The 72089-nt window shown below is 34.6% G+C and overlaps 1 protein-coding gene and 1 pseudogene across 1 annotated transcript; one reads left to right on the top strand and one right to left on the bottom strand.

Moving 5' to 3' along the window:
* Positions 1-36401: 36401 nt before the first annotated feature.
* Positions 36402-38748, bottom strand: LOC132267270 (stress enhanced protein 2, chloroplastic). The gene is made up of 2 exons (XM_059768388.1): positions 38306-38748; positions 36402-36928 (listed from the first exon to the last, which is right to left on the bottom strand). The coding sequence occupies exons 1-2, from the start codon at positions 38636-38638 to the stop codon at positions 36656-36658; spliced, it is 606 nt and encodes a 201-aa protein (XP_059624371.1). The 5' UTR covers positions 38639-38748; the 3' UTR covers positions 36402-36655.
* A 1489-nt stretch (positions 38749-40237) lies between these two features.
* On the top strand, positions 40238-40377 carry LOC132267710 (U2 spliceosomal RNA; annotated as a pseudogene).
* The last annotated feature ends 31712 nt before the right edge of the window (positions 40378-72089 follow it).

The following is a 72089-nucleotide window of genomic DNA, read 5'->3' as shown; positions in this document are numbered from 1 at the left end:
AATAATCCCTAATTAACACATGTTAAATAACATTGCATGGCTATGACATACATCCATTCAAAATCTTAATTAAGCCAATGGAACAACAAAGTAGAATTTAATTAAATCCCTAACTTCTAAAGCAACTTCAAATGGTCCCAAATTAATATATGCTAGTAAACAAGTCCTAGTCATTTCAAATATCAAGTTTAAAACTCAATTAAGCCAATGGAACCCTTAGATCGATTTTAATTAATTCATTTAATTAAAATCTCTAGATTTTCATACTCTTCCAAAGGCTCTAAAATTAAAGTATGTTAAAGAGCATGCCAAGACTTAATTTAATAGCCTATCACATGTTAATTTCATGCAAGTTATGGCCATGGGAATTAATCTTTCACAAGAGAAAAATATTAAATAAAAATTGCAATTCTTATTCAAATGACCCAAATTTAATATATGTCAACAACCATACTAAGGCCAAATTTACTAGCATGCTATACTTTAATTCTAAGTTATACACATCCTTGAGAATTAAATCTTATACAAGGAAAATAATTAAATTAAATTCTAGGATTAATACAAAATATGCATACAAGTGGTATAAGCTTATAAAATCATCAATACAACATAACTAAAAGCCTAAGACATCCCCTACCTCAATTTGAGATGAAAATCTCAAAAGCCACCAAAATGAAACGGCTCCGAATCCGACAATACTTCGGGGTTTTGTCAGGGACAATGTTGTGAACATTAAACTCCAAAGAGGACCTACCAAAATCCTAACTTGACCTCAAACCTGAACTCAAAAATTGGCCAAAAACGAGTTCTAATAAGGGGGAAAGGTAGAGCACGAAGAGGCCTACAATAAATGTTAAGGCCGAAGACTTTCTACTAAGGAAATCAAGTGGAGGACAAGAAGAAAAGGTGGCAGCTCAAGGAGCACCCATGGCTGCTGGCCAAGGAGGGAGGAAGATGATGGAAAAAGTGACTTTTCACTTTAAGGCATTCTATTTATAGGAAAACCTTAAAAGTGCCCCGGAAAGGCCCCGTCGGGTCCGAAAAAGTGAAATTTGAGCAAACATGCTCAAACGACAAAACTCCGTGAATGAAAAAGAATCAAGATGAGAAAATATAAATAACAGAAGAAATGGTGTCAAAAAATGAGTCCCGATTAGAGAAATATGCCCCGAACAAATTCGGCGGTAATCGGGGCCAAAAACCTTGAAATTGGAAAAAAAACAGTCAGAAGGGAATTCTGAGAGTACACGACTCGACTTAAAGTGAAAATGAATCCCCTATGAGGATCCAGGCTCAAAATGAGGCATTTTTGCAATAAATTTCATTAATTGCACAATGGCCCCTCCAAAAAGTGAAAACTGCACTAATGACCCAGAATGAAAATATCTTCCAAAAATATTTTCTTAAAAACCCTTAAAATAAAATATCTCCAAAAGATATTTATGAAAAACACCCCAAGAAAAGAAAAAGATTATGAAAAATTATGCATCCATGCCCTTATGGACATTGGGAGCAACTAGAGTACTTTACTGTAAAAGTAAAGATACGTATTTCGTGGAAACCACTTAGAATGAAGATACGTAAAGTTAAAAACCAACTCCGAGCACGGAAAGTGAGGTTGTGCCAAAAAGTGACAAATGGGGAAAAGACAAAATAGGGAAAAGGACGAAAAATGAATAGTGTCTAAAAAGTGAAAATGTGGAAATGACTCGATCCTTAAAGGAAGTTGTCAATCCAAAGAAAAGAGTCTCAGAAACCATTTTTGAGCACTCGAGACGACACTAAGTGACAACAAACCAAACACAGAACAAAAAAGACAATGGAAAAAATTTAACCGCAAAAAAAATTTGGGGAAAAAGGAAAGGAAGGAAAATGATCAGTCATTACAACCTACCTTCCTTAAAGGATTTTTTTTTCCCGAAATTAGGAACATACCAGGAAAAGAATAGAACAAGGACCGAACATAAGGTCAAACCAAAGGACAGATCATAAAGTACTAAAGGACAACTCCAAAAGCCATAAGATCATCCAAAAGAACGCAGAAACCAAAAACTGAGTGATTCCTCCCCAAACTGGTGTGTCGCTACACCATAAGCTTAGAAAGTGTGCATTAAGGCGAGGGCCAAGTTTTACATTTATAAAAGTCACTACTACCTTCACTAAAAATATAGTTAGGGTGAGTAGGGATCGTCCCAAGGGATTAGGGTCGAATTTGATTGTGGAATCGCTACTAGGGTTAGTAGGTCGAGTGATTAAACAAATAGTTAGTTGGTTGATTAAACTAGAGCGCAAATTAAACTAAATAATTGAATGCAATAAAGAGTAAGTAAGAGAGAGATCTTGGGGTTTAGAGGTCACCACCAAACAATACTTTTCTATACCCTTAACAAGTGACTAATGAGGGAAATGTGTGTTGCAATATTGATGTGTGTGTGTGTCTGGTTGATTCAATTAGCAAGGGTGACCAATTAAGTATATATTATCTAAGCAACATGTGAAAAGCACAATATATCTAACAATTAAGTATATATTGTCTAAATAGCATGTGAAAAGTACAATATATCTAGCAAGTCATTAATCTTTTCATTAAGCTCACAAGCCAAATACACCACAAGGTTAGAGACATATGCTACTTACATTCAAAAGTATGGAACATCAAACAACAAGCATGGATTGTCCTCCCATCTAACAACTATGCTACCACTGCACTATAATTAAGCTAATGACATGAAATTAAACTAATTAAGCTAAGGGAGATGCACAATCCTTCAAGAAATGAGCATGAACCATCAAGAAAATTACAAGAGCATTCCATTAAGCACAATGTTTTGACAATCTCTAGATCTATGGCATTAATACACATAGACATGCATCAATAACACAAGAAATAGAGACAAACATATGAACATCTATTCTAGCATATATAGACATATGGATAGAATGAAATGATCAATTGGAAGCATTAAACCACATAAATTATTGAATAAACAAGATATATATATATATAAGTGCCAAAACATGTATTACAACACTAATCCCTCAATAATACACAAAATCAAGATGTAGAAAGCATGCTTAGGGCTAACTCTAGCCCCAAGAGGATGTCTAGCCACTCACGGTAGTGCTTCTCCAACCCTCAAGGGCTAACTCCATGGTAGAGATTTGCTCCTTGGTTGATGAAGAGTCTCCAATGGTGTCTCTAGCCTCCTCCTCCTCTAAGCTTCCTCTCTAAGAGTTCTACAAGGTATGATGTGATCTCATGTAAAAAGTAATCCTTATCCTTATATAGGCAGGTCAAATGACACCTAAAATAAGCTGGGGTCGTACAACAAATATTCCCCAATGATTGGATAAAGGACAACTTTTGTGAGCTGGAAATTTAACTTTTTCGCACTGGAGGAAGTTCGATCGATCGAACCTTGGACTTGGATCGATCGAACATGGCTGAGATCTATCGAACTTAGATTGGATCGATCCTCAATGGTGGCTCTTTTTGGATAAAAACAAATCTGAGATATTTCGAAGATATTTTGTGGAAAAGGACAAAAGTGGTTGGTAGGGTGGTACAACTACACAAGATCAATCATTTAAATATGGACAAGGTAGTTCGATCAATCAAAGAATGATGTTGGATCGATCAAACTTTTGAGATCTCTGAAAATGTCATCATGGCTCTGATCCATCTTGAAGTGCTTAGATCGATCATGTTAGATCGATCGAACCTTGATCTGAGTTCGATCGAAGATGTTGAATACCACCTTTTTCTTCCTTTTGCTTCCACTTGGCTCCTTTCTTTGATTCATCCCAGAATTGCTTCATTTCTGCTCTTATTTGGCTGAGTTAGCTTATTTTTGGGATAAGTGCCTGAAAATAGAAATAACACGAAATCAATCTAAGACGGTAAAGTGAGATAGATAAGGGTACTAGAATGCCTAAGCTTAAAGGGTTTAAATACGCACTTTTCAGCGCTTATCACACCCCCAAACCTAAATATTGCTAGTCCCTTGCAATGAACTGGAAAGTAAAGGAATGAAATGAATAACTAAACCACTATGAACTAGAAAACAATAAATGGATAACGCCACTTTTGTAGGGAACACGATTGCACTTAGCATATGCAACAAGCCTTTTAAGTTCTTAGGTTACCCTTAGTAGACGAGTGAAGTCTCGTGACGGTTTCCAGAAATGAAACCCATAAATATTAAGCTCATTCTTACAAAAGAGACACCAATATTGCAAATAAGCATTGAGAGAAAACTACCTCAAGTATGCAATTTTTCAAACATTTCTAAGCAATCTCCCAAAATCTTAACATCAAGCAAGCAAGTATGGTCCTCCACACATCAAGAAAATGATCATGCAAATCAAAACGACTCTAGAATCCTTTTTGAGTAGACCGACATCAAGTGTGTTGCTATCTAAGCCAACTAAAGAAATGATCACATCCTTACCCTCAAACTAGCACACAAATCTATTACCGATCATCAAAACAAAAAGTGAATCTTTTTATTAAAGCTTTATTGTTCTAAGTGCGCTTACTCTTTTCACTCGATTTTTTTTTTTTTTTTTTTTTTTTTTTTGTAGGATCAAAGATGGAAGCATGGTGCAATGTGTTGATCTATTAAGCTTTCTAGCGATTCATGAGGTCGACCGTTAGGTCAATGACTCCCAAACCAGACGGCTTTAGGGCATTAGGCATTCACACACCTCTAAGGACCTAAAAACTCAAATCAACTAGGCTACAAATCAAAACAACCTCCATCTAATCATTTCCCACTTCTCACCTTTTGGGAGAAGTCCTCATTTTTTTATTGCTTTTGCTTTTTTTTTTTTTTTCGATTATTAACCTAGAGTTTGGGCCCTCCACCTTTCGGCGCGAGAAGTTCAGTGCTTCATGAGGCTAGAATCCCAGCTACTTAGTGAAAAGGGGTTGTTATCCACCTTTATCAAGAATGAAAGCTTTCAATGCTTTACTAGTCCAATTGGGATATAACCAATTCAATAATCAACAAAGCATGTACCCCACAAATGAATGCTAGTGTGTGCTTGTGCTAGTGTAGAATTCTAAAGTCTCAAAACAATCACAAAATCAAGATGATGTGGACCACAAGTGCAAGCAAGAAATCAATCTTTCAAAAAATTTACTCCTAAATGGCGTCCATAAGGCATACAAGGAATATTGGACTCTCAAGTTAAGCAAATTTTAAATTTTAAGCAATATAGTCCTCAAAAGATCAAAATCATATCTAGATATGGACCAATCATAGAAAATCTCTCAAATACACAAGTCATGCTCAAAATTTTAAAGTTTAAAGCTAATACTGTAAAGTACACCATTACCCCCAAACTTAAATGGCACAATGTCCTCAATGTGCAAAGAGAACAAAAGGAAAGAATATACCGGTGTAATTAAGGCAAAGAATGGCTGGGACTGAAGTATCCAAAGTGGGTGGCATCGCCCCCCAAACTCGGGATTAACTGTGGTCCTGGAAAGATGATGCTCGGATAAATTCATCAGATAACAAAAGGGATAATCAGTGCACAGTGGACATATGAGTGTAAATGAAATAAAACAGTGAGAGAGGTATGAGGGTGGTCCTGAAATTTGTGTAGCATTCTCTCTCACTGTAGTCACTGTGATGCACCTGATGGAGTCAATAGATAGATATGAGAACATAATAGATGACATCCATAGCAAAAACATATATAAAGAAAATAAAGTATAGAGTACATCAAAAGATCAAAGCCGACAGACCGGCTACAAATATAATAATGTAGCAGACTAGAAACATAGATATAGAGCATAAAAAGATAGAAAGACAGGGAGTCTTAGGTAGAGGATGCAGGACTAGCAGGGTGATCTCCGCGGATTTCCCTTGATAAGTCATCGAGTGTAACCATGATCTCTACATGGAAGGAAACAATGTCAGCTCTAATGGCAAGCAGGGTATCCTCCAAAACCTGCATTTGTGCTTCAAGGCTAGCTATTTGATCAAGAGCCTCAGATGCAGGTGGAGTAGAAGAATGAGCAGTCTGAGCTTAGAAGGACTCTGCAGGCTCATGTGTCCGAACATACTTTTGTTTAGTCATGTCCTACAAAAAAGGAAAGTGAAACTTGCAATGGGAGTTAGTGCCAGAATAAAGAATTGAAAGCACAAAATTGAAACATGTATATCAAATAAGATAGACAAAACATATATGACATGAATCTATACAAGTGACAGGATATGAAGCATGCTAAACAATGTAAGTATGAAATGCATCCAATGTGGAATATCACAGGCATTGGGCATATATGAGATAGCATGAACATAATACATGAGGAATGAAGTGTGTGAATGAGATCTATGAAGTTCGATCGATCATAAAAAGGTTGGAGATCGATCTCAAAACTTCGATCGATCTGAGAAACTAAAAAACTGAGTTCGATCGATCTCTCAAGATCGATCTGAGAAATAAGTTCGATCGATCGATTTGAGAAATAAGTTCGATCGATCGAACTGTGCGAAGATGAAAATCGAAAGGTCACAGATCTGTGACGTGGATGGCACGGGGCTTTCACGAACAGTGTCGTGGGCCCATTAACACAACATTCAATCAATCCTATTCACTTTACAAAGCCCATACTCCCAAAATCAATTCAAAAATAAAAAAAAAATACAAAGCATATAAACATAGTGCTTCAAGCTTCATCAATGGTGGATTTCATCAACAATATATCAAGGAGTCAACATTTAAAACATGTATTCAACCACTTGAAGCTTGAAGTCAAAGATGGGGTTTGGATCTTATCCAAAATCGAGGAGAGAAGATGAGATGAGAAGGGGGTGATGTAAACTCAGATCTGAGAGGAGAGAGAAGAGAGAGAGAGTCGAAGCTCTCTGGATCTCAGCAGAGATTCGCCAGAGATGAAGATGAAGATGGGTACACAGTGGTGACGGGAATGAAGGACTGAGGGTTTGGAAAAAGGGGTGGATCGATCTAATGAATCGATCGTGAGACCCTCAGGTCTATTTTAAAAAACTTTTCCCGATCAGTTCGATCGATCGAACTGAGATTTCAAATCGATCGAACAGTGATGATCTCTCTTCAAAGTATTTTTAGAATTTTTGAAAAATTAAAAACTAAAATTAAAAAATAAAAATTGAAAAATAGTAAATATTTTTGGATTTTTGAAAAATAGAATAAAATAAAAATATTTTTTGGATTTTTTTTTTTTAAAATTAAAAAGTCAAATGAAGTCAAACAAAAGTCAAAATAGAGAATTGAAGAACTGAGATCAATCTGAACAAAATGTTCGATCGATCAGACAGAGAGCAAAAATATGCAGGTTTTTGGTTCAAAAATTTGATTAAGTGTTAGAACTTCCAGATCGATCCAATGATGAAGTTGGATCGATCGAAGAACTTCAGATTGATCTTGAAATGTTTTCGATCGATGAGATAGAGAGCCAAAATATGCAGGTTGATGCAGGCTCAAAATTTTTCTAAGTGTTGGATCACGAGATTGATCGAAATTTGAAGTTGGATCGATCTAAGGTCTTCTGATTGATCTGAGAATAAGTTCGAACGATGGGACAGAGAGGTGATTTGGATGCAAGTGGAAAATTTTTCTAAGTGTTGGATGTAGGTGGAAGTTCGATCGATCGAACTCTCATTTGAGATCGATCGAACTTATACAAAATGCTCAATCACAATATAAAAATTCATGTAATCCTAATCACAATTGCTAGCAATGCGTATGAACCAAAAATAAGTATTTAGACTTCGCAAGAAATGAAATTAAAGATAGAAATGAGGGAGGAATAGGGTTTTGACACCTACGAAATATTTTGCTAGTCTTTAACGTCTCTAGCAAGACGTTGGGCTCTTTTAGCCCAGATCAAAGATCTTGCAATGCATCCCCTCCTTGTTGGGGTGATAAATGCTTTGAACTCCACCCAACAAATGGTTCTTTGAAGAACTTGTTGGATTAAGTTCAAAAGAAGCTTTTGGTCCCTTGTTAATGCAATTTTCTATGTTTTCATACACCAGGTCAACTAGATGTACAGCTTCCAAATGTCTTTGAAAGACTTGACCTTCTATGTAAGGTTTCAACCTCTGTCCATTAACCTTAAAAATGTTTCCCTTCTTCGAATCTTTGATTTCAACCGCCCCATGAGGTGCAACAGAGATGATTTCATAAGGACCCTCCCATTTGGTTCTCAATTTCTAAGGAAAGGGTTTCAGTCTAGAGTTGAAAAGCCAAGCTTTTTGACTGGGTTCCAAAGGCTTTTTCACAATATGCTTATCAGGAAAGGTTTTGGTTCTTTCTTTGTAGAGTTTGGCATTACCATAAGCATTGTGTCTCAATTCTTCTAACTCACTCAATTGAAGTAGCCTATTCTCTCCGGCTTTATCAAAGTCAAGATTGAGCTTTTTAACAGCCCACAAGGCTTTATGTTCTAACTCAATCGGAAGATGGCAAGGCTTTCCATATACAATCCTATAAGGAGACATGCCAATGGGAGTCTTATATGCCGTCCGATAAGCCCACAAAGCATCATTTAGCTTCCTTGACCAATCCTCCAGGTGGTGTTAACCGTTTTCTCAAGAATATGCTTAATTTCCCGGTTAGAGACTTCAACTTGCCCACTTGTTTGAGGATAGTAGGGAGTGGTTACCTTATGAGTGACGGAGTACTTAAGAAATAAGTGCTTCAAGAATTGATTATAAAAATGTTTTCCTCCATCACTTATTATAGCCCTTGGCATACCAAAACAAGTAAAGATATTAGATTTAATGAATCAAATGACCATGGAGTGGTCATTTGTTTTGGTAATACATGATTCCACCCACTTGGAAACATAATCAACGGCAAGAAAAATGTATTAAAAACCATAGGACATAGGAAATGGACCCATAAAATCAATGCCCTATATATCAAAGATCTCAACAACAAGTATATTGGTCAAAGGCATCATATCTCTTCTAGACATTGTCCCATCTTTTGACATCTCTCACATGATTTGCAAAAATTGTAGGCATCTCTATGAATAGTGGGCCAAAAGAGCCCACTTTGAAGAACCTTCAAGGCGATCTTCTTTGCACTAAAATGCCCACCACATGCAAGAGTGTGACAAAACACTAGGACACTTGGAATTTCACTCTCCGGAATGCATCTCCTCACAATTTGATCCGGACAATATCGGTACAAGACAGGGTCTTCCCAATAGTAATTCCGGATGTTGGCAAAGAAACGATTCTTTTCGTTCTTCGACCAAGAAGTTGGTCGCTTGCCTACTGCCAAATAATTCACAATGTCGGCAAACCAAGGCATTTTTCCATTGGAAATTTGAAAGAGTTGTTCATCCGGAAAAGAGTCACAAATTGGTAGACTAGGGAAAGGCTCTATTGATAACCTAAAAAGATGATGGCAACCACATTTTTGGTGCCTTTCTTATCCTTGATTTCAAAATTGAATTCCTGAAGAAGCAAAATCCATCTAATTAACCTAGGTTTTGTTTCCCTTTTTGTCAATAGATGTCTCAAGGTGGCATGATCAGAATAAACAATAACCTTGGACCCTAAGAGATAGGAACGAAATTTATCAAAAGCATACACTACGATAAGTAATTCTTTCTCGGTAGTGGAGTAATTCAATTGAGCTCCTGAGAAAGTTTTACTTGCATAGTAGATGGCACAAGGAAGCTTACCCACTCTTTGTCCCAAAACTGCTCCCATGGCATAATCAGAAGCATCACACATGATTTCAAATGGCAATGACCAATTGGGAGGTTGCATGATAGGAGCAGATGATAATAATTCACGCAATTTATGAAAAACGTCTAAGCATGCTTGGTCAAAGACAAAAGGAGTTTCCTTAGCAAGAAGATTTCACAAAGGTCGAGCAATTTTCCCAAAGTCTTTGATAAAATGGCGATAAAAGCCAGCATGACCTAAAAAGGAGTGAACCTCTCTCACCGTTGTCGGTGGAGGCAATTCAGAAATAAGCTCAACCTTCGCTTTATCTACCTCTATTCCTCTCCTTGAAATAACGTGACCCAAAATAATACCCTCTTGAACCATGAAATGGCTCTTTTCCCAGCTAAGTACAAGGTTGGTTTCATGACATCTCTTAAGCACTAGATCTAAATTTCTGAGGCATGCATTAAATGAAGACCTAAAAACAGAAAAATCATCTATGAAAACCTCTAGATTCTCTTCCACCATATCCAAGAAAATTGACATCATATACCTTTGGAATGTGGCGGGTGCATTGCACAAACCAAAAGGCATCCGTCTATAAGCAAATGTGCCGAATGGACATGTAAATGTGGTTTTCTCTTGGTCTAATGGGTCGAGGGCTACTTAATTGTACCCCGAATAGCCATCAAGGAAGCAATAATATTGTTGCCCGGCCAATCTCTCTAGAATTTGATCAATGAATGGCAAGGGGAAGTGATCCTTTCTAGTGGCGGCATTTGATTTGCGGTAATCAATGCACACACGCCATGAATTGGTGGTACGCTTAGGGATTTCCTCACCCTTTGCATTCTCAACCACCGTAATCCCCAATTTTTTGGGAAGTACTTGAGTTGGACTCACCCATTTGCTATCGGAGATTGGGAAAATGATTCTGGCATCTAAGAGTTTGACAACTTCCTTCTTAATTACCTCCTTCATGTTTGGATTAAGTCTTCTTTGGGCATCCCTAAAGGGTTTTGTACCATCTTCCATAAGTATGCGATGCATACAAATAGAAGGGTTAATTCCCTTAAGATCCGCCACACTCCATCCTATAGCTTCCTTATTTTCTTTAAGCACACTTAAAAGAGTATCTTCTTGGTCTTTTTTAAGACTTGAAGAAATGATAACCGGAAGAGTCTCTTTGGGTCCTAAGAATGTATATTTGAGATTGGAAGGTAGAGTTTTAAGCTCAAGAGTTGGTGGAGAAACTAAAGATGAGACCGGTGGAATGCTAGAGAGTAGAGGAAGAGGTTCTATTGGAGTTTTCCAAGATGGAAAATCTAAGCTTGCAACAGATTCTATGAGATTGCTTACTTCATTCATTGATTTTTCATCATCAAATCCACAATTTCCATACATTTTAGGAAGACAAGAAGCAAGAGGATCATCGGATAAAAAAGATAAAAGACTATCCTCTCCCTTAGTAACACTCATCTTCATCTATGGGATGTCGAATTGCATGGAAAACATTAAGTTTGACCATCATATTGCCAAAAGAAAGGTCCATAATCCCGAATCTATAATTAATTGTTGCATTTGTAGTGGCAAGGAATGGTCTTCCCAAGATGATTGGGATGTGGTCGGTGGGATTAGCAACTGGTTCAGTATCAAGAACTACAAAGTCAACCGAAAAGTAGAATTTATGCACTTTGATGAGGATGTCCTCAACCATGCCCCTAGGTGTTTTGACGGATCTATCAGCCATTTGAAGCACCACCGAGGTTGGCTTCAACTCATTCAACCCTAATTGGACATATACGGAGTAAGGAATCAAATTAACACTTGCACTTAAGTCAAGAAGTGCTCTACGAATTTCATGGGTTCCAATTACACAAGAAATAGTCGGAGCACCGGGATCTTTGAACTTAAGTGGAGTGTGTTGTTGAAGAATGGAGCTCACTTGCTCCGTAAGGAACACTTTTTTAGGGCTTAGTCCCTTGCTCTTCCTCTTTTGTGTGCAAAGATCTTTCAAGAATTTTGCATAAAGTGGAATTTGCTTAATAGCATCCAAAAGAGGAAGATTGACGTTAACTTGCTTAAAAACTTCCATCATATTATGTATTTTCCCTTCTTGCCTCCCATAAGGCGAAATTTCTTTTAAAGCATAAGGGAATGGAGCTTTTGGCTCATAGGACTTTGTAATTTAAGAGGATGATGGGGAAGATTGAGAATTCCGGTTAGGAACATTTTCATTCAAGGAAGTAGGAGTGGAATTGGGAATTGGATGGGTGACAACTTTAGGTTGCACCGATTCACTATCTTCCTTTGGTAGTTCAACCATATTGTCCACTTGCTTACCACTTCTCAAGGTGGTGATAGCTTGTGCTTGAGCTTGGGAAGAACACCCCGATGTAGGGTTTGCTTCCATACAAAATTGGGCTTTTGGATTCCTCTCGGGTTGACTAGGCAATTTCCCAATTTTTATTGCATTCAATGCATTAGCTATGGTCCCAATTTGGGATTCAAGCTTTGATATGGATTGAGAGTGAGAATGCAACAAGTTGGTATCCTTCTCTAAGCTACCTAAGGCCATCAAAACCTTATCTTCAAATGTAGAATTACTAGAAAGTGCTTGAGGATAATGAAAGCCAACTTGGGAATCATACATTTGAGGATGTGAGAGGTCATTCATTCTTTGATGATGGAAAGAAGAAGAAACAAACCCTTGAGAACCTCCATTTCTTTTATGAGGTGGAATGTATTTTCTTTGAAAAATTTTAGCTTGATAAGGGCTTGAGCTTTTATTCCACAATGGAACATATGCATTTGAATAAGGGTGAGCAAATGTAGCATTAACTTGTTCAAAGTGTTCATTAACAACATGTCCATGGGGACAATCGAAATTAGTATGCAAAACACTTGAACATGTCATGCAAGGCTCACAAAAATGAGTTGTATGATGAAAAGAAGATGAATTGATAGTTGATTTTTGATTCAACAAGAATTGATCAAGTTTTTGAGAAAGAGTTTTAACCTCGGCTACAATTTCCCTTAAACTTTCAATTTGACACACTGCTACACTTTTCTCCTTTTTATTAAAACCATGATCAAGCCGAGAAGTGTAATATTTGTGCAAAGAGTTTTCACTCATTTTTTCAAAAAGGTGCCAAATGTCATCTTCATGTTTTCCAAAATACGAACCTCCACATGAGGTATCAACTATGTCCTTTTGCATGTCGGATAGGCTTTCATAGAAGAATTGGATAACTTGCCATTTTGGAATACCATGATGTGGACACTTTCTTAGCAAGTCATTCAATCTCTCCTAAGACTCATGCAACAACTCTCCTTCCCTTTGAGAAAATTCTCTAATTGAAGCACACATTACATTGGTCAAACTTACGGGGTAAAATTTTTTTAAAAACTCATTTTGCATTTGTGCCCAAGATGTTATTGAATTTACCCCTAAAGTATTGAACCAATGCTTTGCTTTATTTTTAAGCGTGAAAGGGAAAAGAAGTAATTTAAGAACTTCCTCCAGGACATCCATGTACCTCACAGTGGAATATAGTTCAAGAAATTCATCAAGATGCCTATATGGTTCCTCTTCATCTAAGCCATAAAAGAGTGGACACATTTGAATGGTCTCGGGCTTGATTTCATATTGATTAGCCTCAAAATTAGGCAACACGATGCAAGTAGGTGCATGGTATGCATGAAGATTATAATGATCACGAAGGACCATTGGAGGAATTGGAGCTTGAACTCCGGGGCCATGTTGATTAAGAGGTGGGTTTTACATGAAACGTGGGTCTAAGTAGCCAAGATTACCCTCTAGATTTTCCATGTGAATGCCTAGAATGAATGATATGACAAGGTCTATACAAGATTACAAGCGACACACAAATCACAACAAAATAAGCAAGCACTCCTCCTTTACAACAAATCAACAATCAACAAACTTCCTCCACATACAATGATCTTATACTCCCATGCTTTGATAACAATGCAAAGAATAATTAAAATGCCTCCACGCGGGCTCACGATTTATCTAAGAATTTAAAAACAAGCCTCCACGCGGGCCGACGATTTAACTAAGGGATTGAGTAAGAAAAAGCTCACGAATGTCCTTTAGCACTTCAACTCTAAATTTATAGCTTAGCTTAGCAATTTTTTAAAATTTTTGCATTTTTCCTTTTTTACTTAGCTCCTTTGCTTGAATGCTCATTTGCTTGCTTCCTAGCTCAATGCTCTTTGTCAAAGATGAACAAACACAATAAGTAATCAAAAGAAAAATAAAAACAAAGTAAAGACACGATCAAAAGAGTACTCATGCTGATCGGTTGGTCAATTAAACATCAACCTTCACAATAGCACGAATCATTGTAAAATAGGGCTATTAGACGGGTAAGTCGAACCACTGGGACTGCGCTAGTCTTAAGGCAACCTAAGTATCTAAAGTCATTTTAGAGTGATGAGGGGTTTATAAAGGGTTTGTGTGTTTGTCACTAAACTAAGAAATTAAAATGCATAAAACAATAGATTGCAATAAAATTGAAGAAGTGAGATACAAGTAGAAAAGACTAGGGAGATGAATTCACTCCAGCCCTATACACATGCTAGATTAAGATTAAATTGGGGAAAAACAACACAAATGATGGTCATGATACATGGCAACACTTGGTTGCTATAGTATTTTCAAGAAGTTCATTAAATCAACAACAAGAATAATCCATCAAAGGTTCACATACTCAAGCCACCTAAACTAGGGTGTAGCCTTCACATGCTCCCTAAGCCCAAGATTATCAAGTCCTTAATGGAATGATGAAAGCACATAAAATTAGGAATTAAGCATAGACCATCAAAGGGGGATCCTAAACAATGGACTATCTAAGTTCTCCAACTTCATGTCAATAAAACCATTTCATGATCTAACTTCCATTGTCACTATGAAAGTGTAAGCATTATGATTAAGAGAAGCAATCATCTAAGACAAGAGGAATAACTCAAAATAATCATGTATAGACATTAAAGTTCATTACAACAAATATGATGCTCTTGATCATAAAATAACCAAAAACTATACATTGTTCTCCCCAAAATAAAATCTACACTATCACATGCTTACAAGGGAGGAGCTTCATCACCTCCCTAGATGGAGGTTTAGCTCTCCATTGATACAAAAATGGAAGAAGAAGAAGAAGGATCCATCTCCATTTTCGAGCTCCTACTGTAGCACTCAAGAACACCCTCTTCCTTGCTCTCTTCTCTCTCCTCTAATCTTGTAAGAATGAATGAATATATCTATGTGGTCCTCCCTCTCTCTTATCAAGCTCAAGTCAAGGCTCTCTCTCCTCCAAGGAACGCCTCCAACCACTTCATAAAGAAGGAAGATGGCATTGAGGAAACCAATGTGCAAGTGGCTGAAATTGAGCCATTTCCGAGTGCAATCTGCCAGAATTTCGAGCACTCGAAGGGTGGTCTCGAGCACTTGAAATTAGTGTAATGAGCAACATGCAATTCTTGCCCATCTCTGACCCACTGTGGAAGAATGACCATAACTTTGTACTCTAAACTCCGAATGATGATCTGTTTGAAGATTTGGAGAGCTAATTCAGAGCTTTAAAAACTTCATGTTTTGATAAAGACCCAATTCTTAAGTTTGGTTGGTCGAAAATGGGGAGAAAGGCAGTACTTCAGTGCTGCCAGGCAGTTCTGCACACCTCTGTTAAGAAGAACGTAACTCTCTGCTCCGAACTCCGAATGACAAACCGCTTGAAGATTTGGAAAGCTAATTCAGAGCTCTAAATCTTTCATGTTATGATAGAAGTCCAGTTATTGAGTTTTCTAGGTCGAAAATGGCGACAAAAGTCAGGTTCTACTGCTGCCAGAATTTCAGAATTGGCACCCTTTTTGTCCAAAATTCCACAAGGCATCATTTTTGCTTCCTTTTTGCAATTTAACCTGAAAATGTACAAAAACATGCAAATGGAGATAATTTACATAAAATAATCAATTAATGGACTTTGTTAATGTAATTTAGGGCACTTGAATATACAGTATTCGGCGCTTATCACATTCCTAATTGATTCCACAAATACGACATTGCCTAATCCCTGGCAACGGCGCCAAAAACTTGGTGTGTCGGTACACCATAAGCTTAGAGAGTGTGCATTAAGGCGAGGGCCAAGTTTTACATTTATAAAAGCCACTACTACCTTCACTAAAAATATAGTTAGGGTGAGTAGGGATCGTCCCAAGGGATTGGAGTCGAATTTGATTGTGGAATCGCTATTAGGATTAGTAGGTCGAGTGATCAAACAAATTGTTGGTTGGTTGATTAAACTAGAGAGCAAATTAAACTAAATAATTGAATACAATAAAAAGTAAGTAAGAGAGAGATCTTGGGGTTTAGAGGTCACCACCAAACAATACGTTTCTACACCCTTAACAAGTGACTAATGAGGCAAATGTGTGTTGCAATATTGATGTGTGTGTATATTTGGTTGATTCAATTAGCAAGGGTGACCAATTAAGTATATATTGTCTAAGCAACATGTGAAAAGCATAATATATCTAACAATTAAGTATATATTGTCTAAATAGCATGTGAAAAGCACAATATATCAAGTAAGTCATTAATCCTTTCATTAAGCTCATAAGCCAAATACACCACAAGGTTAAAGACATATGCTACTTGCATTCAAAAGTATGGAACATCAAACAACAAGCATGGATTGTCCACCCATCTAACAACTATGCTACCACTACACTACAATTAAGCTAATAACATGAAATTAAACTAATTAAGCTAAGGGAGAGGCACAATCCATCAAAAAATGAGCATGAACCATCAAGAAAATTACAAGAGCATTCCATTAAGCACAATGTTTTGACAATCTCTAGATCTATGGCATTAATACACATAGACATGCATCAATAACACAAGAAATAGAGACAAACACATGAACATCTATTCTAGCATACATAGACATATGGATAGAATGAAATGATCAATTGGAAGCATTAAACCACATAAATCATTGAATAAACAAGATCTATATATATATAAGTGCCAAAACATGTATTACAACATTAATCCCTCAATAATACGCCAAATCAAGATGTAGAAAGCATGCCTGGGGCTAACTCTAGGCCCAAGAGGATGTCTAGCCACTCATGGTAATGCTTCTCCAACCCTCAAGGGCTAACTCCATGGTAGAGATTTACTCCTTGGTTGATGAAGAGTCTCCAATGGTTTCTCTAGCCTCCTCCTCCTCTAAGCATCCTCTCTAAGAGTTCTACAAGGTATGATATGATATGATGTGATCTCATGTAAAAAGTAATCCTTATCCTTATATAGGCAGGTCAAATGACACCCAAAATAAGCTGGGGTCGTACAACAAATATTCCCCAATGATTGGATAAAGGACAACTTTTGTGAGCTGGAAATTTAACTTTTTCGCACTGGAGGAAGTTCGATCGATCGAACCTTGGACTCAGATCGATTGAACATGGCTGAGATCTATCGAACTTAGGTTGGATCGATCCTCAATGGCAGCGCTTTTTGGATAAAAACAAATCTGAGATACTTCGAAGATATTTTTGGAAAAAGGACAAAAGTGGTTGGTAGGGTGGTACAACTAGATAAGATCAATCATTTGAATAAGGACAAGGTAGTTCGATCGATCGAAGAATGATGTTGGATCGATCGAACTTTTGAGATCTCTGAAAATGTCATCATGGCTCTGATCCATCTTGAAGTGCTGAGATTGATCATGTTTGATTGATCGAACCTTGATCTGAGATCGATCAAAGATGTTGAATTCCACCTTTTTCTTCCTTTGATTCATCCCAGAATTGCTTCATTTCTGCTCTTATTTAGCTAAGTTCGCTTATTTTCGGGATAAATGCCTGAAAATGGAAATAACACGAAATCAATCTAAGACGGTAAAGTAAGATAGATAAGGGTACTAGAATACCTAAGCTTAAAGGGTTTAAATACGCACTTTTCAGTGCTCATCACAAACAAATCGGCATATTAACCTAATGTCAATCACCGAAAGAATCCCAAGACAACGACAAGTCAAATCATGACAGATGGCTAAGAATGATATGGCAGTATGAACAATAACCAAAACCCGCCCACATTTACTCGTCAATATGGTAACATGACAGTATAAGGCACTAGTTCATAACATGCTCTCAACATATCAACTCAGAAAGAAACTTTTCGATACAAATGACATCAATGTTGAAAATGATCATTACCAACAGCACTACAGAAACCAAGCATCTGCGAGAGTTGGGGTAGCTAATCCCAAAACTCTAACAACAATGTTATTGGTACCGTTATGCTTATGGCCTTAAATCCCTAATGCTGGAGTAACAGTGACCCCCATATCTGAAAATGCAATAACAAAAACACCAGTCATGAACCCATAGCCTGACAAGTCTATGCCCTTAAGCCAATGGATCGGACCCACAAAACCAAAAACCTATACACCGATATGAAGTAGCCTACCGTAAGGCTACATATAGAAGACAAAACGCTGGGTTAAAATCCCTATAGTGGACAGCTAAAACCTCAAAATACAAGTCTACAACGTAGCTCACACATTTCTATCCCAACAACCAAGGTCACAAAACCCAACATAAGTGCAGGAAAGATGAAATAGTATAAACCAAATACTCACATAGTGCATACTTACAAAATTTAAATGACATAAATCAAATAATATCATAATACTAAACACACAGTACACATAAGGTAAACTAAATAAACCACCTATCACATAGGGGTCAAACAAATAGCGACACGCTATACCCCACCAACGGCATAAACATGGTAAGCATATACTGTATAAGCATCGTATCATATACATCCTCATATAACTATCACATAGTCATAAATCCTAAACATGTTTCTAAGGCATGCCCGAAAACAATGGGGCTCACAAACATGTAAAAATGATCATACCAATAGCAAGTTCGTAAAATCAAAAGAAATGAATGGAGTGCCTCTCAAAAGGAATAACCTCTCAGAAAAGGTAACACAAAACTTGGATGAGTCCAATCTTTCACTACAAGGAAAGGAATCATTCCCTTTAATGACCACTAAGGTCTACTAAACATAGAGTCAGCACGTCTTTCCCAAGACCATCTCATACCCTGATGAAATCCCAACACCACACGAAACAAGACACAACGAAATGGATAGTCCTAATACTAACCGTTACGAGACACCAACAAGAAAATCCCCAATCCAAGATGCCAACGAGCTCGATAGGAACTACAGGATTCTACCAGAACCCTAACACAATACCCCCAAGTCTCCAATAACGAGGGAGAGTAATTAATTGCACCAATGTAATTAATTACACGAGACCACTCACATCCTAACCATAGCCCATAAATGCTAACTAAGGCAACACAAGAAGGATCCTAGGTCAACACACAAGGCAACTTCCTAACTCCCTAACGAAGGATTCAAGTTAGTCCTGACTCATCGTCCTATGACGCTAGAAACAAAGACCTCAATAACATCACGACGTCAAGACCACTATGAAGTCATAAGAGATGACACCGACACCTCCAATGCCACCATGACCATATCACAAAAAGACAAAAGAAAATGAGACGAAATCCTCTGTGGCCTACATCTCCTCTCGCCAGATGGATACTACAATCCAGCGCCCACCTGAGCCCTAACAAAAAGACTTTCTATGAGTCAAAACAATGACGCTAAATGCGTGAAAAGGAAACGAGATCAATAATAACGTGAGTTATTATGATCGAATGCAACTCACACTATGAATGTAACAAACATAAAGCAAGATAGGGTATGCAACATACAGTCATGCTAAAGCAATCAAAAAAAGTTGTTTAAACAATTAAGCACTTAAGCAAATAAGCGTACATGTCAAACAAAGATGCTCTTAAACACATAAGCATATAAGCATAGAGACATGTCATAATACCAAACGTGTTATCAAGAAACATATAAACATGTTATAATACCAAAACATGTTACCAAGAAGCATATATACACACAAAGCATGCTTAACAAATAATAAATGTCTTAAAACACCTGAGCATGTGAACATGTTGTCACACAAGACATGTTATCAAGATACAAATGACATACCAAAGTAAAACAACGTAAGCATGATATGCACCCAAAACCCATCGTCTAAGGTATTCGAACCCGGACGCTCTAATACCACCTGTAACGACCCTGGATTTTTCAACCCAGTGTGTCCTGTGATGAACCAAAAGATGACCCGATAATGGCTCCGAAATGCGAAAGCAAAAGAAGTAAGATAGCTTCAAGAGATGTACGTCATCCCTAAGGCACCAAGATGACTCCCCATGAAGCCACGGAACTCAAATGAGCCAACAAATAAAGCAAGAATGCCAAACTCGTTAAGAAATAAACTAAGGGTAAAGTGGTCATTTCACACTAAAATGGGTGCCACCTCACACACCATTGGAAAGACAATAAAAAATGAACAAAGTTGGACTCAAGAATCGCCTGATTCTGAGTCCGAATGGAAAAGATATAAAATTAAAACAAAGTGGCCTTCTCCATTTAAGAGTTACCATGAACCTATCTCACTAAAACTGGAATAATTCACACTATAGATGGAGTTTTGATGAGTGGTTTATACCATTGGAAAACTAACTTCAAGCTCTTGAATTTAGACTCAAGAACGACCAGATTTTGGATTAGAAATGAGGGAGATATGACCCTCTGAAATTGATGCAACAAAGCTGCCCAAGAAAGACTGAAATTGAGAAGCTCCAAGGAGGATCGGTCGACCGACGGCAAGGGTTAGCCAGCTGAAACTTAATTATTAACCGACCGAACCCCAATGATCAGCCGGCCGAAATGATGATTTTCAATAAAAGGCTACTAGAATTGGGTCTCGAGGCTTGTCAGCGGACTGATGGACCCTCATCAGCCGACCAACACATTTGTTATAGCAGAAAAAGCCGCTGCAATGTGTGTATGAGGTACTTGGTCCATCTCTAAGGCTATATATACATTCTAAATGATCCAAACACGTTTGAAAAGATTCCCTAACCTCATGCAAGCATCCAAAACATGCTAAAACAAGCGGAAACTTAATGGTATCCCAATGCATAAATTTTCATAAAAATTCATAAAATCGCCCAAAAATAGTTCCAAAGTTGAAACTTAAGTGTTTTGTGAAAAGTGGACATACATGCAAATGTAAAAAGACATTTAAGATGCATCCCAATGGTCCACGGCCTCAAAAGAACCCCAATGCAAAATATAACTTCTCAACGGCCAAAAAGGCCTAAAAATGCAATAAATGAAACCAAAATGTGAAACTGATGAGCACTTAAAAGTGCGCATTCATACCCCTTAAGCTTGAGTACTCTAGGACCTTATTCTATCTTATTTTCCAGTTTTAGTACTTATTTGTGTTTTTGTCTATTTTAGGTCAATAAAGTTAAAACGAGCTAAAAATGGTTTCTTAAGGCCTTTTTGGAGTCAAAGTAATTCTTGGTGAGGATCTGGAGCAAAAGGAGGCTAATGCTGAAAAACTGCCAAGTGAGATCTATCGCAGAAAAGTTGGATCGATCGAACCCAGATCGATTGAAGAAAAGTTGGATTGATTGAACTCTGATCGATCGAAGAAAAGTCTAATCGATCAAAAATGTGCTGGCAGCGAGCTGTCTTATTCCCGCGCTCCTGAACTCTACCTACCACATAGTTGCGGGATTAGATATTTTTGAAGCTATATTTTTGACTTAGTGACTAAGAAAAGAACCTTGTATTTAAAGGGAATTGAACCATTTTGTAAGAAAGCTTTTTATCATTTTATTTCTACATTGTAATTTTATTTTCTCTCTCTAAAAAAGTTAAAGATTAGGATTAGAAGAAAAGAGGGAAGTGGAGGCACATCTCAAGAACACATCTCTAGATCCACACACACTCTCTCTCTAGAGCTTCAAAGAAAAAGAAGAAGAAAAGGAAGAGGAAGAAAAAGATGGAGCCATGTTTGGAGTTTTCCCTTGAGGGTTCCAAGATCACATCTACCTCCTCATGATTGGCTAGACTTCTCCTTGGGGCTTGGATGAGCCCCAAGTTTGTAATCTAAACCTCTATCTTTTTCATACCTTTTGGGAAATAATATCTTGTGATTAGTGTTCTAGCCTTGTGAATTTAATGAATCTTGGTATATTTCTATGATTTCTATGGTTTAATTCTTCCTATTAATTCTTTAGTTTATTTACATGACCAAGGGGCATAAGGCTAAAGAGGTACTACATACGAATGTATGTGGTCCTATGAGTATCAAGGCTAGAGGAGGATATAAGTATTTCATCACTTTCACGGATAACTACTCAATGTATGGCTATGTTTACCTTATGCATCACAAGTATGAGGCCTTTGATAAATTCAAAGAGTTGCAGGCAGAAACTGAAAGGTAGACGGAAAAAAGCCTAAAAACTCTTCGATCAGATCAAGAAGGGGAATACTTCTCTAGTGGATTTGAGGATCATTTACGAGAAAATGGGATTATATCTCAAACATTTGCACTAGGCACACCACAACAAAATGGTGTCATGGAAAGAAGGAATAGAACCTTACTTGACATGGTAAGATCGATGATTAGTTATTTATATCTATCAATATTCTTTTGGGGACATACTCTGAAGACAACGATTTATATTTTGAACTTAACTCCATCTAAAGCAGTTCCAATCACTCCCAAGGAATTTTATACCGGGCAGAAATCTAGTTTACAACATTTATATAAATAGGAGTGTCTTGCACATGTATGGAGGGGAAAGCTTGAGAAGATGGGACCAAGATCAGATGGTTGTCTATTTGTGGGCTACCCAAATGGTACAAAGGGTTATTCATTTTATGATCCTAAGGAGCAGAAAGTGTTTGTTGGCACGAATGCTATTTTGCCCGAGGAGGATTATATAATGAATCACCATCCTCAAAGTAGAGTTGTTTAAGAGGAAATGATAGATATACCAATCAATCCAAGAATGGATATGATATTTGTGGATCCAAAAACTACGAGTCTAGATCCTCTTACTATATCAGAATCTCAATATAGTGGGAGGGTTATGATTAGGCCATCTGATAGGATAATTCTCTTAGGAAAGTTTCACAAGGTGATCCCTGAAAAGCAAGATCCCTCCACCTATGAAAAGGTTACGAATGATTGTGGCTCGAAACATTCGGTTTAATCAAGTGGTCAAAGCATTTGAACTTGATTAGAATTTGAATGAATCTTGTATACAAGAAGAGTGATGGAAGCATGGTGGTGTTTTTAAAGAAATAGTTCAGTGTAGGGATATTGTTGTTACTAAGGTTGTATATGTGATTAATCTTTTTACAAAGACTTTGCCTACTCAGGCTTTGGTGTCTCTTGTAGAAAGAATGCATCTTAGATGCACTGGTAATTGGTTTTGGGTGCAAGTGGGAGATTGTTGGGACCCTAAATGTGAATTATTTGTTTTTAATATTTGACATTTTGTTAATAAAGGAGATTTATTATTAAATATAATATTCATGCATTAGGTTTTACATATATTTGCATGAGATACATTATAGTCCTCAAGTTGCATTATAGGTGGATTGTGACGGCCCTAGTTTTTCAAGCCAGTGCGTCCTATGATGACCCGAAGTTTGACCTGATAACGGATCCCGAATGCGGAAGCAAAAATAGAAACCAACTTTCTAGAGATGTATGTCATCTCTAAGATACCAATATGACCTCCTATGAGTCACGAAAACCAAAAGGAAAACAAATACGGAAACTACGTTTTAAAAACGGACAAGTTTAACCCCAAGGGCAAAATGGTCATTTCAAAAGGATATGGGTGCTACTGAGCATATCATTGGATAGGCAACAAAAAAATTAACGAAGTTTGACTGAAGAATCGCTTGATTCGGAGTCCGAACGAAAGAGTTATGGCCAAAACAAAAATCAACGGCAGGGCTGCCAAGATGGGGCACTAGGGGCGCGCACAAGCTGTTGCCCCCTGACATGCTATGTGGGCCTGCACCTATTTTCCGACTTGAAATGTTGTTTTGAGGGCTTAAATGACCTTTTTGGAAAATAAGTTGTGAAGTAACAACCCGCCCTAAAAAAAATCATGTTTTCTATACAACCATGTCGAACGAAGTTTTTAATTTTCAAGTGAAATACCCAAAATGCCCCTTAGATCAGACTTTTTCTTGAAAATTTTACGCGCGCCAGAAAATCAGATTTGACGTGAGGTTTTCGAGACCGAGATGACATTTTTTTGAAAAATGTTATGAAGAAACCCCCCGCCCCCCCCCCCCCCCCCCCCCTAAAATCATGTTTTCTAAATGACCACGTCAAGCCCGGAATTTATTTTTCAAAACAAAATCCCTAAAATGCCCCTAAACCAGATTTTGCATAAAACCTAAAATGAATTTGCTTCAAGCGTTCATTTAGTCGAATATGAAGTTGTGTGTTAAAACGATTGTGCACACAAACGTAATAAGTGTTTTGAAGTGGGCGGAAATGGACTACGGCCCCCAAATATGCCCGATGCAAAATACGACCTATCAAACCTAAAATGACTTTTAAAAGTAAATCTTGAAACCAACATCCATATATGCATTCAAAAGACTATTTGGCCCTTGGCCACACTTCATGCATATACAAAGAGACCTAAAGGATGTGCTTATGCACACTTTACACATCCTGTATTAAAGAAGACATGCTAAAGCATCCAATTTCTTTATTTTTCTTTAATTATACATGAAACCAAAAGTACTAAAAAGACAACTTAAAAGTAAATGGCCCTTGGCCTAATTACATATATGTCAAATACATCCCGAAAGGTGCGCTTATGTGCATATTACATATTTAGAACCAAATATACATGTTTTGTAATATATAACCAAAAATAAGACATTTTATGCTAAGAAGTGCATGAATAAAAGTGCTTCAAGATGTGCCAAGCTATCAAAGCAATCTAGAGTTGTTGTACATCCCAAAATAGCGTCTCCTTACCTAAAACAAATCGCATTCAGCGGAGGTGAGTAACTTACATTACTCTTAGGGAATGAACATGCGAATAACCTGAAGTTTTACAAGTTTATCAAATTGGTATAAATCAATCCATGTAGTTCATGCAACCTAACGTCGATGTCTAAGGTGAGACTAAAGGAGCATCCTAAGCTACCTTAAAGCATTTCTAGCATAAACCACAATACACATGCAATTTAACAAAATTGGAGCATACGACACAACGCAACAAGATATAGATTATCAAAGTTATCAACTTGAAATCTAAAATGCGAAAACAACTAAATGATACAATGTAACATAATTGGAACCTCCAACATAACATAACAAGATATAGATTATCAAAGTTATCAACTTGAAGTCTAAAATGCGAAAACAACTAAATGGGTCATGCCACCTAACGTTTATGTTATAAGGTGAACTAAGAGATCATCTCAACTGCCTAAGCGATTGAAATGAAATGCATAACATGCAAGCATACAAGCTACAAGTATGCTAAGTGAAATTTAAATACACACGAAGTAAGTATACAAAACGCAAGTATACTAAATGGAATTTAAATAAATGTAAAATAAGTATACAAAATGCAAGTATACTAATTGAATTCGAAAACGCATACACCAAATTACAAGTTACAAGTAATCAATAATTAACAACTTGGAATTGAATGCAAAATCAAGTAGTGGAAAGACTAGGACATGTAGTCTCATGACCAAGCAAGTTATTCTGGGTAATTACGACCCATAAGGTACTATCTAATGCGCACTCTATGACAAAGGAAGAACTCATATCTCCCGTACTAGAGCCAAACCTTAGCCATCATATAATATATGTCCTTACAAGCTTTCCAAAATCAACAAATAAACCCAAAACTTATACAAAATCAAATAATGCGTAGAAAACACCTTCCATGCACAAATAGGGTGAAACCACACAAACCATGTCCTAAGGTTTCAAGCCTACAATGGCATACACCATGTCGAATCTTCAATGTGCGATTCGTTACACATGCAAATGTATACAATGTTGAATCTTCAATGTACGATTCGTTACACATTATAGTGACATTATAATTCAACTAAATCAAATTACTATCAAGTAAGTTACAAGTACTAAATATTCTACAACTTAGTAACAAGCTTCCAAGGTAAATATAATAGTACACAACAAAATACATTTCTAGGAATTAACAAGTTATTAAATCAAATAACCTCTACGCAATATTCATAAGCTATATATGCTTTGAATTTTTAAATATTAATTAAACCAAGTTACTATCATGCAAGCTACAATTACTAGGGATACAACAATCTAATAATAAGCCTAAAAAGTAACTTCATTATTATTACACAAGATTTCATCAACACAACAACAAAATCTCTAAAATTTAAAAAGCTAGTAATTGAAATAATTTACTAAAACATGTTATACAATATATAATTATATACTAAACATGCTTTCAAATCATAATCACATGATTATACTATAAGACCAAAATCATGATTTACACATGCAAGCAATATCAAATACAAGATTAAATCATTAATACAACAAAATGAAAATTAATGACATAAAAAAATTAATTTCCCTAGATTTCGAATCTCATCCAAATAATTCCTAATTAATATATATCAAAGATCACATCATAGTCATTACATATATCAAGTCAAATATTTATTTAAATGAATGGAACACTTAAATAAAAATTAATTAAACTAATTAATTATTTTCTCTAGAATTTAAATCAACTTCAAATGACTTCAAATAATTATATGTCAAATATCATATCATGATCCATTTATATCTCAAATCAAAAACTTAATTAGATCATTGGAACAATTAAATAGAATTTAATTAAAATAAAATAATTAAATCTCTAGATTTTAAAACAATTCCAAATGATTCCAAATTAATATATGCTAAAGAACAAGTCAAGGTCATTACATATATCAAGTTAAATACCTAATTAAATCAATGGAACCATTAAATATATTTTAATTAATTCATTTAATTAAAATCTATAGATTTTAAAACTCATCAAAATATTCTCAAATTAATATATGTCAAATAACAAGTCAAGGCCTAATTTAATATCATGTCTTAAATTAATTCAACACTAGATACAACTATGTGATTAAATTTCATACAAAGAATAATTAAATTAAATTCTAGATTATATACAAGGACATTATACAAGTTATATAAACCTCAAAAACAATTAAGATACTAAAATTATAAACCTATAAACATCCCCTACCTCACAAGAGGATTGTTCCTCTTGAATCCAAGGGAAGCAAAGGAATTCCAAGAAATCTCTCAAGGGTTTCGTAGAGGAAGGTGAGGGGAAGCTTTTGTATTTCAAGCTTTTAGGTTAAAGGTGCATGGAAGGGGACCAAAACCAAGGTTTTAAGCCTAGGTTAAGTTTTCCTTCAATGGTGGCTAAGAGGTTTTGTGAGGAAGAAGCAAAGTTAGTGGAGAAATGTGTATTTCTCCACACTAACTAAAGGTGGTTGGTCAAACACACACACACATACACTACCTCTCTCACACACACAAAATGTAAGACAAAATTTGGAGCCTACACTTGTCACAATCCTAAGCATTCATCCTAGGCTTAATCTTAAGTCTACACTTGTCAACTATCCAAGGTAACAAGTGCACTTATTCTAGGTCAACAAGTGGGTGAATCCTCGATCACCCTCCGCATGTCATCATCCAAGGCTCCCAAGTGTGAACCAATGAGATGACAACAAGTGGACCAATGAGAATGCGACACTTGTCACACTTTCAGAATTTGCAAAAAGGTCCTTTTCTAAAATATCTTCCAAATTAAATTACAAAATGGTCCCTAAGACGACAAATAATTACTTTATTTAATTATACTAAAATCTCAAAAATCAAGAATGTTTTCGAAGAAACTATGCATCCATGACCTTTTTACGAAAAAGTAAGCAACTAACATACTTTTCTACAAAAGTAAAAATACACATATCATGAAAATTAAATATCATGGATGCATGTAAAGCCGGAACCAAATCCAAGCACAAAAAGTGAGGTTACGCGAAAGAAAATAAAAAGGGGAAAAAATAAAGTGTGAAAATGATGCGATCTTCACAAAGACTTTGTCAATCCAAAAAAAAAAAGTCTCGGAAACTATTCCCGAGTACTCTAAACAACACAAAGTGACAAAAACCCGAACTCGAAAAGGAAAAATAAATAGAAAAAGAAAATTCGTAAAATTTGAGAAAACGGAAAGGAAGGAAAATAATCGGATCATTACATGGATTAAGGGTGTGAATGAGATTTACACACAGGAGATTTGAGCTCATCGGTTTCTTGCACCTTGGCATTGTTCACACTTGACCTCTATGAGATAGGATGGTTTATCTCGACCATTGGGGTGGTTGACTCTAAGTGTGATGACCCTGGTTTTTAGGCCAGCGTGTCATATGATGAACCGAAGATTGACCCGATAACGGATCCGATATGCGGAAGCGAAAACATAAAAACAAGACTCTAAGAAGTCAAAATGACCTTTCATGAGGTCGTGGAACTTAATGAGAACTGACGCGGAAGCAAAAGACCAAAAATATGACAAATAAGCCCCCAGGGGCAAAATAATCATTTCTAAAAACTGTGGACTCGGGTGCCACCGAGCACACCACTGGAAGGACAACAAAAAACTAATCAAGATGGACTTAAGAATCACTTGATTGGGAATCCGGATGAAGAAAATATGAAACTCCAAAGTTTCATAAAATCAAACTTTTTGGTTTAAAATCAATGTGGCAAGGGTACTTTACATGGGTTGAAATGGTCTTTTTAGACCAAATTAGATGCAACTGAGCATACCATTAGATAGACCAGGAAAAATTAACGAATCTAGACTCAAGAATCACTTTATTCCAAGTCCGGACGAAGAAGATATGAAACGTCAAAGTTTCAAAAAAATCATCTTTTGGGTTTAAAAACAATGCGGCATGGGCACTTGACAAGGGGTAAAATGGTCTTTTAGATATAATTGGATGTAACCGTGCATACTGCTGGATAGATAAGCAAAAGTTAATAAACTTAAACTCAAAAATCACTTGATTTGGAGTCCGGGTGATGAAGATATGAAGCCTCAAAGTTTCAAAAAAATAGACTCACTTTTCGGGTCAAAAATCTAGGTATGAATAGTGTTGTAACAGCAAGCCACATTTGATTTTTTTCCCAAAACTGAGGCTATGAACGAACCCTTAAACGAGTTTTTCTGGAAAAACACGAAGAATAAACCCCCCTTAAAATCATGTTTTCTACCCGACATCGTGAAAGAAACCAAAAAAAAAACACGATGTAAAGCCCCTAAAATGCCCCTTAAACAGCATAGGTCAAGATGGACCCAAAAAGCTGCTACATGAAATTTTTCAGAATCTGCCCACAACTGAGAGCAAAAACGGGCTAGAAGATGAATTTTTCTGGAAAAACACAAAGAAGAAACCCCCCGCAAAATTGAGTTTTCTACGTGACACATGAAGAATTAAAAAAAAAATGCAATGTAGAATGCCCAAAATGCCCCTCCATGAAATCTGGTCATGGAAGTCCAAAAAGCTACTAAAAAAAAAACAGAAAGCAGAACTTTGCCATTGATTTCCGGCACCAAGACGACATTTTCTAGAAAAACACGAAAAAAAAAACCCCCCTAAAATTATGTTTTCTAAGCGACCATGTCAAAAGAAGAAAATAAAACTGATAGAAAGGTCCAGAATGCCCCTAGATTAGATTATACAAAAAAAGTGCGAAATGAATTCACAAGAGGCTCAAAACGATAAGGTTTTGCCCGGAAACGACCATGCATGCAAACGTAACTTACCTATTTGGATGTGCTACAATAGTCCATGACTTAAAAATACTACCGATGCAAAATTCGACCCACCAACGGGCAAAAAGGCAAAAATGAAACTTGGAATGAAAACTCGGAATCCAAAAATACAAAACGGGATGAAATGGCCGTTTGGCCCTTAGCCACACTTCAAACATGATTTATAAGAGCCTATAAAAGAATGAAAACGGAATTCCCACACCCGATGCAACCATGGTGAGACAATGACTTGGCATTTTTCCATATTTTCCTAATATTTCAAGAAGTTAGAAGTTACAAAAAATTCAATATACATGTCAATGGCCTCCGGCCTCATTTCATACATGTTGAATACATTGAAAGGAGAGCACTTAAGTACACATTACATACATGGAATCAAAGAATACAAGTTTTACATAGAAGTCTACAAAATGACATTTTATGCTAACATTTGCATGAAATGGAAACTTGAAAGCTACACGACATCCAAGGAATGCTAAGCATCACGAACCAAGTCTTCGTACCTGAAATATGCCCCAGTAACGTAGGGGTGAGCAACATAAAGCTACTCGTAGGAGATGAGCATACATCGACCTAGCATTTTACAATTTCATCACCTTAAGGTGAAACATGTCAAAGGGGCTCATGCCACCTAACGTCTATGTCAAAGTGAGACTCAGGGCGTATCCTAAGCTATTATGAAGCATAAGTAATAAGAATCATGATACATATACACATATGAAACAAGTCAAGTTTGGGATAATCCAAAGAACACGATAAGAATTATACACGGAATCAAGAATAAGGCATAATATCTATACAAGTATACAAGGATGGAACATTCCATATAACATGACAATAAGTATGCTCGGACATATGTTAACAAGAATTACATTATCGATGCAATTAACATGACAAGGAGTATACTTGAAATCACGAATGGGGCATAATATCTATGTTCCAATTGAATCTATAGGATCAATCCTAAACTACATTAGAACATTAAAACACAAATTATAATTTCAATGCCATCTAACCAACATTAGAACTTCTAATACAACGCGTAAAGCATGATTTCTCTAAGTTAACATCTTGCAACTTAAAATGGGAAATCAACAAAGAAACAACAAGTCACAACATCATCTAGTTATCAACTTCAAATGAAATGTGAAATCAAATAAAGTGGATACTTGGACGTCACGCCGGATCAAACCGACAATGTGGTTACTTTAGGGTTACTAGCCCATAGGTAACCTCCCTATGTGCGCACTAGACTATATAGAGGGACTATCCCCCGTACTAGAACCACGTCCTAGTCGTAGCCAAACAATGACATCCTTAAGTTTCCAAAATCAACAAGTTGTGCAATAACGTATATATCAGCATGTATATACAAGATAATCAACTATCTATCATGCATAACCAGATTTGGAAACCTATACAATACATGCTCTAAGTCCACAACTAATATGATAAGATGGATGTCAAATCTTCAGTGTGCAATTCGTTACACGTTATGCATGAAAGATGTTACATACGAAGTGTGCAAATCATTACACAAGGCAACAATATATTCAATAAAAAAAATATATTCTCATGAGTATAAACATAGCAACTATGTTATCCAATGCTCAAAATATAACCAAATGAATATATAACAAGTCCAAGTCCATGATTTGAATATAGAAATCACTTCTAAAACACAACTAGATCATGGAGCAAGTTGATAAAATTTAAATAGATAAACACAATTAAATTCTCTAGATTCCGATTCAATTCCAAATAACCTCAATTTAATACATGTTAAAGGACATGGCATAGTCATCACCTATATCCATTCTAAAATTCAATTAGGTTGTTGGAACAACAAAGAAGAACTTTAATTAAATCATGCTAATTTAAATCCCAAGGTTCTAAAACAACTTCTAATAGTCCCAAATTAATATATGCTAGTAAACAAGTCATGATCAATACAATTATCAAGTTAAAAACTTAATTATGCTAAGGGGACCGTTAAATAGATTTTAATTAATTCTTTTAATTAAAATCCCTAGATTTTCAAACTTAACCAAATGCTCTCAATTTAACATATCTTAGAGAACATGCCAAGGATTAATAAAATATCACATTACAAGTTTATTTCATTCAATTTACGACCATGTGAATTAAACTTTCACTAAAGTTAAATATAAAATAAAAGTTGCAATTCTCATGCAATTAATCCTAATTTAATATACGTGAATAACCATACCAAAGCCTAATTTTCTAGCATGCCACAAATCAATTCCAAATTGTATATCACCATGAGGATTAAATCTTAAACAAGGAAATTAATTAAATGAAAGGTTTCAAAACCTCACCGAATATTCTAAATCAAATATATGTGAAGCTATATGGCATGTAGATCAAGAATATCAAGTCGGAATTCACATGGAGTGAATAGTGCACTCGGGGCAAATTAATTAATCAAGTTAATTACTAATTTTTCAAAACAATTCTGATTTCTCTCAATTTAATCTATGTTGAAGAGCATGCTATGGCCTAATATAATATGCTAACACATATTGATTTCAAGCTAGTTAAGGCCATGTGAATTAATCTTTCACCTAAGATAAATATTAAATAAAAGTTTTAGTACTTATTTAAATGCTCTAATTTTAATACACAACAATGAGCATATCATGGGTCAATATAATATCATGCTACATGTTTAAACCAAATCACGAGCAACCGGGAAAATTAGATCCCGTACAAGAAAAATAATAATAAAATCTCTAGATTTTATATTTAATCATGCAAACAAGTAATATAAGTATCACAAGCATGTTATATAACAAGAATTTAAACCTAGAACATCCCCTACCTCAATTTGAGATGAAAATCTCAAATCCCCACTGAAACGAAAGTGCTCCGAATCCGACGATACCGAGAGGTTTTGTCGAGTACAACACTGTGAACAAGAATCCGCAAGAAACCCCATGAAAATCCCAACTTGACTCCAAACCTGAACTCGAAAAATCATCAAAAATGGATTCTAATAAGGACATAAGATGCGCGGCGTCAAGACAAGCATTAAACGTTAAGGCCGAAAACTTTTCATCAAAGAAAAGTGAATCAAAAGAGGAGAGAGAAGATGGTAGCCATGGAAGGCTGTGGGATCTGGTCCAAAACGTGTGGGGAAGAAAAGGAAAATTATGTTTTAATTTTTCAAACCCCTATTTATAGAAAATCACAAAAAGTGCCCCGAAAGGGCCCCACCGAGTCTGGAAAAGTGGATTTTGAGCAGACGCGTTCAAACGGCAAAACTCCATGAATGAAAAAGATTCAAAATGAGAAAATATGAATAACGGAAGAAACGGCGTCAAAAATTGAGTCCCGAACAGAAATTTATGCCCTGAACAAGTTCGGTGGCAACTGGGGCCAAAAATCCCTAAAACTGGGGAAAACGACTAGAAGGAAATTCTAAGAGTCAATGACTCTACAAAATGTAAAAATGATCCCGTACGAGGATCCAGGCTCCAGACGAGACATTTTGCGATAACTTTTGTTAATTGCACAATGACCCCTACAAAAAGGATTAACTGCGAAACTGCCCCATAATGAAAATATCTTTCAAAAGATATTTTCTTAGATACCCCTGAAATAAAATATCTTCAAAAGATATTTATGAAAAATACCCCAAGAAATGAAAAAGATTCTAAAGAGTTGTGCATCCATGCCCCTATGGGCATCGGGAACAACTAGAGTACTTTCTTGCAAAAGTAAAAATACGTATTTCAAGAAAACTACTCAAGATGAAGGCACGTGAAGTCAAAAACCAACTCCGAACATGAGAAGTGAGGTTGTGCCAAAAACTGACAAACAGAGATAAGACAGAATAGGGAAAAGGACGAAATAGCGCATAGTGTCGAAAAACGAAAAATGTGAAAATAACTCGGTCCTCAAAGGAAGTTGTTAATCCACGGAAAAGAGTCTCAGGAACCAATTCCGAGTACTCGAGATGACACTAAGTGACACGAAACAGAGCTCAGAAAAGAAAATTAAACGAAAAAAATTCATTCGTAAAATTTCAAGAAAAAGGAAAGGAAGGCAAATGAGCGGATCGTTACACTAAGTCAGTGTATTGGTGTGCTTGGAGTACACTAAACTAGATCACCATAAGATCACACCATACAAATTACTGTCATTATTTTGGTATGCTTCTTATCTACTAGATACATTAAGCTCTAAATCCTGAGAGGTTTAGTGGACTCAAGTTTTAGTATTGTCACTTTGACTTACCAATATATGAGATCTTTTAAGGTCAATACAATGGTATCTTGGGTGGCTAATGCGGGAGCTGTGGGAATACAAATGCTCAACATGGAATCCACACTCTTTATAAGAGTTAGAATATCCCTTTGATACAATTTAATAAGTTTAATCACTGGAACCTGGCCAGGGCTTTTTTAGTAAAATGTTTACTAAATTAATTTTCTATTATTTATTTAGAAAAATATTTATTTTGTAAAATTCTTTTATAAAAGAAATTAATTCAGTGATCATAAAGATTAAATTGGTTGCTTAAGGAATATAAGATATAAGTAAGCCTTAGGTGGGACGGTATGTATTTTCCTGTGGCTACTTATGGATATTCAGTAATAGAGGGGCTTATATGTAACTATTTAGTAGGATAGGGCTTATTGTAATTTTTGAATCATAGAGTGCAATTACAATACTATTGTGATGCTTATTATAATTAATTTGATATGATAGATTTATGAGGTAACTTTATCTCTATCAAATTGAAGTTAGGATAAGAATCCCTTTTTGATCCTCATCTCTACCCCCATCTTTATACGGTATTATATCTCTCGGGTTGTATATTTTGTGTATGACGTACAAAACTATAATATACAGAATAACGAGAGTGAGAGGTAGAGGGTTTCCACAAACCTGTATTCTGGGGTCATAAAGGTGAAGTTTCACTGCTATTCAAGGCCAAAGAAGAAGGTCTTTATTGAAGTTCATAGCCAAAGAAGGGTGTACGATTATTCAATCGTCTAAAAGTATGAGATCCCTTTTAGTACTTCTTGATTTGATGGAATATCATGTGGTTACAATCTAGAAAATTTTATATTTGCTTATGTTTTGCATTCACCCTCCTCTTATTAATAGACAAGAGAGTGATCCTCCTTATTCAATGTTTCGCTTCCATATGATCGTCACAAGTGCCGAAGACAAACAACACAAGAGTAATGATAAAAAATCTAGATCAAGAATTTTATCAAACAGACTATGGCTCTGATAGCAATGGTTGGGAAATGAAACAATTACCCCCGCAACAAATACATCAGTCATTCACAGAATCAAAACGAGAAGAAAACACACCGTGGATTTACGTGATTCACCCAAAATTAGGACTACGTCCACAGAAAACAAGACTTCCACTAAATTGTAAAACCATACAAAATAATAGACGATTACATAACGATATCACTCACTACCCTCTAACACTTTTGTACCCCAATCACTTACAACGAAAATCTAATCTCTCAGTCTCAAAGTGCTCCACACAATGTGTCCTTTTAAATACACTAAAAGTAGTCATTTCAAACCAGAGTTATAACTCTTTCAAATTATAATGAAAGTTATCCTTGTCGTCGTGGTTAACATTATCAGATTAATTTTTTTTTTTTATCAAGGCAATGTTAGGAGTTAGAGGAGAGTTAGAGGGATGGATAGCTCAAACACATACACTCACCCCCACCTTGAGGAGGCGCGCCCACCACCTGGGCTACATGGCACATCCATTATCAGATTATTCTACCGCCTTGGATTACCTTAGTTATAATGTGGGTGGACCCCAACGTATGTTCCATGGTATTGTACAGTACTCTTTTCTATTTTTTACTGGGAAAGTAAAAATCCAACATTAGGTACTATACTTTGAAAAATAAATGATCGTTGAATTAGCGACAAGGACATTTGAGGACAAGGTTTTGAGGCCCTCAACTCGAGGGAGTTGGATTAGATAAAGTAGACGCCAATGACTGAATAAGTTTTATAGGGTCACAAAATGTTGTTCATTTATCTCCATCACTATTTCATAGTTTTACATAGAAATCTACTGTTGAATTCACCCGATCAGATAGAATCCAATTTAGTAACACCCAGTAACAATGACAGAATAATTGTAGTGTAGAGAACTATTCTTGAATTCACTCGATCAAATAGTACTCATTTTAGTAAGGTTGAAAGCCAAATTTATTGAATGATTGTGCAAATTAGATAGTACCTATTTTAAGAACCTCCATAGCCAAAGTTATTAAACAAGGCTATGCTTGTTTCAACGTAAACATTTTTCTTTTTTAAGTAAAATATTCTTTTATTTTTACCTCATCGGTGTTTGATAAAAGTTTACGTCTTGATCGAGTCCATCGGACGGGGCATGTAAAATAACTTGCCAAAAATTTATAAATAAATTATTTTTGTAAAATTTTTTTTTTTTTTTCTTCATAAATATTTTACGACAATCAAACAACAGAAAGTAAAAAAATATTTTCTGAAAAATATTTTACGTCCAAACAAACAGTGCCTAAATGTTTCGGGCATTCGAAACTGTAGTTGGAGTATAATGTGACAGGGTTAAAGGGTATAGATATTGAATTTTTTGTCAAATGGTCTGTTTATTTGTGTTGGATATGAACATAAAAAATTCTGAGAGATTTTATAGTGCTACTTCTTGTAGAATACTAATTGCCTCAGTACAAATGCAATATCAAAACAATACTATCACACTGATATAACAAATTATCTACAAGTGCATTGCCCAATAAACAATAGGAAACCAACTAATTTGAGCATAATATCACTTGATTATAGCTTGTATGAAAATATTCAAATAAGTACTAACAGCGATTACATTCTCATAAACTTTATTGATCCCTCCTGTATAGATTCTTACAGCTAACCACATATTCTAATTCTAATTTCATTTCTGGATATCTATATATATATATATATATATTACAGTGTACAAAATAAGAGTACCTGCTACTACCTGGACACCCTGCTCTCTTGTTATATTTGAATGTGATTTTGCTTATCTTTCATGGTTCATCAGACCAGTCACTGAGCTGATCGCCATCATAAAACAAGCCATCGACAATTTGGTCCACCAGCGAATCGATCAATGTGTTACATTTGAAGGTGAAGATGCGGCCTACTCTAGTCCGAGCACTGGAGAACCAAGCGAAGATCGCAGCACAAGTTACCGCTCCCAGGCACACCCCTGCTGCTTCAGCTATCCGCGGTAAATCCATCTTTTTGAACAAAGAATTTCCGGTCACCACTTCCATTGTCACAGTTGCTGCAAACACAACCTGAAGAGTACAATGGTGTTAATTGTCAATCACTTATGAAATTACCTTTAAATTGTGATAATGTGTTGTGTGCATTTCCAGGTATGAAAAGTTTGGGCCAGAGCACAACATGCAATGCCTTGTGCTTCTAAGATTATAAAAAGGAATGAGACAATGTGCTTGTATCTATATCCCCACAAGAATTTGTAAATGAAGAGGATAATATACACCAAAACTAATGCACAGAAGCCCCAAAATTTGGTACTAAACTATTTACTCAGTTGACACTTTCTTTCCTTTCAGGGTAAATAAGAGCCACCCACTACCATGAGGTTGGCTCTAATAGCTTAGGGAGAGGGGTACTCGAACACGGGCGTATCTGATAGGAAATTGACTTAGCTGAACGCTCTACTAACTAGGTTATTGAATAATGACCATAGTATCTATAGATACTTATTGGTGATTAAAATCCCTTTATCTAACAAAAAATTTGAAAAATTCTTATTACAATTTTTTAATATTTGTAAAAATGTTTATCATTAATTTGTTCCAGATTGATTTTTTTTTTTTTCTTAAAAGACTATGTATAAAGGATACTTTGAACTCGTCCAACTCCGATACAGGGAGGGCTTATAGGATTTGAAATTTTATTTTTATTCGTGTGACCACTTGCAAGTGAATCTGTTAACAAATCAGATTGGACTAAATCAGGCTTGATCCAATTCAAACTCAATAATGCTATATTTGGTATTTGTATTTTGGATTTGATATTGAAAAAAATGTAATACAAATTTTGAACTAAATTTCCTTCAATTTCAAATTTAAAAATTCCGTGCTCCCAATAGTAACATAAGGTAATGTTGCAATACCTCTTTTTCTTGTTTTTTTCATAGGCAACAAACTCATACACGAACTTACCCACCCAATTTGCTCATTTGTAGATTTGAATCCTCACCATCCATTTTAAAAGGCCAAAAAGATCGATCCTTGGTGCAATCTTATTTATGAAATAATAAAATTTGATTTGTTCTTAATTAGATTTATCACAAAATAACCTGTAATTTCTTATTAAAAAAATAGAAAATAAAATATAAAAAAGCCGAAAAAAAAAATGAAAAGAAAAAATTAAGTGCTTGACTTTTTGTTAGAGAAAAAATAATAATAATAATAATAAAGAATAAAAAGAGGGAAGGAGAAGAAACGATGGTGTTAAAAATATTTTGATGCTGAGTTAATAATAGAGTATATTATAGAATTATCAGATACAAATCAACTTAACAAATTTAATATTCAATCCATGTCACCGATTTATTGGATTAGAAAATTTATTAGTCAAAATCCAAATATTGACAGGTCTGTCCGAAAAAAAAAAAAAAAAGCAATTAATGAAGAACATACCATGGCAAGACGACCGGATATGATCTCAAAGTCCTGACTCTTCTTGGAGCTCTCTATGTACTCCGACAGAGTCGCGAAGAACGGCGACGACGACACCCCATCACCGCCCTCATCGTCACCACCGTGCCTCCGCGGCTTCATCATCACCCCCACCTGATCAGAACCGTACGATCTGAGCGTGCATAGACGAGGCTGTAGCACGATCTTCACCTTATCCGTCCCGGTCGACGCCGCCGGTGACACATCGGAGGCCCTCACCCTCTGAACCGGAACAGGAACCGCCGGTTTTTGAGACGCGAGCTCGCAGAAAACCGGTCGAGCCACCTTAGCCATTGGAGAGAATCTTAGACCAAGAAAATGGGAACCTCAGTGGGCTTTCGAGGAATCCGTATGGAGGGTTGTCTTTGAGATGTGTGTGTTCTCACTTCGAAGTGTGTGGAATGTTCAAAGGCGAGTGATTTGTCCACGTCTGTCGAAAAGCTTGTGAGGTGGTTGATGACGTTACTACGGGGTTGTTGTTGTTATTACGTGGCATAATATTCTTCGATAACATGCTTTTCAGTGGGGATGTAGAAGTGGTTCGGTGCAATTATTTTCTGTTGTTATTATACGTCGACATGGACTTGTACTACAATTGTTTACAATTATTACATGGAAAATTATTTAGTTACCCTATCCCGTTTGAATATGTATATAATTAAGTTTGAAAAAAATTTAAACTTTTAAGGTGATTTTATGGTAACTTGTAAAATATGTTTTTCCAAATTTTTTAAATTAGTAATTATTTTAAGATAATTCAAAAAAAAAGATATATAATTAAATTAAGACTGAGACTCAGAGAGATGAACAATTACTGAACTTTCACGTTTCACGTTTTGCTACCCTAAATTCTCAAGAACAATATTCATTGTGACTAAATGATCCTACAGGTCTAATTATAATACGGATAAGTACAAAATTGAAAAATTAATAAATAAAGTTTTTTTTTTTTCTTTTCTTTTTACTTTCCTAATTTTATAATTACAAATTAGGTGTATTCGTGATTGGACTTCATACTTTAGGGTATGTATTGTCCAATTCTTAATGGGCCTCTAACATACCTCTAATTTCAATTTTACCTCTCAATAAATGAAAAGGAATAAAAAACATTAATTAGTTGTAAAATGAGACAGAATCCTTGATGACAATATATATATATATATATATATAGGGAGGGGTATTTGCACTCTATTTTTGTTACATTTACACTTTACTTGTCTTTTCTTTTTCTTGACTCTATTTGGTTAAATGAAAATAAGCTAAAAAAAAAATAGAAAGTGAAAAAAAAGTGAAATGAATGAAAAGAAAAGAGATTTTCTAACATGTACTTGATTAGTATGAAAATTTATCCAGGAAAATTGTAAAAAAATATTAATTTGTTAGTTTGGATAATATGAAAGTGAAACGAAAGTGATTATGGATACCAAAACTGCATTAAATAGAATGATGGATTATTAAATTCAAATATATAATTGTTTATATTTATTTTTATTTAGAATAAAGCTTCATAATATTTTCTTTGGTAAAACTAATTATTAGTTTAAGATAAACAAATTTTAAAAATTAAAAAATTAGAGATGAGGAGGCAATACTACTATTTGGGAAAAAAAAATCAAATATTTCACCATATAATATATATATATATATATATATATATATATATATATATATCTATACTATTATTAAATGTGCAAAGTGTTTCAGTATTTCAGTATTATTTATTAATTGATATAAATTCTATAACTCAAAATTACCTAATAAAATTAAAATAAATTCAAATAAACAAAATATAAAAATAGTTTAATTCAAATTATAAAGTCCCACATTGGTTTTAAGTAAAAAGGATTACATGAAAGCCTCTTATAAAACTATAGAGCTAAAGAAATAATAATCACACTTTCTCGGCCTTTTGGCTAAGATCAAGTGTAGTATTAAATTTTTTTGAGTAGGCCTTTTGACTAACATTTCTTAGTCTTTTGACTAAGATCAAGTGTAGTACTACTTCTCGGCCTTTGTGCAAAAGTTTCAGTATTTATTTATTAATGGATATAAATTCTATAAAACTCAAAATTATCTAATAAAATTCAAATTAATTAACATTAACAAAATATAAAAAGAGTTTAATTTACAATAAAGAGCTCTCATTAATTATTATATCCCACGATATAAATTCTATAAAACTCAAAATTACCTAATAAAATAAAATTTCAATCTATAATCAATTGTGCTTGACCAATGGTTCATAAATTAACCTATTTATCTATTTATTATTATGAATTTTTTAATAAAAGAAAATTTAATTAGACAAGAATTATTAATATAAAAATATTTATTAATTGATATATAAAACAAAATAATTTTTCTAAAACTCTACCATAAATTAGTTTTATTATGAGTTTCTTAGTAAAATTAAATCTAATTAGACAGAATATATTTAAAGAAAATAAAATAATTTCTATAAAACTCTATCACAAGTTATCTATTTTATTTTTAATAAAACTATATAACACTAAACAAAAATATATTTAAAGAGTTTCTATAAAACTCTAATACAAATTAACTATTTATCTATTTATTATGAGTTTTTTAATAAAAGGAAATCTAATTAGACAAGTGTTGTTAATATAAAAAATTATTTATTAATTGATATAAAAAGAGGTTTTAAAAGAATTTCTATAAAACTGTAACACAAATTACCTATTTATCTATTTATTATGAGTTTTTTTAATAAAAATAAATCTAATTAGACAAGAATTATTAAAATCAAAAATATTTATTAATTAAAAATTACCTAATAAAATCATGCAAAGTGTTTCAGTATTTCAATATTTATTTATTTATATAAAAAAATATTTATTAATTGATATAAAAATAGTTTTTGTAAAAATATTTTGTATAAAAGTGTAAAAATTACCTAATAAAATCAACCAATGCTATATAAAACTCTAATTTTTAGTTCAATATAAAAAGAATAGTTATTTTTTATGGATAATTATCACAATATAACCAGTCCGGCCCGGTCATGATTATGTAATTATCAAAAAATGAAACATGTCATCATCCTATTAATCCAAGAAGCCAATAAATAGAGGCATGGAGGAATGAGGAAGGTGTACAAAAATTGAAAATTCTAGAAATCCAAATCTCTGCCAAAGAGTTTCAGTATTTCAGTATTTATTTATTTATATATAAAAAAATATTTATTAATTGATATAAAAAGAGTTTTTATCTATACTATTATTAGATGTATAAAGAGTTTCAGTATTTAAGTACAAATTGCCTATTTATCTATTTATTATGAGTTTTTTTAATAAAAGTAATCTAATTAGACAAGAATTATTAAAATCAAAAATATTTATTAATTGAAAATTACCTAATAAAATCATGCCAAGTGTTTCAGTATTTCAGTATTTATTTATATAAAAAATATTTATTAATTGATACAAAAATAGTTTTTGTAAAAATAGTTTCTATAAAATTCTAAAAATTACCTAATAAAATCAATCATATTCTATATAAAACTCTAATTTTTAGTTAAATATAAAAAGAATAGTTATTTTTTATGGATAATTATCACAATATAACCGGCCCCGCCCAGTTATGATTATGTAATTATTATTAATCCAAGAAGCCTATAAATAGAGGCATGGAGGAAGGAGGAAGGGGTACAAAAATTGAGAATTCTAGAAATCTAGAATTTCAGAGTAAAATACAGAAATTCAGCCAAAGAGTTTCAGTATTTAAGTATTTATTTATTTATATATATATAATTTTTATTAATTAATATAAAAAGAGTTTTTATCTATACTATTATTAGATGTGCAAAGAGTTTCAGTATTTATGTATTTATTTATTTATATAAAAAAATATATTTAAAACACTAAAATCTACATGATAAAATTTAAATTAATCTATTTATCTATTTATTATTATGAATTTTTTAATAAAAGAAAATCTAATTAGACAAGAATTACTAATATAAAAAATATGTATTAATTGATATATAAAATAAAATAATTTTTCTAAAACTCAACCACAAATTAGCTTTTTTTTATGAGTTTCTTAATAAAATTAAATCTAATTAGACAAGAATATATTTAAAGAAAATAAAATAATTTCTATAAAACTCTATCACAAATTATCTATTTTATTTTCAATAAAACTCTATCACACTTGACAAAGATATATTTAAAGAGTTTCTATAAAACTCTAACACAAATTACTTATTTATCTATTTATTATGAGTTTTTTAATAAAAGAAACTCTAATTAGACAACCATTATAAATATAAAAAATTATTTATTAATTGGTATAAAAAGAGGTTTTAAAAGAGTTTTTATAAAACTCTTAAGCAAATGACTTATTTATCTATTTATTATGAGTTTTATAATAAAAGTAAATCTAATTAGACAAGAATTATTAAAATAAAAATATTTATTAATTAAAAAATACTTAAGAAAATAATGCAACGTGTTTCAGTATTTATTTATTTATATAAAATAATATTTATTAATTAATATAAAAATAGTTTTTGTAAAAATAGTTTCTATAAAATTTTAAAAATTATCTAATAAAATCAATCACATTTTATATAAAACTTTTATTTTTAGTTCAATATAAAAAGAATAGTTATTTTTTATGAATAATTATCACAATATAATTGACCCGGCCTAGTTATGATTATGTAATTATCAGAAAAGGATACATGTCATCATCCTACTAATCCAAGAAGCCTATAAATAGAGGCAAGGAGGAAGAAGGAAGGGGTATAGAAATTGAAAATTCTAGAAATCCAGAATTTTATAGTAAAATATAGGATCTCTCCCAAACAATTGCAGTATTTATTTATTTATAAAAAAAATATTTATTAATTGATATAAAAAGAGTTTTTATCTATACTATTATTAGATGTGCAAAGAATTTCAGTATTCAAGTATTTATTTATTTATATAAAAAAAATATTTAAAAAACTAAAATTTAAATAATAAAATTTAAATTAACCTATTTATCTATTTATTATTATGAATTTTTTAATAAAAGAAAATCTAATTAGACAATATTTATTAATATAAAAAATATTTATTAATTGATATATAAAACAAAATAATTTTTCTAAAACTATACCACAAATTAGTTTTTATTATGAGTTTTTTAATAAAATTAACTCTAATTAGACAATGATATATTTAAAGAAAATAAAATAATTTCTATAAAACTCTATTACAAATTATCTATTTTATTTTCAATAAAACTCTATCACACTAGACAAAGATATATTTAAAGAGTTTCTATAAAACTCTAACACAAATTAACTATTAATCTATTTATTATGAGTTTTTTTAATAAAAGGAAATCTAATTAGACAAGTATTATTAATATTAAAAATTATTTATTAATTGATATAAAAAGATATTTTAAAAGAGTTTCTATAAAACTCTAACACAAATTACCTATTTATCTATTTATTATGAGTTTTTTTAATAAAAATAAATCTAATTAGACAAAAGTTATTAAAATAAAAAATATTTATTAATTGAAAAATTACCTAGTAATATCAATCACATTCTATATAAAACTCTTATTTTTAGTTCAATATAAAAAGAATAGTTAATTTTTATGGATAATTATCACAATATAACCGGCCCGCCCAGTTATGATTATGTCATTATCAAAAAAGAATACATATCATAATCTTATTAATTCAAGAAACCTATAAATAGAGGCATGGAGGAAGATGTACATAAATTGAGAATTTTAGAAATCTAGAATTACAGAGTAAAATACAGAAGCTCTGCCAAAGAGTTTCAGTATTTATTAAAAAGAGTTTTTATCTATACTATTATTAGATGTGCAAAGAGTTTCAGTATTTATTTATTTATATAAAAATATATATATAAACACTAAAATCTACATAATAAAGAGTTTATATAAAACTCTAACACAAATTACCTATTTATCTATTTATTGTGAGTTTTTTTTAATAAAAGGAAATCTAATTAGACAAGTATTACTAATATAAAAAATTATTTATTAATTGGTATAAAAAGAGCTTCAAAAGAGTTTCTATAAAAAGCTCTAAAACAAATTACCAATTTATCTACTTATTATAAATTTTTTTTAATAAAAGTAAATCTAACTCGACAAGAGTTATTAAAATAAAAATATTTATTAATTGATATAAAAAGAATTTTTAAAAGAGTTTATATTAAACTTTAACACAAATTACCTATTTATTTATTTATTATAAGTTTTTTAATAAAAGAAATTCTAATTAGACAAGAATTATTAATATAAAAAATATTTTTTAATTGATATAAAAAATAAAATAATTTTTCTAAAACTCTATCACAAACTACCTTTTATTATGAGTTTTTTTTAATAAATAAAAGCTAATCTAATTTCACAAGAATTATTAAAATTTTAAAATATTTATTAATTGATATAAAAGGAGTTTTTAAAAGAGTTTCTGTTAAATTCTAACACAAATTACCTATTTATTTATTTATTTATTATAAGTTTTTTAATAAAAGAAAATCTAATTAGACTAGAAAAACTCTACCACAAATTACTTATTTTATTTTCAAAAAAATTATAATACATTAGACAAAGATATATTTTAAGATTTTCTATAAAAACTCTAATACAAATTACCTATTTATCTATTTATTTTGAGTTTTTTAATAAAAGTAAATCTAATTAGGCAAGTATTGTTAATATAAAAAATTATTTATTAATTGATGTAAAAAGAGGTTTTAAAAGAGTTTCTATAAAATTCTAACACAAATTACCTATTTATTTATTTATTAAAATCTAATTAGACAAGAATTATTAATATAAAAAAATATTTATTATTTGATATAAAAAGAATTTTTAAAAGAGTTTCTATAAAATTCTAACACATATTACATATTTATCTATTTTTATGAGTTTTTTTAATAAAAGAAAATATAATTAGACTATAATATATTTAAAAAAAAATAAAATAATTTTTATAAAATCTACCACAAATTGACTGTTTTATGTTCTATAAAACTCTATCATATTATCTACAAAACATTCAACACGGGCATCGCACGTGCTTTTTCCTAATATATATATATATATCCAAACGGGATTATGAGTAGTTAGAATTTTACCATAGAACAGACTATTAAAAAAAAAAATTCTATTTAGAAGCATAATCTATTTTGAACAATTTTACCTAAATTACCATTGATATTCTATATATATAATTGTATAATTTGTCTTACAAACTTACCTTAGAATAGAAGTTGTTTTGGAGACAACATTCCAGGATTAAGTTATTGGGTAAAATAGGAAATTCAAATAAATAAACGCTTCTTTCACCTGAATATAAAATTTTCGCATGTGTTTTGTAGAAAAATTTTTGAGGAAAAATACTCAATTCGGGAAACTAAATTTTTCATTAGATTTCTCTTTTTATCTATCCAAACTTTAAAAAAAATTAAAAATTTTCTCTTTCCTTTCTTTTCTAGCTGTTTCCATCTAACCAAACAAAGCCTTATGTTGCGTTTGGTATGTAGAAGTGAAATGGAATGGAATGCCCATTCTAACCATTCATTTGTTTTGTATACAATTTAAAGTGAGAATGGTCATTCCATTAGAATGAAAATCTATTTCACAACTAAACCTATGGAATAACTATTCCATTCCCAAGTAATTTTTTTAAAAAAATCAACTTCCCAAAAAACCCTCATGTTCCAAGTCCAAAAACCATCACTACCATCTACCACAACCACCTCCACCTTTCACCATCACCACCACTAACTTTCACCACCACCACTGCCTTCTTCCACCACCACCATTGTCATCAAATTTAACCACTGCCCACCGCTTTCCACTATCGCCACCGCCACCGCCTTTCATCATCGACGCCGCCTTTCTTTGCCGCAACCACTGCCACCGCCTTTCGCCACCGCCACCACCTTCCACCTTCTACCTTCCACCATTACCACCGCCTTTCACCACAGCCACCACCTTCCACCACCTCTGCCGCCATCGCCTTTCACTACCATTACCTTCCACCACTGCCACGACCGCCACCTTTCTCTAGCCCCACTATCTTATACCACCTCAGCAGCCTTTCACTGCCTTCCACCATCGTCGCCGCCTTTCACCACCACCTTCTTCCACCACTACTACCACAGTCATTGCCTTTCATCACCATCACCGCCGCTGCCACCACCTTCCACCACCGCCGCTACCGCCTTCCACCACCACCACCATCACCGTCTTTCACTGCCACCACCTTTCACCACCACCACCACCGCTGTCGCCACCACCTTCTACCATCATCGTCATTGCCTTTCGCTACCGCCGCCGCCACCGCCTTCCACCACCACCACCGTCACCGCCTTCCACCGTCACCGCCACCACCTTTTAATACCACCACCTACACCACTGCCGCTTTCCACCTCCACCACCATCTTCACCACCATCCACTACCGCTACTGCTTCCATTTATTTTTAAAAAATTTCATTTTATTAATTTAATTTATTTGTTACTAAAAGGGATATTTTGGAGAACTCAATTTGAAATTTATTCCATTCTAAATTTTAAATTACTTTAACCAAACAATAGAATGATTATTATCATTAGAGCTGTAAATGAACCGAGTTGAACAGCTTGGGCTCGGCTCGGGCTCATTTTTTAAGCAAACGAGCCGAGCTCGAGCCCAATTTCTAGGCTCATTTAGTAAACGAGCCAAGCCCAAACAATGTTAGGCTCAGCTCGTATGAGCTCATGAACAAGGCTCGTTTAAGCTCGTGAACAAGGCTTATATAAGGCTCGTTTAAGCTCGTGAACAAGGCTCATATAAGGCTCGTTTATTAGCCATTTATAAGTTCTTGTGTGAGTCCATTACAATTATACATAATAAAGCCCATTTGAAAATGTAATGACCCAGTCATTTGACTCCCTCTCTTTTTTTCTAAAATTTTACGGATAAATTTTTTCCGTTTAATTTTCCTTTCTAAGTTCTTTTTCTCGTCGCTTAGTGTCATCTTAAGTGCTTGGAATTGGTTTCCAAGACTCTTTCGTATGGATTGACAACTTCCTTTGACGACCGAGTCATTTCCACATTTTCACTTTTCGGACACTATTCACTTTTTGTCCTTTTCCCTATTTCATCATTTTCCCTATTATGTATTTTCTCCGCTTGTCAGTTTTTGGCACAACCTCACTTTTCATGCTCGGAGTTGGTTTTTGACTTCACGTGTCTTCATTCTAAGTGGTTTCCATGAAATGCGTATCTTTACTTTTGCAAGAAAGTACTCTGGTTACTCCCAATGTCCATAGGGGCATGGATGCACAGTTCTTCAAAATCTCTTTCATTTCTTGGGGTGTTTTTCGTAAATATATTTTGAAGATATTTTATTTCAAGGGTTTTTAAGAAAATATTTTTGGAAGATATTTTGATTCTGGGCCATTAGTGCAGTTTTCACTTTTTGGAGGGACCATTGTACAATTAATGAAAGTTGTTGCAAAAATACCTCATTTTAAGCCTGGATTCTCGTACGGGATTCATTTTCACATTTCGTTGAGTCGTGTACTCTTAGAATTTTCTTCTGGTCGTTTTTCTCCAGTTTCAGAGTTTCTAGCCCTAATTGCCGCCGAACTTGTTCGGGGCATATCTCTCTGTTCAAGACTCAGTTTTTTACGCCGTTTCTTCTGTTGTTTATATTTTCTCATTTTGAATCTTTTTTGTTCATGGAGTTTTGCCGTTTGAGCGCGTTTGCTCAAATTTCACTTTTCCGGACCAGGCGGGGCCTGTTCGGGGCACTTTTAGGGTTTTCCTATAAAAGGGGGGTGAGACATTTCATTTTTCACTTTCTCCTCCCTTCATGCACGACCTAAATCTACCATGGCAGCCCAAGGGGGGCTGCCACCCTCTCCTCTCATTTAAATCTCATTCCCTTTGTTATAAAGTCATAGTGCATTTGCGTTTTGTGTTTGTCTTGACGACGCGTACCTTTCACCCTTATTAGAACCCATTTTTGGCCAAATTTTGAGTTCGGGTTTGAAGTCAAGTTGTGATTTTCATGAGGCTTCTTGGGGATTCTTGTTCATCGTGTTGTCCCCGACAAAAGCCTTCGGTATCGTCGGATTCAGAGCACTTTTATTTCGGTGGGCCTTTGATTTTCATCTCAAATTGAGGTAGGGGGTGTTATAATTTATTTTCTTGTTATATTGCATACTTGTGATGCTTATACAACTTGTTTACTTGCTTTTATATCAAATCTAGAGATTTTATTTAATTATTTTCTTGTATGAGATTTGATTTTCCCGGTTGCTTATAACTTGGTTTAAATATGTGGCATGATAGAATATTACCCTTTGACATGATCATTGACATATATTAAATTGAGAACTTTTGGACAAGTAATGAAGTTTTTATTTAATATTTATCTTAAGTGAAAGATTAATTCATGTGGCCTTATCTAGCTTGAAATCAATATGTTTTAGCATATTATGTTAGGCTTTAATGCACTCTTCAACATATGTGAAATTGAAAGTAATCGGGGATGTTTTAAAATCTAGTAATAATTAATTAATTTGATTAATTAATTTGCTCCAAGTGAACTATTAATTTCCTTGAAATTTCGACTTGATATCTTTGATGTGCATGCCATGTACTTTCATATATATTAAATCTAGAGTATTTGATTAGGTTTTGAAACCTTTCATTTAATTATTTTCTTATTTAAGATTTAATTCTTATGATGGTAAACACCTTGGAATTAAATTGTGGCATGCTAGTAAATTAGGCCTTGGTATGTTGAGTAACATATATTAAATTGGGAGTATTTGAATAAGAATTGCAAAACTTATTTAATATTTATCTTTTACGAAAGTTTAATTCACATAGTTGAAATAAATATAAAAACAACTTGTAATATGAGATTAAAATAGGCCTTGGCATGTTCTCTAACCTATGTTAAATTGAGAGCATTTGGATAAGTTTAGAAATTTAGAGATTTTGAATTAAATGAATTAACTAAAAATCTAATTAATGGTTCCACTAGTTTGATTGAGTTTTAACTTGATAATAGTAATGACTTGGGCTTGCTTACTTGTATATATCCATTTAGGGCCATTTGTGGTTGTTTTAGAAAATTTAGAGATTTAATTAACATGTTTCAATTAAACTCTATTTTGTTGTGTCAATGATCCAAATTAGTTTTTGAGTTGGTTTGTGTAGTGACCATACCATGTTGTTTAACATATTTGAATTTGGGATCGTTTTGATGAGATTGCATTTTAATATTGAAATGAAATTGTCATAGTGTGTAACGAATCGCACACTGAAGATTCGACATTGTGAATGTCATTGTAGACTTGAACTCTAGGACATGGGTTGTGTGGATTCAATCTTGTATGTGCATGTAAAGTCAACCTAGACATTATTTGAGATATATAAGTTTGATTTAACTTATTGATTTTGTATAAGTTTTGAACTTATTATTTTTGGAGGCTTGTAAGGATCATGTTTATGTGATGGCTAGGGTTTGGCCCTAGTACGGATTCGTGAGTTTCCTAAGTCATATGAAGTGCGCAGTAGGTAGTACCTTGTGGGTCGTAATTACCCGGAATAATTTATACACGTGCGCACTAGGTAGTACCTTGTGGGCTAGTAACCCGGAATAACTCGATTGGTCTGCAGCCAAGGATTCTAGTCTTTCCACTATTTGATTTTCGCATTTAAATTCAAGTTGTTAATCATGGATTACTTGTAACTTGTGAATTTGTGCTTATCTTGCATTTTAGATCTTATTTGGTATACTTGAGACTGTATACTCGCTTTGTGTATTAGATCTTATTTAGTATACTTAAAACTGTATACTTGTTTTGTGTATTTAGATCTCATTTAGCATACTTGAACTTGTATCCTTGGTTGTATATCTAAACCCTATTTAGTATACTTACGTATTGTATGTTTGATTTGTGTAATCAGATTTCATTTTGTATACTTGTGTTGTGTATGCTTGTCTTATGCTAATTCATTTAGCTTAGTATACTTTTGCCTCTATACTTGATTCATGAGTTTTCCATGTTAATTGTATATTTGTATATGCATACTTAGACATTGCATAACTTGTTTAATATGGATTAGTATACTTGTAAATGTATGCTTCTATATCGAATATCATGTTTTAATATTGACTTGCATACTTGAGCATGTATACTTGTATGCCGTGGTTCAATTCAGTTGCATGAGTAGCTTAGGATGCTCCCTGAGTCTAACCTTTGACATAGACATTAGGTGGCATGACCCTTTTTAAATTGTTTTAAGTCAATGTAAAAATCTTTAAAGAAATTGAGTCGATGCATGGTCATTCTCTACAAGTAAACTTGTTTACTCACCCCGAAGTTACTGGGGGGCTGTTTTAGGTACGAAGATTTGGTTCGTGATGCTTATCATTCATTAGGATGACTTATAACTTTTAAGTTCCATTTCATGCAAGTGTTAGCATGAAATGTCATTTGTAGCCATTTTATCAAATGTGTATATTTGATTCCAAACTTGTATTATGTGCTTAAGCACACTTTTTGACACTCATTCCATGTATATAATTTGTGGCCAAGGGCTAAACTTTATTTGAAATCCATGAATAGTCATGAATGTTGAATTTTGCCTTTAATGAGAAAAGTATGAAAATTAGGATTTTAATATGTCATTCTTGCACCGGTGTGTGCATTTTGTGTGAAATTCATCCTTTAGCATTCATTTGCCATATGTGAGGTGTAGCCAAGGGCCAAACACCATTTAGTTCACATATTGCATTTTTAGGCTAAATGTGATACCCCCGGATTTCCGGATGTGGGTTGGCCAGGCCCACGCTGTAACACCCCCACATTTTCCACGCATAAGTTGATCAGGCTTATACACGAAAAACGAGGAATATCAAAACAATTGGCAATATACAAGCATGGAATACAAAATGATGATAATAAAAGAATTTAGACAGGAAAGGAATACTAAATAATACAACATCCATCCATCCTTTATTTAATACAGTACTCCATTACAACTTGGAAATCCTATGTCAAGGATCCCTAAATATAACCCTGAGAGTTAAACGTCAAAAGTAAATAAAAACTGAAACTGAAGTAATACATAAAACTTCTACCCTGAACTGGATCGTAAGAGTAGATGAGTTCGGATGGTGGTCCCTCACTGCTAACCTCAACCTTGGAACGGGTACTGACCGTATCCTGAAATAACAACAATGGTGGGTCAACCCCACGAGCAAGTCCTCTCTACTATGACCCAAATCAGAGAATCAAATAAATTAATCATTAAGAATCGGATGAGTACTATATCTGTATACATCCTAAGGGAACTATCCAATGTATAACATGACCTCAACCAGAATAGACGGTGATCACTTAGACTCACACTAGGTGGTTAAGTGTCGCCTTTCCCTACCCGGGAAATCAGCTATTATACATGGTGCATGGTACTGACAACACAGACTGTAAAGACTACACAGTAGTAACACATCTCAATGTACTAACGAGGTACTGAGCATAACAATTAGGCAATACATGCCAATAATAATACTAAATAAACTGAGTATGTCAATTAGGCAACACATGCCAATACTATTAAACCACATACCCCGACAGCCACACATCTGTCTATAGCAACGAATGCATAAGGTATAAATGAGTCTAAACTTATTAGCCAGCTCACATGGTTCTATATGGCAACTCATCCATATAATATAAATGTGACATAATTAAACAGTCCATTTATTTCCTGAAATGCACACAACATAATAATCATGGTTGATATATGATTAACAGTATAAATATCCCATAATATATATTGGATAATTTATATGACTATAATATGGCATTATTTAATTTAACAGTAATGTTTGATACCATTTAATAAGATATTAACACTATTTATATTTAACAATGTCATTAAATAAATCACATTAATATCCGTACCGTAAACGAGCCAATAGATGCTTAGAAAAGATTAATTGGCCATAAGAATAATTAACGGGTATTAAAATAATAATTTCGTGGCCCGTTAAACCCGTAAATACCAACACAGTACATAAAAATCCAAGTTTAAGGTTCTGGAATTTACAAAACAGGCCCTAGGGGTAATCTGGTAATTTCCAGCAGCTGACAGGGCCCTTCACGCGCCCCCACGCGTAGCCCTAAGCTTCCCCACGCGCAGCCCAGCCTTCCCCACTCTCCCAAGTGCCTCCACGCGCGTCTGGCATCAGCCACGCGCGCGCACGCGCTTTCACGCGTGTCTGGAGAGTTCCACGCGCGCGCACGCGCTCCCACGCGCGCGTTGATGGCTTCCTGCTGACGTGGCATCCTCCGGTTGGTTGGCTGCATCAGCTTTCCTACATGCGCGCCACACCGGATCATCTATCATCTCATCTCACCTAATCCAAGGGTCAATGATCCGGGTGTACCGCGGTAACATGGACCGCGATGCACCGGATCAATCAGCTTCATCTAAGGCCCAGGATGCACGCGCGCACTAACCTACAATGCGCCGCATCACACCGGATCACTCCGGTCATCTTCTTCACTGCCGGTGGCCAGAAACCTCGCCGGAGGCTCGCCGGAAATTGCAGAAAAGCCCCGGAAAAATTTAAAAAATTCTAGAAAAATCCCTAAAGCCTTATTTAATTATTTTCAGCTATATTTTAATTACATAGGCTAATAAATAAATATCTAACCTCTTTAATAATTAAAAACACATTATTTTAATAAACTAAAAATAATTAATTGAAATTCCTAGCATGGTTTCTAGTCTCTAAAAACCCGAAATAAATTAAATGAATAATTTATGGATTCAAAGGGGAAAAGTAGATAATAACTTGCCTTTTTGGATTTAAAATAAATCCGCCGGTTGCGCGTAGTCGGGTAAATTTCTCCTACACCGGTCCAAGCTCCTTTCTTTCTTTCTCTTCCTTTCCACACTTTTACAATGGCTTACTAAAATTTATAATTTGTTTCTACCTCCCTTTCCTTCCTTCTAAGGTAGGCTAGCTAATTTATATACAATTTATATAATATAAATATTACAAATATCTATTTTTTGCATTTAATTAACCACATTCCCAACCATAAGGCTTTAAGGCAAGCAAGCCAAGTCAAGCAAGATGTCCTAAGGTAAATCCTATCCTAAGATTTAATTTTTTCATCATTACATTGATTTAATACTATTATTATTTATTATAAATATTATTATTATTATTATTATAAATAAACTATTATAATAATAATTATTATTATTAATAAACTATTATAATTATAAATATTATTATTATTATTATAAATATTATAATTATTATTATTCAATACAAATTAAATACTTTAATTAAATAATAATAATTAATCTAAAACATAACCAATAAAAAATTTCAAAACTAATCATTATACTATATAGAACATAAAATCAATATTACATGCACAAATAAATAAAATTAATTAACTAATTTAACATATATAATTACAAGGTGAATAAATCTACACATTTAAAGAATTAACCTAATACAAAATTAATTCAAAATTAATTTAAATAAACTCTTTAAAATTACGGGGTATTATATTCTCTCCCCCTAATAAAGGAATTTCGTCCCCGAAATTCACTACATACCTGTATTAAAGAGCTCTGGATACTTGGCACGGATAATATCTTCCCGTTCCCAAGTAGACTCTGTAGCACTATGATGACTCCACTGTACACGTACTAATGGAATTGTCTTCGTGCGCAGTATCTGAATCCTACGATCGAGAATACAGTAAGGTTGTTCCAAATAGGTTGCATCGGGTTGCAACTCAATCTCACCCACATCAATGTGTTGATATCGATCTTCGTCTCGTAGAAATTTTCGCAGCATGGATACATGAAAAACATTATGTACCCTATGAAGATTATCTGGTAGAGCCAGACGATAAGCTACTGCCCCAATCCGATCTGTAATCATAAAAGGACCCACAAACCGAGGCGATAACTTACCCTTTGACCCAAACCGCATTACTCCCTTCATAGGAGAAACCTTAAGCAAAACCTGATCACCAACCTTAAACTCCAAAGCACGAGTTCGACGGTCAGCATAACTTTTCTGTCTGCTTTGGGCTGTACGCATCCGATCCCTAATGATAGCGATCTTTTCTGACGTGTCCTTAATAAATTCAGGACCCAAAAAGCTGTTCTCACCAACTCCAAGCCAACAGACAGGAGACCTACACGGTCTACCATACAAAGCCTCAAATGGTGCCATACCAATAGTTTTCTGATAACTATTGTTATAAGCAAACTCTGACAGCGGCAAATATTCCTCCCAAATGCCCTTAAAATCAAGAACACATGCCCGCAACATGTCTTCTAAAATCTGATTAACTCGCTCAGTCTGTCCATCTGTTTGAGGATGATAAGCAGTGCTAAGATAAAGTTCTGTACCCAAAGCCTGCTGAAAGCTCCTCCAAAATCCTGATACAAACTTCGGATCTTTATCTGATACGATGGACAATGGTACGCCATGAAGTTTCACCATTTCTGCAATATACAGCTTAGCATACTGTTCTGACGTAAAGTTTGAACGAACAGGCAGAAAATGAGCGGACTTGGTCAATCTATCAACAATGACCCAAATAGAGTTATGATTATGATGTGAAGTAGGTAATCCCTCTATAAAGTCCATAGAAATACTCTCCCATTTCCACTCTGGTATAGGAAGTGGCTGTAACGATCCTGGCGGTCTCTGATGATCAATCTTAATCATCTGACAGGTGCTACATTTAGAGACAAAGATAGCTATATCTCTTTTCATGCCGGCCCACCAAAACTGGCGTTTCATGTCCTGATACATCTTATCTCCCCCTGGATGTACAGAGAACTGAGAAGTGTGTGTCTCTCTCATCACAACATTTCTCAAATTGTCAGCTGAAGGCACAACGTCCCTTGTACCTCAATCCTCCATCAGTCCCTATAGAATAAAAAGGAACATCTCCGGAGGCTAACTCCGAAACCCGATCAACACACTGTTGATCTGAGAGTTGCGCTTGAATGACCTGATGAATGATAGAAGGAGTTACTACCACACATGCCATAAAAGCGTCTGCTAACTCATCAACAGTCTTCAAAGCATCCCACTCTGTTGCAAACAAAGCTGAAAGGCTGACATAGGGTCGGCGGCTGAGTGCGTCTGCTACAACATTCGCTTTCCCTGGATGATACTGAATAGAGAAATGATAGTCTTTCACAAACTCCAACCATCTGCGCTGTCTCATATTCAGTTCCCTCTGTGTGAACAAATACTGTAGACTTTTATGATCGCTAAACAATCGAAAAGTCTCCCCCAAAAGATAATGTCTCCAAATACGCAAGGCAAAAACCACTGCTGCGAGCTCTAGATCGTGAGTCGGGTAATTAAGCTCATGAGGCTTAAGCTTCCTAGATCCATAAGAAACTGGTCGCTCTTCTTGCATCAACACACAACCCAAACCCTTCAGAGAAACGTCGGTAAATACTAAATACTCGATTCCACTCTGAGGTGTGGCTAAGACAGGTGCAGAAGTTAACTTACTCTTCAATTCAGCAAAAGCAGTCTGACAAGAATCATCCCATACAAATGGTACATTTTTCTTAGTCAGATGAGTAAGTGGACCCGCAATTTTGGAAAACCCCTGGATGAACCTGCGATAATACCCCGCCAATCCCAGAAAACTGCGAATCTCTGTCGATGAGGTAGGCTGTCCCCACTCCATAACGGCCGCAACCTTGGCTGGATCTACTGCTAACCCTTCTTCTGACACTACATGACCCAGAAATTTGACCTCTTTCTGCCAAAATTCATACTTCTCAAACTTCACAAACAACTGATGTTCTCGAAGTGTCTGCAATACTGTGCGTAAATGTCTGGCATGGTCCTTCTCCGGCTTAGAGTAAACCAGAATATCATCAATGAAAACAATGACAAACTGATCTAAGTATTCTCTGAATACTCTATTCATCAAGTCCATAAAGACAGCTGGAGCGTTCGTTAAACCGAAAGGCATAACACGAAACTCATAAGATCCGTACCTTGTGAGAAATGTTGTCTTTGGAACATCTTGTTCTCTGACTCGTAGCTGATGATAGCCAGACCTCAAATCGATCTTTGAGAAGTAAGTAGCTCCCTTCAACTGATCAAACAGGTCATCAATTCTGGGCAACGGGTACTTGTTGCGAATAGTGACCTTGTTCAGTTCTCTGTAATCAATACAAAGACGAAGAGATCCATCCTTCTTCTTAACAAACAGTACTGGTGCTCCCCATGGTGAAGTACTCCTGCGAATAAATCCCTGGCTGAGCAACTGCTGAATTTGATCCTTCAACTCTCGCATCTCCACTGGTGCCATTCTGTACGGCGCCTTAGCAATAGGCGTAGTGCCTGGAGCTAAATCAATGACGAAGTCTATCTCTCGACTCGGTGGCAAGCCTGGAATTTCCTGGAATACGTCTTGGAATTCCTGTACTACCGGAATACTGTCAAGAGATACCGCAGTCGCTTCCTGTGAATCCTCCTCAAGAACGAATAAATAAGTGCTAGGCCCTCTATCAGGTTGTGGTACAACAAGAAGATACATCTCCTGTCCTGGTATAGCAAATACAATAGACTTTTCGTAACAGTTAACCTGAGCATGGTACTGAGATAACCAGTCCATCCCAAGTATAACATCATACGAATGCATATCTAACACTAACAAATTTGCAAGAAATCGAAGCCGGCCCATATCTATAAGGATATCACCGCTACACTCTTGTAAAGTTGCGCCAACTCCCAATGGTGTATAAATATTAAGAGGTTGGTCACATAACTGAGTCGTCATACCAGATAAGATAATAAAAGATCTAGACATAAAATAATGTGATGCACCCGTGTCAAACAGTATACAAGCAGTTCTACCATGTATAGAAAACATACCCTCAATAGCCTGAGGAGCCTGCGCATTATGTGGCATGAAGTTATAAACTCTGCCATGATGCAACTGCTGTGGAGGTTGTCCCGGAGGAAATGGTGGTGCTGGAAGTGCCGGAAAATTCTGAACTTGCCCACGTGGCATCGGTGGGGCCGGTAGAGGTAACGGCTGATTAGGTCTCGGCTGCCCATACTGTCCCTGCTTAGCTTTGGGACACATCTTGGCTGGATGCCCAATCTCTCTACAGTGATAACAACGTCCCGTAAAAGGACCTGCCTGCCTTTTCTGTTGATTTCCCGACCACTGTTCCTGTCCGGTCTGAGGTACCCTACCTTGTCTACCCTGATTAGGGACTCCATCCCTCTGCACATCTGGGTTTCCTTTGTTTTTCTTCCAAGGTTGATGTCCTTGAAATCTGCCCCGATCATTGGACTTGGTACCACTGCTACTTCCTTTCTCCACTGTCTGGTAGTCTCGGTTAGCCCGCTTCTCTCCCTTAGACTTCCGGTAATCACTCCTCATCTGGCAGTGCTGTAAAGCGGCATTAACCACCTAGATATAAGTAGTATATGCAGGACTACCTATGATCACCACTTTAATCAGCCATATCAACCCCTTCACAAAGCGGTCTCTCTTCTTTTCTTCCGTATTGACCTCCTTTGGTGCAAATAATGACAAATTAATGAACTTCTGTTCATACTCAGCCACAGTCATATCCTCCTGTTGCAGATCCAGAAATTCAGTCTTCATCGTTGATCTTACTGACATAGGAAAATACTTATCATCAAAGCGAGTCTGAAATTCAGCATACGTCAATCTGGTCCTCTCATCGACAGTAGTAATAGACTCCCACCATTGCAATGCATTGCCTATCAGCATAAACGTAGCTAGCATCTATTTCTGCACTTCGGTACAGATTACCATCCGAAGATGACGCTCGCTCTCCTGTTTCCACTGATATGCTAACAAGACATCTGTGGACCCCGCAAATGTCGGTGGATTCCCTCTGATAAACGAGTGACGAGTTTTGTCCCATGACATTGGCTGCGCCACTGGTTCAGGAACAGGTACTATCGGAGGAGGTTGCTGGTTTCGTAGAGCAGATGCTACTCCTGCTGCTACAGCTCGTGCAATAATATCAGCAACTTGAGGGGAAAATTCCTGATTCTCATTTTGAGTTGGGGAAATACTGCGATGACGGTTCGCATTCCTTGTCCCACGCCGAGACATCCTTCTTTTAAATTCAGAAAAATCTAACGTCAGTATATTATAATGGACCGACTAAAAGAATACAAAGAACCCTAATACTTAGGCTCTAATTATCAGAATACACAACGCGGAAGTATAGTAATCACAGATCCCTAAGACTCCTGAACCTGGAATGCTCTGATACCAACTGTAACATCCCCACATTTTCCACGCATAAGTTGATCAGGCTTATGCACGAAAAACGAGGGATATCAAAACAATTGGCAATATACAAGCATGGAATACAAAATGATGATAATAAAAGAATTTAGACAGGAAAGGAACACTAAATAATACAACATCCATCCATCCTTTATTTAATACAGTACTCCATTACAACTTGGAAATCCTATAACAAGGATCCCTAAATATAACCCTGAGAGTTCAACGTCAAAAGTAAATAAAAACTGAAACTGAAGTAATACATAAAACTTCTACCCTGAACTGGATCGTAAGAGTAGATGAGTTCGGATGGTGGTCCCTCACTGCTAACCTCAACCTTGGAACGGGTACTGACCGTATCCTGAAATAACAACAATGGTGGGTCAACCCCACGAGCAAGTCCTCTCTACTATGACCCAAATCAGAGAATCAAATAAATTAATCATTAAGAATCGGATGAGTACTATATCTGTATACATCCTAAGGGAACTATCCAATGTATAACATGACCTCAACCAGAATAGACGGTGATCACTTAGACTCACACTAGGTGGTTAAGTGTCGCCTTTCCCTACCCGGGAAATCAGCTATTATACATGGTGCACGGTACTGACAACACAGACTGTAAAGACTACACAGTAGTAACACATCTCAATGTACTAATGAGGTACTGAGCATAACAATTAGGCAATACATGCCAATAATAATACTAAATAAACTGAGTATGTCAATTAGGCAACACATGCCAATACTATTAAACCACATACCCCGACAGCCACACATCTGTCTATAGCAACGAATGCATAAGGTATAAATGAGTCTAAACTTATTAGCCAGCTCATATGGTTCTATATGGCAACTCATCCATATAATATAAATGTGACATAATTAAACAGTCCATTTATTTCCTGAAATGCACACAACATAATAATCATGGTTGATATATGATTAACAGTATAAATATCCCATAATATATATTGGATAATTTATATGACTAAAATATGGCATTATTTAATTTAACAGTAATGTTTGATACCATTTAATAAGATATTAACACTATTTATATTTAACAATGTCATTAAATAAATCACATTAATATCCGTACCATAAACGAGCCAATAGATGCTTAGAAAAGATTAATTGGCCATAAGAATAATTAACGGGTATTAAAATAATAATTTCGTGGCCCGTTAAACCCGTAAATACCAACACAGTACATATAAATCCAAGTTTAAGGTTTTGGAATTTACAAAACAGGCCCTAGGGGTAATCTGGTAATTTCCAGCAGCTGACAGGGCCCCTCACGCGCCCCCACGCGCCGCCCTAAGCTTCCCCACGCGCAGCCCAGCCTTCCCCACTCTCCCACGTGCCTCCACGCGCGTCTGGCATTAGCCGCGCGCGCGCACGCGCTCCCACGCGCGTCTGGAGAGTTCCACGCGCGCGCACGCGCTCCCACGTACGCGTTGATGGCTTCCTGCTGACGTGGCGTCCTCCAGTTGGTTGGCTGCATCAGCTTTCCTACATGCGCGCCACACCGGATCATCTATCATCTCATCTCACCTAATCCAAGGGTCAATGATCCGGGTGTACCGCGGCAACATGGACCGCGATGCACCGGATCAATCAGCTTCATCTAAGGCCCAGGATGCACGCGCGCACTAACCTACAATGCACCGCATCACACCGGATCACTCCGGTCATCTTCTTCACTGCCGGTGGCCGGAAACCTCGCCGGAGGCTCGCCGGAAATTGCAGAAAAGCCCCGGAAAAATCTAAAAAATTCTAGAAAAATCCCTAAAGCCTTATTTAATTATTTTCAGCTATATTTTAATTACATAGGCTAATAAATAAATATCTAACCTCTTTAATAATTAAAAACACATTATTTTAATAAACTAAAAATAATTAATTGAAATTCCTAGCATGGTTTCTAGTCTCTAAAAATCCGAAATAAATTAAATGAATAATTTATGGATTCAAAGGGGAAAAGTAGATAATAACTTGCCTTTTTGGATTTAAAATAAATCCGCCGGTTGCGCGTAGTCGGGTAAATTTCTCCTACACCGGTCCAAGCTCCTTTCTTTCTTTCTCTTTCTTTCCACACTTTTATAATGGCTTACTAAAATTTATAATTTGTTTCTACCTCCCTTTCCTTCCTTCTAAGGTAGGCTAGCTAATTTATATACAATTTATATAATATAAATATTACAAATATCTATTTTTTGCATTTAATTAACCACATTCCCAACCATAAGGCTTTAAGGCAAGCAAGCCAAGTCAAGCAAGATGTCCTAAGGTAAATCCTATCCTAAGATTTAATTTTTTCATCATTACATTGATTTAATACTATTATTATTTATTATAAATATTATTATTATTATTATTATAAATAAACTATTATAATAATAATAATTATTATTAATAAACTATTATAATTATAAATATTATTATTATTATTATAAATATTATAATTATTATTATTCAATACAAATTAAATACTTTAATTAAATAATAATAATTAATCTAAAACATAACCAATAAAAAATTTCAAAACTAATCATTATACTATATAGAACATAAAATCAATATTACATGCACAAATAAATAAAATTAATTAACTAATTTAACATATATAATTACAAGGTGAATAAATCTACACATTTAAAGAATTAACCTAACACAAAATTAATTCAAAATTAATTTAAATAAACTCTTTAAAATTACGGGGTATTACACACGCCCGATTACCCGAGGATATCAAACCAATTAGTAATAATCGAACACAGAATACAATTAAGGAAACTAGAATAAATAAAACTGTTGAAAAGAAACTAGAATGAAAATCCAAAACTGAAAACCTCAAAATAAAATTTTAAATTAATAAAGAATTATTCTGATACATCCAAATTCTCCATTTCTAATACAACTCGGGAATTCATCTGGTGGACCCCTAAAAACTCCAACACTTAAATCATCAACTAAAGAACTCCACTGCTAAATCATGAAGAAGCTCCTATGTCGTCGGAAGAATGAGAAGCTGTCTCTGCTCAGCACGAACAAGATCTAAGACCTGGAACCGTCCATTACCTGAAAAATAATAGTGGGTCAGGCCCACGAACAACTTCTATCCTAACTACAATCCAAACAGAGACCCGATACACAGATATATCCTAGATGTCTTAACCATATCTATATAGTTCGTAATAGATAAATATATATCCACAGTACATGACTCTCACTAAACTATGCTGAGGGTCTCAACCTGAATAGAATACAACATGCAATACGCACCTGAGTGGGCATAACTACCTGAGCCTAACAGGGTATACCTCAACCAACATAGCTAGCTACGCATCCTATTACATATACGCACCCTAACTGTCGACTATGAGACTCAAGCTCAGATCGCGGTACTATAATAATATATTTAAAATCCATTCATATCCATCCATAGGAAATCCAATAAATCGTTCAGCTTATTCAACTGCAGAGACTTATATAAGAGATCCCATAAGTTGTTCAGCTTATTCAACCGCACAGACTTAAATATAAGGAGAATTATGTTTTTATAATTCGTACCCTTATTCCAAAATAGGTAGGACTGAGTATTTTGAATTAGTTTGTCCCTAGTATGCCACCGTCCCATACTGGTGCATACAATCCATAAAATCCATATAATTGATAGAGCAGGCAAAGTTGTTCACCAATTAAAATCCATAAGGTAGGAATTAGCGTTTTGAGCTAAACCATACCTATTATGTCACCGTCCCATAACGTACAATCCTCCATATCCATGTAAATTACAACAAATAAATAATAAGCAAGTGATTTACAGTCCAAAACCAAATATCTATATCATTGTAGAAAAGTGATTAAAGTTTCGGCAATTTAAATCCAAAAAACAAACCATGTAATTGCAAGAAATGGTTTAATAGTTCAACAACCAGCATCCAAAGCATGCATAGATCAGTTTTAATAAATCAAAAACTCTATCATGCATTTAAATAAGTTTTATAATCATGTTATAGTCCAACAATTATTAAATTAATTTAAGCAATTTAGTTCATTCCATCCGGTAACAGCGTACTAAGTTCTATACTCGTATTCTGTTTTATCCTTTAACACGGAGCCATACACTATGCCCCAAGTCCAGTTTGTTAATTAAAAGACTTCACCGTGTATTTAAAACTTAATTTGGAATCATGATATAGCATCTTAAATTGTCAAATTAAAACTAGACAATAAATCTCCTTCCAGCCGTTAACCGTACGCACAGTTGTTAAAATAACGCACTGTTAATTCCATTCACTTAGAGGTCAACCTTTCTCTATTTAAGGATTTAATAACACCCAAAACCAGCCTTCTAATCCTTCTGTGAAACCCCAAAATTAACAGAATCGTTCCTATGCTCCAAAGTATCAAACAGTTCGTAGAAAAACAAAAATACTCAGAATGTGTACTATTTAAAAGAGCCTTCTCTAAAAAAACTGGAGAAGGCTCTAAACCACCTAGAGCAGGCTCCCACATTCTAGAGCCTTCTCTTTCTTCCTTTGAGCCTTATCCTTTGCTTCCTATTCCACTTGCATAATTGCATCTCTTATGCACTGAGAGCTTATAACAATGCCTAGGTTGCATGTTAATCATTTTAGTTTACTTCCCACACAGTTCCAGATTCAAGAATCGTCCACACAGTGCACCCAAAAAACCCAGTATACGTCAAAATAGGAGAAAATAGGAGAGAGCCTGCTCTTAGAATGCAAGAGCAGGCTCTTGCAAGCATGGAGCCTGCTCCATGCCTTCTTGGAGCCGGCTCTTGAATGATGGGAGCCGGCTCTTCAATTCCAAGAGCCGGCTCTTCATTCCTCTGAGCCTCTGTTATCTTCCAGCCCTGTTTTCCGACCATCTGCTTCAACACCGGTCACTTCCACTCCCTCTGTTTGTTTTTAAAACTGTTACTAGGAGTCCTAAGTGAGTCCAGAACCATCCCATACTCTTACTTAAGTTAGTTTGCATTAAATAAAACCTTAAAACATTCCCCGATCAAGGAGTGAAGCGGCGACGTTCCATCATTAATGGAGAGAGTTTCCCCATAGAACGGTGCGCAAAAGCTTGTTGCAAATGAGGCTCAAGCTCAATGTAGAGCAAACATTGTAATCAAACCAAACCAAACTTGCATAAACTGTAACAAAGTAAATTCACGCATGCAGAAAATTGATATAGCATATAATAAGCATCTAAGATTCAATTTAATAACCAATTAAAACCCTAGAGACTCTCAAAGGATGCACAGAACATAGGCAACGGGAGAGAGAAAGGAAAGAACTTGCCTTTATAGTTTTGGATTCAAAACCATGTCGCTGTCTACCTAAGCTTTCCGACGACGTCCAATTCACTGTTCAGTCTCCTATGGCTCAATCTTCCCTTCTCCTATGTCTGTTCTTCAAGCCATGGCCAGGCCCTCACCAAAGTGGCTCTGTTTGTTTCTCAAAATCTCTCTCTGTTCCTCTCTGTTTTCTCTCTATAATTCTGAACGTAAATAGGGTCTGTGTTTGCTAAAACCCTAAGGTAACATACTACTCTATATATATATAGACTTCACTGAAACCCTACTCCCTGCAGGATTAAAACAGAGCCCTAATCTAAATCCTAGTCGGCCCATAAACAAAGCCTACGTTTAAAATCTATGTCGGCTACACTTAGGTGACGTCTAAAAACTCACTAAACATAATGACAATAATTTAAACCTAAATGAAATTAACGCAACAAATAACAATTTAAACCCAAAAATTACAAATAGGTCCAATTATTCAAGTAAGAAAAATTCAATTAATGCAAATGTCCCAAATAACAATTTAATTCAAATAAACACAATTAAAGAAAATAATTCATTTAAATAAAATAATTAATTAAAATACCACAACTCAAATAAAAAATTTGACACATAAGCACATATCCACAAAAATCAATTTATAAATGCACATAGAACCAAATTTAAATTCCATTTTTATCATTTTGAAAACTATGGGTATTATATTAAAATAGTAGAAATCGAGCCTTTAAGGGTTCATCTTCAAATTAGGTGGTGCAAAGTGTGTTCCAGCACCTCCACTAGGTCTCATTAATCATGCATAAAGTGTGGCCAAGGGCCAAACGGTAATTTGAAATCATTTGTCAATTTTAAATTTTAAATTTTCCGTTTCATGTGTATTTTCGCTCTTTTGGCCGTTGGGGGGTCAAATTTTGTATCGGTGGTATTTTTAAGCCGTGGACCATTGTAGCATATCCTAATAGGTAAGTTACATTTGCATGCATGGTCGTTTCAGGGCAAACCTTCTTCTTTGGTGAAATGAGCTTCCTAAGGACTCATTTTGAAATTTTGTTATATAATCTGATTTAGGGGCGCTCTAGACTTTTCACATCAGTTTTATTTTCTCTTTTTAACATAGTCACTTAGAAAACGTGATTTTAGGGGGGTTTCTTTTTCGTGTTTTTCCAGAAAATGTCGTCTTGGTATCGAAAATCCGTTGCAAAGTTTAGCTTTCAGTTTTACATTTAGCAGCTTTATGACCCTCATGACCAGATTTAATGGAGGGGCATTATGGGCATTTTATATTCCATCTTCTTTGTTTCCGTTTATGTAGCCGGGTAGAAAATTTGATTTTAGGAGGGGTTTATTTTCCGTATTTTTCCAGAAAAATTCATCTACTAGCCTGTTTTTGCTCTCAGTTGCAGATAGTCACTAGCATTTTTTAACCCTCTTGGTCTAAACTGATCTAGGGGCATTTTGGGAATTTCTTTTAGGAAATAAATTCCGTTCTTGACATGGTCACATAGAAAACGTGATTTTAGGGGGGGTTTTTTCACAACATTTTCCAGAAAATGTCATCTCGGACCCGAAAACTCCGCGTCAAATTTGCTTTCCTGTGCGCATATGCACTATTTGAAAAAGTCTGTTGTAAGGGCATTTCGGGAATTTCACCTCAAAAATAAAATTTTCTTTCGACATAGTTAGCTTGAAAAATTTATTTTGAGGGGGGTTTCTTCTTCGTGTTTTTCCAGAAAACGTCGTTTAGTGCCTCAAAACGGCACACGAATTTCAGCATTTTGCCCAGGTTACTATTCACTGCCGCGGTAACGTCAAAACTTTGTTTTGACTTTTCTCTTCCATCCGGACTCTGAATCAAGTGATTCTTGAGTCTAACTTGATTAATTTTTTGCTTTCTTCCCAGTGGTATGCTCGGTAGCACCCAATTTTATATTTTTTAAAAAATGACCATTTTGCCCTTGGGGATATTTTTGTCCGGTTTTCTTGTAATTCGCTTCCGCTAATTTCTTTTGAGTTCTGTGACTTCATGGGGAGTTACGGATGTGTTTCGGGAATGATATACATTCTAGGGACGTCACTTCCATGTAAAATGACTATTTTGCTCCTAGGGGCTTAATTGTTATTTTTCTGATTTTTTGCTTCCGCGCCAGTTCTCATTGAGTTCCACGACCTCATGGAAGGTCATCAAAGTGTCTTAGAGGTGTGTTGTGCCTTGGGAGACCATTGACTTATTTCTTACTTCCGCATTTGGATCCGCTATTAGGTCAATCTTCGGTTCATCACAGGACGCGCTGGCCTAAAAACCAAGGTCGTCACAGAAAACCATTACTATAATCTAAATAACAAAGCCCAAAATTTTTTGGCCCATATTCATTTAAAAAACCCAACCCATTTATGTTAACAAACAAACCCTAATCTACTTTCATTTTCCTAACGAAGCAGTGGCAACCCCTTTTCTCTATTATCTTTTTTCCTTCTCTGGAACTATTCTCCCAAGGTATGTATGTGCATATATATATATATATATATATATATATATATATATATATATATATATATTAATATATATGATATATTTGTGTTATATATATAAACTAATCTGTTTTGTATTATATATACTTGTATATATATGTGTTGTGTATCTGTGTGTGCTATGTGTGTGTGTGTGTGTGTGTGTGTGTGTGTTGTGTATCTATATATGTGCACAAACAATTCATTTTAAGGAATCCAATTATTAGTAGTGGCTAGCTGCCTCGATCTGATAGCTTCCCCTGCTTCGTAAACAACTCTAAGCTGCCTCACCCATCTCAATCATCAATCAGCTAGCCTTCTGATACAACTACGTGGGGTAAGGTAGGCATAGGAATTGGGGGTTTTAGAACTGGATCTGTTTCGTAAACGAGCCCGAACTGAGCCGAGCCTGAGCTCGTCGATTTTCTAACAAGCTGAGCTCAAGCTTGGCTATTCTAGGCTCACCCGAGCCCGAGCACCTCCTTGATTGTGGCGAGCCGAGCTCGAGCATGCCAAAGCTCGGCTCGGCTTGGTTCATTTGCAACCCTAATTATCATTCCGTTCCTACATATTTCATATTTACAACCAAACAATATAATGAGAATGACCATTCCATTCCTACTTACATTCCATTCCATTCCTATATACAAAATGCAACATTAGAGAAAATGATTAGAATATTCATAAACTCATTAATGTCTCATTCCTTATTTTAAAATAGAGTTAATTACAATGACACCCCCTGAGGTTTGTTCTATTGACAACCATATATAAGTTAGCTTATTTTTGAACAATGACACCCCCTGTTAGATTTGGCATCCAAACAAAACCTAAAAGCGTGTAAAAAGTCTAATTTACCCTTCATTATTTTATTAAATTTTTAATGTAAAATATCAAAACACTTGAATGATTGAGTTGCCCTTCTGTTATTTATTCATGTTTCTCTCCGTACACAATTCTCATCTCTCTCTTCTCTAACCCTAACCATGTTTTCACCAGTCAGATTATCTCTCCTACCTAACCCTTGATCATGATAAACCCTTTGAAAATTTCACTGATGATGACAACCACCACCACCACTGATCGGCGGCGACAATCAAATCGGCGACGATAATCTTAGCATCCAGGCCGAGGAGTACCTTTTTCTCATGCTAAGCTCGCCTCTGCTCCTCTATGTGTGCCCGTATATACTATTACAATCAGCATCGGTGTGCGGTTATATAGGCAATGGTGGTCTCTGTAATTGCTGTTTTGCTAATCTTTGATGAGCATGATACTTTTCAGCAATCCATCTACGTCCTTATAGATTCATTTGTCTTCCCTTGTTTGTTCTGTCATAAGGCCCCTTCAAAAGGGGCTTCCGCATCCACGGAGATCGATGCCTCTTTCACCCCATAGAACCTAATTGTTGTTAATTATCTCTATCAATGAAGTGAGAAGTAAGTTCACCCCTTTTCTTTTCTCTGTTGATCGTGTAGACGCGGTCATTTGGCTTCCTCTTCAGGAAATTAAAGATTAAGAGCCAATGGTCCTTGGTTGGCGATTGATTCTTTGCTTAGTAACTCACACACACACACACACACAATACGAATTGAAACTTTATTTTTTCAATTCAATGGCATACACACACGCACACACACACACACAGAACAAATGTAATTAAATTGAAAAAACAGAGCTTCAATATTTATTGTGTGTGTTGGTGTGTGGTTATGCATGTGTGTGTGTGTGTGTGTCTGTGTGTGTATAACTCTCTTTTTTCAATTCAATTGCATACAGAAACATATATATATATATATATGTGTGTGTGTGTGTGTGTGTGTGTGTGTGTGTGTGCAAGTGTAATTAAATTGACAAAACAGAGCTTCAATATTTATTGTGTGTGCTAGTGTGTGGTTATCTGTGTGTGTGTGTGTGTGTGTGTGTGTGTGTGTATGCAATGTAATACCCCGATATTTTAAAGGATTTTTAATTGCAATTAATTAGTTTTATTTTATTTTTTAAATAATTTGTTTGAGTTAATTAAGAGAGCTTGCTTGTAGGGTTTAACCCGCGATTTGTTTTTCAGGTTATTAGAAGTTCAAATCTCAAGGTTGAGGATTCGCAGCTGGAGGACTTATCTATTATTTCGGTTTATTTATGAATATGTGTGGATGGGTTAATTTCCACACGGATAAAAAGAATAATGAAATTTGAAATTAAATAATCAAAGTTTTCATTTCATGGATTCGTGAATTCCGAGGACGGAATTCTTTTTGTTAGGGGGGAAGAATGTAATACCCCAATATTTTAAAGGATTTTTAATTACGATTAATTAGTTTTATTTTATTTTTTAAATGATTTATTTGAGTTAATTGAGCGAGTTTGCTTGTAAGGTTTAACCCACGATTTGTTTTTCAGGTTATTAGAAGTTTAAGTCTCAAGGTTGAGGATCCGCAGCTGGAGGACTTATCCATTCTTTCGGTTTATTTAAAAGTAGGATATTATTATTTTTCATTTGATGTTAGTGTTTAATAATGAACTTCTAGATAGTGGATTTTTATTAAGGGGTCCTTTAGTTATAGGATTCCCGAGTTATAAATTTTGGGGAATTATTAATGGAACTTTTATTTAATAGATTTCTTTTAGCGAATTATTTATTATTTTTATTTCTTTTTGTACTTTGTGCTTATTTGAAATACTTTAATTGTTTTGATATCCATTAATTTTGTGCGCGGATTTGATCAACCCGTGTTCCGAAATTAGGGGGTATCGCATGCAATTAAATTGAAAAAACAAAGAACCCCAATCGACGCTGCAGAGGATGCTCGTGGCACGTGCATGGAGGAAGATGACGACAGAGGTAGTTCTTGACCGCCCATTTACGTTGTAGGGGTTCTCGTCGCTCAGATCGGTGGTGATTGTAATCTTGTGGACATTAGTGGGGTCATTGATTGTGCGAGTGGGAGGACTAAGATCACTAGGAGTTTCAAAGGTCGAGAGATCACACTGCCACTGCTATTCTTTCTTGAAGGGTTGTTAGATTTGGTAAAGAGGGTTAGTTTTGTCCATTGAAAAGATTTAAAGAAGGTTAAAATAGTAATTTCATAATTGAAATAGGTCAATTTATATGTCAAAGGGAAATAGAGTCAATTTATCTCGAAGGATTGGAGTGTCTTTGTTAACTTTACCAAATTGAGGGGGTGTCATTGTAATTAATCCTTTAAAATATTATAACTACACTCTATACTATATATTTAACCTTTTTTTTTTTTTTTTTTTTTTTTTTTTTTTTTTTTTTTTAAGTTTTTCTTTCTTTTTTGTCGGGTGATATTTTATCTAAGATAACTTATTTTTTTGGATCCTTTTTTTTGGTAATGTTTTTTAAAAAATAATGTAACTATTTTTGGGGGTTCCTGTCAAAAATATAATTTATTCAACAAAGGTTTTTTTTTTTTTTTTTTTTTTTTGGCGTACTATACAGTCTCTTTTTTTTTTTTTGGGCCCGGGGAGTTGATAGTTTTACTCACCATATAGTTTAAAAGGAAATGACATTTATAACCTGAACAGATAATTTATTTATAATTTTTTTTTTGGGGCTAAAAGAGTCAGAAAACATTAAATATTGGGTAGAGAAGAGGTTATAAGGGTAGTTGTGTAATCATTGAATTGCGAAGTTAATGTTAGTGAAAGTGTAGATGTTGAAAACTGGGGTGAGAATATCTCTCTTATACTACGAGAGAGAGAGAGTTTTGGGAAAAAAACAAAAAGAAAAGAAAGAAAGTTCATGAAGATTTTCTACAAAATCTAATTATAATAAAATATTTTTTGATCACACACAAAAAGATTTACACAAAGAAATCATACAAGGCTCACTTTACGCGGGCCGGGATAACAATAGAAGCAAATAAATTAAACTTGTGTGTATGTGTGTGTTCTACAAAATCTAATTATAATAAAATATTTTTTGATCACACACAAAAAGATTTACGCAAAGAAATCATACAAGGCTCACTTTACGCGGGCCGGGATAACAATAGAAGCAAATAAATTAAACTTGTGTGTATGTGTGTGTGTGTATACACACACACATATATATATATACACACAACTCATCTAAATAAAATAATAATAAATAAATAAATAAAGCACAACTCATCTACAACCCAGAAAAAAGAAATAAAAAATGGAGGGGAAGAGCACAACTCATCTACCATGATTGGAAGCAAATGTTCATTTCATTTTCTTTACACCATCAAAGCAAGAAAATATCTTCAATTAAATAGTAGAAAAATCTCTCCAATTTAGAAAAAAAAAAAAAAAAACTCAATTGTGTTTAATATTTAACAAAGCTTTGTTAAACTCGAGATAGCTTGAGACATATCAACTATATATATTTAAGTTGATTTTAAACGGACATACGATCTAACACTTGTGACACTTATCAGCATAATTAAACAAAAAACACTACACAATTCAAATTTTATTTATGTTTAAATTTTACGATTTATTGCAATAATGATGCATAAAATACTGTTACGAGGGCGACAAAAATAATAAAATAAACACGAATATATTTCATAAATTATGCAAGTATAAAAAGTGTATCTTATATTTTGAAGTAAAATAACTTAAAGATGTTTTATAATGAAGAGTTATTGCGAAAGCTATTGTGTTCTGTTTTTAGTACACTTAGAAAAATCACTCCAATAACTTTAAAGTACTAATGTAAAATATTTTTTTTAAAAGATATTTTTTTTTCAGATAAAATATTTTTTATTTTTACTTTTTCGTGCTTGGCAAAGGTTTACGTTAAGGTTGAAGTTGAGTCAATTGGGCAGGACATGTAAAATGTCTTGTCGAAAATTGATAGATAAGTTATTTTTGTTAAATTTTAATATTTTTTTTTTCGTAAATATTTTACGAGAACAAAACATCAGAAAATAAAAAAATATTTTTCGAAAAATATTTTATATCCAAACAAACGTAGCCTAAAGGTTGAACAAATTTAATTTATATTGTAAAAATTAGGCAATACGTCAAAGGTACAAATTAATGAATTATAGAATGTTCTAAAATTTCTGACACTGTTATCGTCGACCAAAAAATAAATGAATAAATAAAAAAGTAAAATCATTTCTAATGTATGTTTTTTCCACTGAATAAATTCTCTTTTTGAAAAAAAAAAAAAAGAAAAACGAAAAAAGAAAAAAAAAAAAAAAAGAGTACTAGAAGAAATAACTGGCAACTTAGATTCAAGGTTGCATATTCATTAACCACTTACATTCAAAATTGGCAACTTTCATTTGGCTGTATAATCCAGCACGTTTGTAGAATATCTAATTGTCATTTTCAAAATTAGCCTCCAAAGTTGAAGGAAGAATCGAGAACCTTTTTTTTTTGGTTATATTATTAGATACTATGACGATACTTTCGTAAAACACATTCACAATTGTTTTTTATTAGTTTTATATTTTAAAATTATTGTAACATTAATAAATATACTATCAAATGTAATAATTCAATAATATTTCCTCTACCACTATGTTAGT

Source organism: Cornus florida, unplaced genomic scaffold, assembly GCF_030987335.1.
Source record: "Cornus florida cultivar Cherokee Brave unplaced genomic scaffold, ASM3098733v1 CherokeeBrave_3.0.0_Hap2_Chr07, whole genome shotgun sequence".
NCBI classification, from domain to species: domain Eukaryota; kingdom Viridiplantae; phylum Streptophyta; class Magnoliopsida; order Cornales; family Cornaceae; genus Cornus; species Cornus florida.
This window is presented reverse-complemented; position numbering and strand designations above follow the sequence as displayed.

Coding starts and splice junctions, on each gene's coding strand:
- LOC132267270 (XM_059768388.1), bottom strand. CDS start 38,638: ATGGCTAAGGTGGCTCGACCGGTTTTCTGCGAGCTCGCGTCTCAAAAA. Junction 36,929..38,305: donor TATCCGGTCGTCTTGCCATG/GTATGTTCTTCA, acceptor TGTACTCTTCAG/GTTGTGTTTGCAGCAACTGT.